At 38.7% G+C, this 63,061-nt stretch overlaps 2 protein-coding genes across 3 annotated transcripts; both read right to left on the bottom strand.

The window, feature by feature from the left end:
• Nucleotides 1-2,353: 2,353 nt before the first annotated feature.
• TOPORS (TOP1 binding arginine/serine rich protein, E3 ubiquitin ligase) lies at nt 2,354-13,850 on the bottom strand. 2 transcript variants are annotated; one of them, XM_041762778.1, is made up of 4 exons: nt 13,512-13,850; nt 12,913-13,059; nt 11,815-12,009; nt 2,354-5,905 (listed from the first exon to the last, which is right to left on the bottom strand). In XM_041762778.1, exons 2-4 carry the CDS (start codon nt 12,913-12,915, stop codon nt 2,972-2,974), a joined length of 3,132 nt encoding a protein of 1,043 aa, XP_041618712.1. In that variant the 5' UTR covers nt 12,916-13,059; nt 13,512-13,850; the 3' UTR covers nt 2,354-2,971. The 2 variants fall into 2 exon arrangements, with proteins under 2 accessions (XP_041618712.1, XP_041618711.1); XM_041762777.1 differs by lacking the exon at nt 12,913-13,059 and having other exon boundaries at nt 13,512-13,849.
• Nucleotides 13,851-14,565: 715 nt separating this feature from the next.
• On the bottom strand, nt 14,566-26,329 carry NDUFB6 (NADH:ubiquinone oxidoreductase subunit B6). The gene is made up of 4 exons (XM_041762782.1): nt 26,034-26,329; nt 22,679-22,771; nt 18,424-18,468; nt 14,566-14,759 (listed from the first exon to the last, which is right to left on the bottom strand). The coding sequence occupies exons 1-4, from the start codon at nt 26,211-26,213 to the stop codon at nt 14,691-14,693; spliced, it is 387 nt and encodes a 128-aa protein (XP_041618716.1). The 5' UTR covers nt 26,214-26,329; the 3' UTR covers nt 14,566-14,690.
• Between the last annotated feature and the right edge of the window lie 36,732 nt (nt 26,330-63,061).

The raw sequence follows: 63,061 nt of genomic DNA, 5'->3' as shown, positions 1-63,061 counted from the left end.
AGAGTAACCCTTCTCCACTTCCCTTCCCCTACTGTCACTGGTGGGGACATTGGTGAGGACACTGGGGCTGGTGACAAACTGAACCAGGTTATACTTTATTTTTTGTATCTTGGAGAATCTTCTGAAACTTCTGACTGGCTCTGGGTGTCCATCCCACTGGCAGAGGACTGCAATTATTCCCCGTGATGTAAGAACCTGCAAGAATGGGCCATCAGCTTACCTTGAATAAATTGTTGCCCCCTTTGTACACACAGCCCATCTTATTACACATTAAACGGGTTGAGGAGGCCCTTGGATTAGCTCCCACAGAGTTTCCTGAGACTGGGAAGTAAAAGTAATAAAAAGTTTTCCTGTTGTCAAGCTGAGGATTGATGAACGAGAAAGTGCAAATGCTTGACTGCATTTCCTTTAAACAAAGGAAAAGTCAAAAAGACACTGAAAATCTGAGGTTAAGATAAAATATCTCATACACACTGAATCAGGTGAACAGCTTAAAAGAATATACTGGTAGGCTAAAAGTTAAGACCGTGGAACCCTCTAAAAGCAGACAGCAGGTCCCAATTTTTAAAATCCCTACTATCTAGTCATCCATCAAATGCTTTAAATATTTCCTATATGAAAGAAAACAGAAGTGGTTTACCAGAAAATGTACGTATGGTTGCCAAAGAACTTGCAGACAGGTGAGAGAACACTTAGTAATGAATTACTACAGGCCTCCAAGGTTATTGAGAGCATAAATAATTGAGGGAAAATAATGGAGGACGGCACACTTTACCAGAAGCTTTCTTTTAGGATGGAATTGTTTCCAGAAGAAAAATCCACATGAAGGCTCTGCATTAACAGGGAGCAGCACCTCCATAGACCTGAAGATTAGGATGGCCAGAGCACAAATGAGGTGAGAGAAAAGCTGACAATGAACCAGAATCTGATTAGGCAGAGGTATGTAAACCATATTATGCTGGATTTTTGTTTGCTTTCATTAACTATCTTAAGAATAACAGAAAATTACTGAAAGATTTTTAAATGGGGGAATGAAACAAAACAAAAACTTAAAAAAAAAATATTTTGACTGCTACATCAAGAAAGGCTGGAGGCAAACAGGTAGGTTTAGAGCAACAATGGATGCAGGCCGACCCACTGTAAAAGTACAGGTAAGAGATCATGGCTACCTAGATTGGATAACCGTGTAGACACATTAGAAATATCTAGTGACCAGGATTTGGGGATTGAATGAGAGGGCTGAAGGAGGAGAATCAAAGACCAGGAAATTTTTGGCCTGAGCCCCTAAGAGGATGATATGATGCTGCCACGTATTAAGATGAGTTTCATGTGTTTAACTGACAACACTAAGATAGGTTTTCACTAAATGTTTAAAAATGTAAAATCAGAAAATAAAATAGCATTGTTTTTAATACTTAAACTACAAAATCATAATTTCAAATTATATTCCTTGATCAACTATAGTCTTCCCATAATTTCTCAATGTCTAATCTTATAAAAATTGCAAACATCAATTTTTTTTTTTTTTGCAAACATCAATTTTGATTGTCCTTTTAAAAGAATTTCCTACCGCCATTAGGACAAATACAAACATGACCTACAAAGCTTAGTGCCACACTCTGCCCTGTGACTAACTTTGCCTTCTTTCAATTCTTGGAATACGCAAGGCTATCCTTCTGCTTTTGAATCTTTGGATATCTTTCCCTTTGCTAAGAACAACTCTACTCCTAGCTAACATCTGTTTTCTGAATTTCAATTCAGCCATCATTTCCACATGAGATTAGGCCCCCACTGTATGCTCTTCTAGGAAATCATACTTTCCCTCCAAAGAACTTATGGTTTGTAATGTTTACATTTATGTTCCACGATGGCAAGGAGCGTATCTGCTTTGTTCTACCACTAAAACCCTAAAAACATAGTACAGAACCTGCCACACATCAGGCATCCCAATTTCTGTTGAACAACAAATGAATATGGTAGCAAGGCAAACTGAAGGCTGAATTAGACTTAATCCAAGTTCTGTTACTGCCAATCTTATTTTAGGATAGATGGAGAGCAATTTGTCATTTCTAAAACAGAATAAAACATAAACATAATTACTTTGTGTGTAAGTACCAATGTAAAAGAACTTTGGCAAGGATCTTTTGTTTTTAGTAAGCTAAATGCTACATAGCTGCATTCTGCTGAAGATAGTCCTCATAATCAGATTAAAGAACTAAATTAAAATGCAGATCACTTGAAATTTAGTATTAACAAGTATACCCTTAACTATTTTGAAGATTTTAGCTCCTCTAAGTAGTTCAAGTAATTCGATTTTTTTTTTAAGGCAATACTGCGTAGGAAAATTTCTAGATTCTTGTTTTAAAGTGTTACTGTTTTATTTTTTTATTTTGTTGAATACACATTTGTTTTACTGGCAGTCCAGATAAACAAGTATATAAAGGAAATATTTAAATTTTTCTTTTGGCAGGTGTCAAACTGTGCAGATTAAAATGCCTCAATTTAACCTGAAGAAATGGTTTTGAATCATACAAATTTTTAAGAAGAAAAATAAACTGTCCAAAGGGATTCTCCTAGCTTATAACACATTTCCAGAATAACTCTCAAAAAAAAAAAATTCAAAAATACTCATTGACTACTTTAAAAATATGTCAATACCATATGGCTTTATGAAATAACTTCTAAAATTTATATTTTTTTATTTAAAAAGGATCCCAAGTTTTAAATAAACTGCTAGCAATATCATTTTCCTCACTTAAAAGTGCATATCTCTGAGGGTGGGACATACATACTTTTTGAACAAATAATGATTTTTACAAATTTTTAACACAAAAAAAAATTACTTAAAATATTTTTAAGGGGCTAAGAGTTTTCACCAAAAGTCATCTTTAAATAGACTGCAGTAGATGACATTGTTCTTTTTTTTTTTTTTTTATACCATCAGAATTCTCAATGAGATGCTTTGGCAGTTTTAAGACATATCGTGGTCTCTACCAAGAGATACTGACATTAACGATGTCCGTGGAGACGGCAACTGCCTTGATGGCTCAGTGTGAATAGCAACATTACTGGGCTGGTTCTCCAAATCAGAGGCAAAAGTACTCTCTTCTCTTACATCAAGAGTTTGTTCAACTGAAGATGCCTGGGGTGGAATATCATCCACAGTTTTGTTGGCATTATTCAAGTTGTCATTAAGTGTGGAAATATTACACTCCTTGTCTAGGATGCCAAATTCATCTTCTATTGTAACTACATCTTTAGCTTCAAATGGTTCCAAGGGAGGAGGCAAAAACTCATTTTGTAGAGGGTCCTGAGGACCACTATTGTCACATTCTGTATCCTCCTTTACTTCAGAATCCTTATCACTATCGCTGTCAATGGTAATTACAACTGGCGAACGTGAACCATTGTCCCCGTGATGTTTCTTATGCTTCTTCTTGTGCTTCTTCTTTTTCTTTTTATGATGCCTAGTTGTATCAGTAGCTTTGCCTTCATAAACTATCTCTACACTTAGGCTCCGGGTCCTCCTTTTTCTCCTTTTGTGTTTTGTCTCTCTGTCTGATGATCGGCTGTCTGAAAAGCTGTCACTCTCATTTTTGTGGTTGCCATCCAATTTTGATGAGGACTTTTGGTAATGACTTTCCTTTACTTTAGAAGCAAACTCACGAGAAGGTTGAGCCACTTCATTAGTACCCTCCAAATGCCGTGTTTTGTATTTTCGTTTCCCTCCGGGCTTTTCATTTCTTACCCAGTCAGGCCCTGTAGACGCAGTTTTTGATCTATTACTGGACAGGCTTCTTGATCTGTGCCTTTCATAGTAGTAATACTTCCTTTCACTGTGATTATTTTTTTTCCTAGCATTTGTTCTTTCAGAAAAGGACTGAATTCTAAATTCTGGACTTGAGGATTGTCTGGAATAATGAGCTCTGGACAGAGTCCTCCTCCTATAAGATGATTCATAGCCATCCCTGTCCTTGTTTCTACTATAGTAAGTATACTCCCACTTATACCTGCTTCCATAATTATTTCTTAAATAATAACGATCTCTATTTCTGCTCCGTGATCTTCTTTTACCATGATCACTGCTACGAGATCTTGATCTGCTTGTGCTTTCGCTACTGAGAGATAGAGTCTGGCTTCTTCTTGACCAACTGCTGTCTCTGGTTCTTGATCTCTTCTTGTCTCTTCTACCTCTAGGTCTGCTACTCTCCCTGCTCCTGGACCTTTTGCTTTTCATCCTTTTCTTCCCATGATGCTTTCTACGACTCTTCTGATCATGCCCACTTCTACTCTGGGAACGAGAATCTGAACTTCTTGATCTTCCCCTCCTCCTGTGTCTACGGTTATATGGGGAATATACCCTGTCTCCTCTGATAGACGAGCTCAGGTCTCTGGGAGATGACAATGATGTAGAGTGCTTCTCTTCTTTCTTTGACTTGATTCTTTTACCAGAACCACAATGACCTTTATTTATTTGCTCATCCTTTCCAAGGACAGAGTGTGGAGATGAGCATCTACTAACATCACTATCACCAGAACTATAAGACTGTTCTTGTGTCTTCACAGTCTCCATTTTCTCATAAGAGCCTAACTCCTCAGAATCAGAGGACAGTTCAACAAGTTCTGGGGTCCTCTCAGCTAGTGGTTTAACAAACCCAACAATGACACAATTATCTGAAGAAGAATCACTGTCATTATTGAGGTCTTCATTAGTTTGTACTCCTTGTATCTGAGATGTGGCTCTTCCTGTTACAAGTTCTTCATCTGAACTATCAGAAGTATTTAAAAGGGAAGACATGGCAGCGTGTACCTGTTCCGAGCTTGAGTAAGATGGCCCTGGAGTTTCATCATCCCACGGTGCCTGACTAACAGTGGTTACATTGATATCTAACTCTTGAGTCTCAGCTTCGTCAGGAGATATTGTTATGACTGAAGAATCAGAATGGCTACCTTCTTCATATGAAGGAGCAGGGCAATCATAATTAGCATGCTGGTCAAAAGCTGCCATGTTAAAAGGAGATCGAGCAAAACTGATAAATTCATGTATAAAATGCTCAGTCCGATTAAGCAGAAATGGTCTTAAGTCAGACACAAATTCCCGACTTTCCAAGTCATAGCGAGTAACATTACTCATGATGATGTGCTGGACAATATTCACTAAAGATCCATGAGCTCCAAAAAGAACTGTAAGTTCACGTTTTAGCCAGGGGACTAATCTGTGAAGGCAAGCTGGATTTCTACGGAAAAATTCAGCTGAAATATCCCTGCAGCGACCACCATCTTCAATATTTCTAACACGGGCGCCAGCACGATAAAGAGTTCGTCTAAAATTAATAATATCCTGTTCTTGAATTTTCCGCAAAGATCTTTCATCTGCAGTAGCTGGCCTCCTTACTGCAATCTGTCTCATAAGTTGAGGAATTTCACCATTTCTAGGTCTTGTTGAAATGCCTAACCCCTCAAATAGTACTCCACTATCTGGTGGAGTTGTTGTTCTTCTACTCATAGTACTATTAGGTGAATAAACAGAAGCACTTCGATCTCTTGTCATAGTTGTACGATAGCGAAATCGTGGAACATCAGGGGTTGCAAAAGAACCGTTATATGAAGGCCTTAGGACATACTCCTTGAAGTCATCTTCTGCCCTCACAGAATGGAAAATAGAATCAAAGGGCTGTTTACAAAGTGGACATTCAGCTTTGTTTTTTGACCACTCCTGTACACAGCGAAAACAGAACTTATGTAAACAGCGATCTAAGTAAGACACATTATCAAATCTATCCAAACATATAGGACACTTAGAATCAGGAGATGCATCAGCTGGTACTGTCTGTTGCAATTTGCTAGTACCAGCTTTAGGTGAAAAGTTGTCCATTTTAAATTCCTTAGCAGCTGATGCCATTATCTGTAAAAGGGAAAAAAATACATCAGTAACCAGAAAAAAAGAACAGACTAAAATCTGAAAAAAAAAAAAAAAATTCAAATAAATGATTGTGAAACATACTTTGGTGAAAATAGCTGAGTAGCTCATTAACCTCGTAATATGAAGGGACAGTGTAACATAGTCATATAGTACTTAAAACACAAGCTCTAAAAGTCACATATTTCCTGGGTTTGAATCCTGGTTTCACACCAGCGGTGTGACTATGTATCAGCAATAATAGAACCTGCATCACAGGGTTTATGAAGATCTTAGAAAAGGTGCCTGGTACCCAGGAAGCTCTCAAATATTATGTAGCATTCTGTTCTTTTAAAAAAGAATTTAACCAAAAAGAATTTTATATACATATAAATATATAAAGGTATATATATTTATATACTTATAGACACACACACACACAATCTGCCAAGTACCCATGTATCCACCACTCAGATTTAGCAACATTTTTTTCATGGCTATTTCAATATTTTTTAAATATCCCTTATCTTCTCCTCCTATCCCCCTCTAGAAAATAAAAACCAAAAACACCAGTCCTCAGCTGGTGTTCTTTCTATCTATTGTTTTAATTCTTGCATACATATCCCCTGAGCAATACAGACTACTGACTTGCTTTATTTATGTAAAATACTGAATGTATACCTTTAAACATAACTACTGTGAGATAATTTGCATACCAAAAGTTTACCTGTTTAAACCAATTCTGTAGTTTTTAGTGGAAGATTCTTTCACACAGAGAGAGTATCTTTTAGTGAGGACTAAATGAAATAATATATGTAAAGGTGTCCAAAGAATAGTTCCTGGCTCCTAGCAACTGCTGTGTAAATATTAGTTGCTGTTAGTATTATTATACTATGGTTACACTACTATATTCAATTCCTCACTGATTCCTTACATTACTAAGTCTTTGAGCTTTTTTATTTAATCCAAAGGCAGCCACAAAGTTTCTTGAAATCATGCTTCCAGTGCCCTTCCCTTATTTTTTCCCCACAAGGATCACTAGAATCTTAATTAGTTTTGTTTTCTTTAAATGTATCAGTTTATGTTGACCCCCCCCTTTTTTAGTATTTATCTGAAACAGCGCACACGGAAGCACAAGCAGGGGGAACAGCAGATGGAGAGGGAGAAGCAGGCTCCCCGATCCCCTACCAAGCAGAGAGCCTGACAGGGGGCTTGATCCTAGAATGCTGGGATCATGACCTGAGCCAAAAGCAGATGGATGTTTAACCAACTGAGCTACCTAGGTGCCCCAACCCATTAACTTGCAAATTTGCCAGAGCTGAAATTTGGTATGCATCACATTTTTGGCCTGGTTATCTTATAAATCACTCTTTAGCTGCACTCTATATTAATCATTGAGTATATATTAAAAATGTTTCTTTCGGGACGACTGGGTGGCTCAGAGGTTGAGAGTCTGCCTTTGGCCCAGGGCGTCATGCTGGCATCCCAGGATCGAGTCCCACATCGGGCTCCCTTCATGGAGCTTGCTTCTCACTCTACCTGGTCTCTGCCTCTGTGTCTCTCATGAATAAAATAAATCAAATCTTAAAAAAAAAAAAAAAAAAAAAAAGTTTCTTTAGGTTTCCTGGGCCTATTATTCATCTTTCTCTACCTCCTCTATCATAGAAAGTTCCATCAGCGGTCAACTGCTATCAATTTAGTCTAATGGAATTATAACTTTCTAAACACTGGCCAGGGAATGGATCCCTGGGTGGCTCAGTGGTTTAGCGCCTGCCTTCAGCCCAGGGTGTGATCCTGGAGTCCCGGGATCAAGTCCCACATCAGGCTCCCTGCATGGAGCCTGCTTCTCCCTCAGCCCGTGTCTCTGCCTCTCTCTCTCTCTCTCTCTCTCTCTCTCTCTCTCTGTGTGTGTGTGTGTGTGTGTGTGTCTCTCATGAATAAATAAATAAAATCTAAAAAAAAACCAAAAACACCCAAAAAACTGGCCATACCAAATTCTAACAAAAACAAACCCACAACAAAAATTCATGATTGTGAAATGTAACTATTTCATCAGAAATTTCAAATTAAACTTGCTCATCTAAGGGCATCTTAACTTTCTCAGAGACATAACTTAATAGGAAATCAATTAATACTGAACAAATGTTTCTTCAGGGATCCAAATATTTCTAGTCTTTTATTTTCTAGACTAGAAATACAGAAATCACCACTGCTCTTAAACAGCATGTAATTATAATAAACTGCTTTCATTAATGTATTTAACTATATACAATAATAACTGTCATTAATATATCTAAACCTTAATAATATTTAAATTTCTCGGCATTTTCTCCTACTCCTAACATTTTTATTCTTCCTCCCAGGAAATAAAAAGCCTAAAAATAAAAATTTTTAGGATCACAGACAGAGTCTGTACATTAGGGGAAGGAATGAAGAGTGGAGAGAAACTGGATAGGTAATCAGGGAATCTGGACTGACCATGTTTCCCCTAAAACTATAAACTGGAAACATTCAATAAAATCTAGATATTTTAGTTTGCCCTTCTATATAATAGAGAGATTATTAGACTTTTTTAAAAGACTGGTGAATTTAAAGTTAATACATTGTACCTTGATTTATGTCATGGAAATACAGAACTGTAGCGTTTACTGAACATTTGCAGTTCACATAAAAATTACAACCCTGAATGCATTTTATTAAAGGAAATTTGTACGTAGTAAACTTAAAATTCAAATAAAACAAAATCTCAACTAAGTAGAATTTTTTTTTTTTTTTAATGGAATCTTAAGGGATCTTAGGTGGCTCAGCCAGTTAAGCATCTACCTTTGGCCCAGGTCATGATCCCAGAATCTTGGGACTGAGCCCCAGCCCCCCATGGGGCTGCCTGCTCAGGGGGAAGTCTGCTTCTCCCTCTCCTTCTGGCCCTGCTTGTGCATGCACTCGCTCTCCAATAAATAAAATCTTAAAAACGAAAACACAACTTTTCTTCCCTTCCCTAGTTTTATAATAAGCCTGTTAACCACTTCGACAGTATAGTATAGGGCAAAAGAATGATCAGGAATATCCACAAGATATAAAAAAATAGAGTTGTATTTCTCATAGTAATATCTTTAGATATAAAGAACGGTATTCATCAGAAACATCAAACAGTGGCAATGCATATACATCATCAATAAGAGATTTTCCTTCAAAAGCATCACTAATGCTAAAAATAAACACATTTACTAATGGGGCATCTGGCTGGCTCAGCCAGTAGAGCATGTAACTCTTGATCTCAGGGTCATGAGTTCAAGCCCCTCACTGGGTGTAGAAATTACTTTAAAAAAAAATTTGCTAAAATATTTGCTGAGATACAAATGAAATAGAATTACCATATGACCCTGGAATTCAATACCCATCCAAGAAAACATACTGTCCATACCAAAACTTACATGTGAATATTCATAGCAACATTTATCATAAAAGCTCAGAAGTGGAAACAACCCTACCAACTTATGAAAAGAAAAATAGAATGTGGTATATCTGTACAGTGGAATACTATCCAGCAATAAAAAAAGATGAAACAGATACATGCTACAATAAGAACGGAAACTTTTCCATTAGGCAAAATGGAAAAAAAAAAAAGTCACAAAAGACCATGTTGTATGATGCCATTTATATGAAATGTCCAGAATAGGCAAATCTATAGATGGAAATAGACTGCTGGTTGCTGGGGGAGGGAGAGAGATTACACAGTTTATTTGTGGAATGATGAAAATGTTCAATTATTGTTGCACAACTCTCTAAGTATACTAAAAACCACTGGGTTATACACGTTAAACAGGTAACTTTATGGATGGAATATAAACTATATCTCCATAAAGTGGCTTTAAAAATACAAATTAAGGCATAATACAAGCTAGGGGACAGATTAAGATTACTAGTTTCTTTATAAATTCTAGGTTTAAGTAGCAAAGGTGGAACAGACGGCAGATTTAGTCCTTCAGGTTCTAGAAGCCTGCAATAAGGTTTCTGTATCCTGGCACTCCAGGAATTGGGACTTCAAGTTAATTTTCCATAAACATAAAGAAAAAATCAGTTCTTCTGATCCTATTTCCTTAACCAAGCCTCCCAAATTCTAAATAAAGTTTATCATCTTTAGGATACACTGACTAAGCCAAACCTTCCCCAAATTTTAAACCTATTGGCTTTAACAAGGTAAGAACGCTTCCTGTCACATTTTGGGGGAATTTCAGATATTAACAAGCACACTTACCTAGGGAAAATAGATGGGGGGGGGGGGCGAGGAATCAAGGGCTGAAGGCTAAATTATAGACGGGACATTCAAAAATGGTGATTACATATAGGGGAATGATATCAATTCTAATGCAGGGCCAGGGTGAAAATCAAAACCACTTATTAATGGTGTGATCTGGAGGAAATTATTTAATTTCTCAAAACCTTAAATTTCTCCATTCTAAAATCGATTAAGTACTAATCCCCGCCTGAAAAGATGGTTGTGTGAAGGCATATATACTCTATGTAAACTCTTAGCATGATTAGTATGGGGTAAGAATTTAATACTGTTCCCCCATGTGAAAATAAAGTTAATTTTAGTCCTTTCCATCACCTATAGCTGATTATAAAAACTCATAAAACTACAATAATCTTTTTTCTTTTTTTAAAATTATTTATTTATTTATTGATTCATAGAGACACACACAGAGAGCGGCAGAGACGCAGGCAGAGGGAGAAGCAGACTCCATGCAGGGAGGCCGACGTGGGACTCGATCCTGGGATCACACCCTGGGCTGCAGACGGCGCCAAACCGCTGTGCCACCGGGGCTGCCCACAAATAATCTTTTTTTCTAAATATAATTACTGCATTTCGTATATCCACGCAAGGTGGCTAAAAAGGGTACAAAATAAGATGCACTAGAATAAACCCCAAGTATTAAAAAATAATTTGGGTTCTTTTTATTACCTTAGCGAAATCACTGTACCTCCTTCAACTGCAATTTAATCACCAGTTCCAAAGGATCATTCGGATCTTAAAGGATCTATTAACCAGATCTTATAAATTTTAATTCCAATACCAGACATAAAAAGAACTTTTAGGGAACCATTCCCAGCTAAAGCCACTCATTCCAGCTAATCATGATGGTTTTGGCTGACTACAGCTTTGAATTTCATGGACTACAAGCAATAAAAAGTTAAAAAAAGAAAAGAAAAAAAAAAGAACCCAAACTTCGCCGTTAACTTAAATCTCGGGTAACTCTTAATTTAACTTAAATAATCTTGAAATTTACCTACCAAAAATTCTGTTCCCTTTTGCCCTTAAGACATTGTTCGCTTCACCTCAGTACTGCCCCCTTCCAGCCTACGACTCGGCAGCCCGCGAGGAAAGCCGCCCTGACTGGAAGGACGGAGACACCACAGGCAGGCGAGCCCGGCCCCGGTGAGAGTGGCCTCCTCCGGCTGAGACGGCCACCGGCCAGCGCCGCAGATAAGCCCCACGTGCATTACATAACCACAACGAACTACAACACCGCTACTCCCATTTTACAGGCAGGCAGTGAGAGGAGGACGCTCAATCCAACCCCCGGCACACCTCTGAGGAGACGCGAACGTTGTGCTCCGTGCGGGTTCCCCGCCCCCCACCCCCTCGGGGCCAAGCTCTTTCCAGTACACCGCCAGGCTCGCGCCCCTCGGGAGGGCTTCTAGGAAACGCAGCCCTCCCCCGCCCACCGGCACAAATCCACAGGTGCGACACCGGAGCCGCCAGCCCGCCCGCCGCCAGCCCCGCCCCGCCGAGGCCCGGCCGGCCCCTCAGGCCCAGATCGCAGCTCCCCGGTGCCTGGGCCTCCTTCCAGGCCCCGAGCGCCGGCCGGCCCACCCCTCCGACCCCGCGCCCCATTGTTCCGAAGCTCACTCACCTCGGAGGATACCGGCGCAGGCCCGGCTGGCGCGCTCGAGCCAAGCTCCCGGCGGCCCAGAAAGCTGGGTCGATGACGGCAGGATCCGCGAAGGCGTACCCGGCGACTTCGCCGCCGGCCCTCAGGAGCGGGAGCAGGCGGGGGCGCTTCACCCTCCTCGCGAGACAGCGGAGACCCCGGCGGCTGCTGCGACCCCTGTGACGTAAAGCGCTCATCACCAATGGCAGCTTGGGGGGAGGCAGCAGAAACGAGACCCACTCCGCAGCTCCCCGCGCGTCAAAACACAACACCCGCGTGCGTAACGCATGCGCGGTAGATGGGCGCCGGCATGGAGGGCGGGGCCTAGAATGCTCGCCCGAGCGCCGGCCCTTCCCCCCCACCCCCGCCCCTACTCCCGGAGTAAAAGCTCCGACAACCTCCCAGGCACAAATCACTAACCGCCTAACCGCCACCATCATTCCCGTTACCAGTAGTTTCCGGGGCCTAGAGGCGCGATACTTGACGTTCGCTCCTAACTTAGCTTGGTCTCGTTTAAAACTGACCAAACTCTGCGAGAAGTCACTAAAATTACCTCCAGTGTAAAAAGGAACGGAGTTACTTGGAGGGGATGGGACCGCCTCCAGTCGCACAGCTGGGACACAACTCTGGGATTCGAATGGAATCCAGAGCCAGGGCCCAAGCAGTGACCTACGCGGTCTTCGCAAAGAAATCTACTCCAGCCTAGGGGGAGACAGGAATTACCTAAGAGAACGGGGCCTGAAAATCTTCCCAAGACGAGGTTTTTCCTCTCAAAGGAATACTTTACTTCCCCATTCCCCGGAATCCGGGTTAAAGCCCTCTTTAGGTGTGATGAACCCTGTATCTGAAACGTACAGGGACAGAACGTCTGGGCCTAAGGCCGCCCACGGCCCCGTTCTACCCACAGGCCTCACACCAGAGCGTCCCAAACAAAACATTGCAGAGCTAGACTTGCTACAACCGCCCGCGTACAAAATGCCGTCTCTGGCTGAAAATTTGATACGTGCTACCGTCCTAAGCACACAAAAAGCGCTCAAAAATCACTTGTTGATTGGCAGTTACGTTATTTCTTAGAAGTACCATTTACATCCACAAGCCATTGCGTTCTCCAAGACTTTTGTTTCTGGAAGAAGGGCTCAATGAACAGGGACTCCCCACCACGACTCGTCGCTGTTATATAAAAGTGGGTGGTACTCTTAAGTCCATGATGAATATGCGAACGTCTCTCTGTATTACGTGGAAAGAAATGCGGGAGGAAATGTTCATCACTCCGGCGTTAGAAGCCAGTGTCATACTTAAAATGAAGATTATTTTTTTCAAATAAATTTTTAAATGCACACGACGGCATATTATCTTGCACGAATATTGCACTGCAACGGAAAGACCAGTTGACAAGGCACGCCCATCTAAGCGGCGGAAAAGGCCATTTTTAACACGTTTCCTCCTTTATTTTACCCTGTCCCCCCCACGGCGAGCTAGGCCCCCGGATCACGTGAGCCCGCCTCCAGGTCCGGGCGGAAGAGGCCGGCCTGGCTGATGGGAAACGCTGCCGGAGGCGAGGGGCGGGCGCTCGTGCCCGGCTGAAAGATGGCTGCCGCCGCTCGGCAGCCGCCGCCCCGGAGGTGACTCTAGGGCCTACAGCTTCCCTCCGTTCCCGCAGGCCGCCGCCGCCTCCTTACCATGAAGCCAGTGAGTCGCCGCACCCTGGACTGGATTTATTCAGTGGTAAGTCCCTGGTCTGGCGGGGCTCCACGGTGTCGACTCCCTAGGCCCGCAGGCGGAAGGCCCCCTATTTCTTCAGCGCCCAGAAACTCCCAAATCCATTCCTGTATTAAGGCTTTCACTCTCTCACCTCGACTCCGCCTCTTCCTGGAAGACACGCTCTTCCGCTTCTTACGTAAGGGCGCAGGGTGTACTTGCCTCCGGGACCCCATTTATTCGAGTTTTTCACTGTAATTCTCACCTTAGCAACGTACCACCTCGGCGACCTGTCGGTGCGGGGGGGAGGGAGGGAACTGAATTATCACTTACGTAATTTTTTTGGCCTTTATTCCCCCTCTTGCATTTTTTTAGTTGCTCCTCGCGATCGTATTGCTCTCCTGGGGATATGTCATCTATGCATCGACAGTAGCTGCACGACGACAGCTAAGCAAGGAATACCCAGACAAATCTTGGGGATGAATATTTGTAATTCCTCTGGATTTAATGCTGTGCACATAGTTCTTTACCTGATGCTTCCCTGGCACGTGTCTAGATTTAAAGTAAAATCCATTATGCGAGGCTTATAAATTTATTTTTGCGTAGTCCTTTATAATCACCACCAATCTAATTTTCAGAGGTTTTCTTTTACATTCTTATATAAAACAAACCAACCTAGATCTGACAGCATGTGAGTACTGGACCATAGATGGAATGACATGCTTTTCAACCTAGAGTTTCTAAAGTACCTCTTAAAATGCCTCAGTCTTCTTTAAAACAGTCTGTGGAATTGCTGTTCTTATACTTGTTTATTGCAACATTTCATTCTGTTGCATACCTTCACATAAGATTAAGTACCATGTAAGAAAAAAAATTTGGCATGTGACTACTTTCTACATCCTGTTTTTCAAGTCAAGAATGGCCAGAAAAAGGTAATCACTCATATTTTTTTGGCTTGTCCAGTTTTTACTTATTGTTAAATAACTCAAAGAGTTGCAAATTGTACAATATTTGTGAAGAAATAGACCACACATATCTCAGAGTAAACTTTATTACTTTTCCAGAAAATATATTCAGTAAATACAGTAATGCATCAATAAATGTGGCCTCATATGCCTTTGAAATTTTTTTTGTATGCCTTTGAAATCTTAAAGTAATCTTCAATGATGTTGATCAGGAAATTCTTTCATTGGTGGAATTACTTCTCCAGTCTCCAGAATTATATCACCCTAAAAAAAAAAAAACCAAAGATGCATTAGCAGAAAAATCTTGCCTGCAGAGATGATAGTTTCACTTGGTCAGATCTCACAAGGGAAATGTGGTTCAGTTGTGGCATTCACATTTTGAAAGAGACTTAAAGTAGAAGCTGTCCAAAGATGAGCAATATTCAGAATATTAAAGTATACGTGAAGGTGAGGTATAAGTGAAGGAAGTATAAGGGGAAGTTTCACTCAAAATTTCCAGAAAGAGCAAGAAAGTGGTCTTCATAGGTGATAAAGAGGTAATGTTTATTTTGTATAGCCTCAAGAAATAGGAAAAACCCTAAAAAGTTATGAGGAAACAGCTTCAATCCAACAGAAGGAGGTAATGTATTCCCACCTGTTTACTATTTGACTCAGATATGAGAGACAGAATGCAAACTTTGCCTGGGTAGCTGGTTCACTGTTATCTTTTCAAACCTAGATACAATATGTATGGTAGAACGGGCATGGGCTTTGGAGCCAGAATCAAGTGGTGAGAATTCTGGAACCTTCTCTAGGAAGCTGTATCATTTTAGGCAAATTACTTAGCTTTAGTTTCAGCTTTGTGTTTTAGACAGATTTTGTGAGCCTAACAGTCTTACGAATTACTGGGTAGACTAAAAATAACCCCAACCCCACCCTTGCCATTCCTTGACTTTTATTGTGTGTAAGCCATTATACATTTGGGGAGTAATTTGTTACACAGTTAGCATTACCTTAAAGTGGTACTAATGCTACTGTAATAAAAATCAAACCAATGGCACTGGCTTAACATTGGAGGCAAGGAGGCTGGAATTGGAGGCTAAAAGATGGGGCAGTAGTAACTAAAGTAGTAACTTTGCTTCCGCAAAGTGTCTAATGAATTGAGGTTCTGGGAGAAGTAGCTAAAAAAAAGTTATAGTATGTTTGACTACTACTAGCTACCTTGGGAATATACTTTAAGAAATATAAGCTCAGGCAAGAAGAGGCAGATTTAAAAGGAGATACAAAAGTGGAAAGAAGAAAAAATTCAGGACCTTGCAGTACTGGAAAATAAGACTTTCTGAATCTCTAAAAACTAAGAGCTAACAATGAAGACATATTGAGAAACAGAAGCCCAATAAAACCCAAACAAAAGGACTCTGTCCTATGGCAAAGTTCAGACTGATCTTGAACCAGTTCTTCAAATATCTTCCATATAACTCCATGGAGTTAAAGAGGCAGCTGTATGAGTACAAAGAAATGAGAGAACTTGGCAATTACACAAAGTACAGATGCATGTGAGACTGACTAGAAGCAAATAGACTCCCATCAAGTATTTTTCTTTACATAATTACCAACTGTTGTGGGAACTAGATGATCAAATAAACATATAGGCAACAAAAGTCTTTGAATGTTTGAGCTTAAAACAACCTCTGGCACTCAACCTTGTGTGCAGGAGGCAGATTTTAAAGGCTATCCAACCCTAAGAAGGGCATGCTTCTCACTACCCATTTTAGACGTGGTCTAGGTTGAAAATGGACAGTATTTTTACGTGAAGATGAGGTATAAGTGAAGGAAGTATTTTGGCTTGTCCAGTTTGGACTGAAAATGGACAAGAAAAAGAAAAAAAAAAAAAACCCCAAAACCCTGGATGGACAGAGCCAGGAGCCAGGAAGAACAATGAACAAAGGTATTCCAGAAAACAAAATCAGTGCCCATTCAGCTACCTTACTGCACTCGGTTAGGAGCCTTGATGTTTGACCACTGGGATTTAGGAATGCCAAGCACTAGTGACTGCTTGCTGAATTCCACCACTGAGCAATGGGTGTGTTTGGGGGCAGTGAGGGGAAGACAGGGCATACAGTTAAACTGGCCTTCTTAGTTCATTGACCCTCAGATCTCCAAAAGAAGTCACATCTAACCCTGGCAGACACTACTGTACAATGTCTGGAGATCCTGCATTTGGGGCTGGTTGCAGCGAAGGTACAGGACTCGGATTTCCCTGTAGAGAAAGAACTATATTATATGTGTGGGGAGAAGGAAGCGAAGAACTATCTGGTAATTAGAAGGATGGACTGGGGCACAGACACCAGGCATGGTAGGCTGGGAAATATATTTTTAAAAAAAGCACAGAGAGGGGCACTTGGGTGGCTCAGTGGTTGAGCGTCTGCCTTCAGCTCAGGGCATGATCCCGGAGTCCCGGAATCGAGCCCCACATTGGGCTTCCTGCATGGAGCTTGAGTTCTCCTTCTACCTATGTCTCTGACTCTGTGTCTCTCGTGAATAAATAAATAAAATCTTAAAAAAAAAAAAAAAAGCACATAGATCTATGTGACAATGACAAGGAGTTCTGGACAATAGGATCTGAAGAGAAGTGATGCACTAAGCTAGTTCCAAGCTTAGACCTTAAAATCCTCCTGAGATGTTCAACCCACTCTGCCTTAACATGATCTTTGGAAGCCTCATAGGCCAGATGGCATTAACTATAAGATTGTGGAGATCACCTGATGTGTATCAGTCTAAGATGTCAATAAGAAATAGACTTTTGTTAAGTCACTGAGATCTGAGGGTTTGTTACTGCCTTTCCTATTCTAATATATGTACAAATGAGCATTCTTTAGGTCCTCACAGGGGAAGTTTTTCAAAGGGTCAATGGCACAGAAACAAGAAGAATGGCGAAAAAAATACAGGACTAGGCAAAATGCTATGGGATCACTGTGGTCTTCTAAAGAGAGCCTCACTTTCTTTTCCTTTGAACACAATGGCAAAATAAGTAAGTGATAATTATTTCAATGGAAGATTAAATAAATTACTCAACTGGTGAAACCAGTAAGATAATTTCCTATTTTGAGACTACCAAGGCCCTGACACATGTCAATTATATGCTACAAAATATAGAAGAAATCCCCTAATTCCTAAAGCAGAGGTCCACCTGAAGGGTTAGTTGGTTTTGGTGCTTTGCCCTAAAGTTCCCTTCTGTTGCAGATGATAATGGATTAATGAGACCATGTCATTTGATTGAAGCAAGAACCAACACTGAGTTTTGCTTTTTAAAGTCACAGGACTTAGAGATTGATGGTAGTTCATTATCTACCTATGACTAGAAATAGGACAAGAACCTAATCTGTATTTTGCTATGCTTAAACAATAACCTCACAAACAACCAGTAAATATACCAACTGATGACTATGTAATCTTTTAATGCTGAAAAGATTCAACTTTAAATTAGGATAATAGCTTACATATTCAAACACAAAACTTAAAGTACACATTAACAGATTTCAAATCCACAAATGGAGAAGTTAATGTCAAACTGCCCTAAGAAATGACAGTTTGGAATTAATAACAGAGGAATTCAGTTGCTGTTACATGCTCAAGTGTCTGCTCAGGCTAGTGCCCTAAATCCTCAACCCTACATGAAACAGGGTACCAGTAAAAAACTGTTGGTATCTTCAGTTCACTTTAGGACTATAAAGGTCATTTAAATTTTACAGCCAGCTTCCAAAGAAATATGCCCACCTCCCATTTTCAACTGTAACTGCTGCCTTACAGTATCTCCTTTTTTTTTTTTTTACAAGAATGTACAAAACAAACTTATAATGACAAAAGAAAGGAGCACTTTAATGATCACTTAGGGAGAAAAAGGAGAGAGAAAAGTAATAAAAGAAAAATCAGACATATTAAGACTTACTGGGAATATTCTGGGCTTCCTTTCAACAATGGCATATGGTTTTGCCTGCAATAAAAGTAATGCTCTGTTAATTACAGTTTTAGATTGTCTTCTAAAATAAAATAGATCATATCCCAAATTTTTAACTTAAGCCCCAAACTTTCACTGAACTCCAGACTCCTACATTTTAACTGTTCACTCAAGATCTTTATTTGGCTATCACCAGTAGTCATCTCAAATTTAACCAGGTCCAGCTTGTAACCTCCCCCAGCCCCAAATGTTTCCTTATTGCAGCAAATGGCACTTTCATTCTCCTAGTCTGAAAGGCCAAAAACCTTGACTCCTCAGCAGATGCTGTTGGTTCTATCTTGAGATTATATCATGAATCCAATTATTTCTCACTACCTAGTACTACTACCGTTATTCAAGCTTCTATCATTTCTTTTATCCACTAGTGTCCTGGTGTCCACACATGCCCTCTTAGTCTACTCTCTACATGGCAGAGTAGAGTGATTCTTTTAAGATGGACCACTCCTCTGCTCAGTTTCAGAATTCTTAGAGGAAAAACCAAAGTCCTTGCTGTGATATCTAAGACCCAATACAATCTGGCCCTTGCCTATCTGATCTCTCTCTCTCTCTCTCTCTCTGTATTGTAGCCACAGTAGTTCCTTTGCTATTAGTGCAATCAGTTGGGTCTGCTTGTGCCTCAGGGCCCCTATATGAAATGATTCCTCTACCTGAAATGTTCTTTTAGATATCTGCTTGGTCCATATCCTTATTTCATTTATGTTTCTTTTCTTTTCTTTTTTAAATATTTTATTTATTTATTCATGAGAGACACACAGAGAGAGGCAGAGACACAGGCAGAGGGAAGAGCAGGCTCCATGCAGGGAGCCCGACATGGGACTCGATCCCGGGCCTCCAGGGTCACGCCCTGGGCCGAAGGCGGCACTAAACCGCTGAGCCACCTGGGCTGCTCTATGTTTCTTTTCAAACAGCACTTTCCCAGAGATATCTAGTCTTTTACCCTGCTTAGTTTTTCTTCTATAGATTACCACCCCTTATAACATTATATGCCTCCTTATTTATTGCCAGTCTTCAAGACTAGAATAAACATTTCATGAAGGCAGAGAGACTCAATCTGCTTTGTTCACTGCTATATCCCCATGTTTAGAACAGTGCCTTGCACACAAGAGATACCAAAAATGTTTGTTAAATAAATGTATTTATTAAGATACACATCTGCATAAGATATCACACGAACAAAATTTTATTAAAAGATGATTGGCATAATTTAAGACTCAAACTGGAGCCACAAGCAGGAAATAAATTCAGAATACAATGTAAATACATTAAAATGTCTTTGAAGTACTGGGGCCAGAGGCAAGAAGACACTGAAATGTCCCTAGAATGTAAAATTCAATTAGTCAGTAAAGGTGTTAACTGAAGCAAACTGGCTACAACATAAATGAGGATACAGATCTACCCAAATCCAGAGAAGGAATAAGGTAAGGGAGAAATTTTGGGACCTCTATTGACATTAAAACCTTTAGCTAATTATGTCCATCTGTGGTTCAGGAAAAATCTCCTGGAAGTATGACTCCCTCAGATAAGCAACTACATTAAAGTCTCTAATTGTCAAACCAGTAACAGCACCTTATTAAATCTACTTCTCTTAGAAGATGTCTTTCCAATCCTAGAAAAATTTAGTTAAATATAGATATAATAAAGATTAAACCTAGAGAATAAACAGATGTCAAATTTAATAAATTCTTAAAACACCAGGACAATCCATATATTCTGTTATTTAGAACATCTGTATTGTTTAAGGTAATCAATCTGGCTATTAGAGGTTCTAAAAGATTAATTTTAGGATTCTAGTTAAATTGCATAATTGATTTAGGCTTGTGACCATAAGTTTAAAAAGATTTTGCTTCCTAGTGTCATTAACTTGCCCTATAAGTGCTTAAAAACAAAATTCAACATATAAATATAAAATGTCTAAACACAGCTTAAAACATGTAAGAGAATATGATTATATTTGTAAGTGGAATTTAGGAGAGCTCAACTTGAATTACTCCAAAGATAATAAGAACAAACAAAGGAGACTGCTCATATTTTACTAGATGTATAAGTAACTTAACAGAATTTTTAAACTGAATATAAAGAATAGGAAAAAAGGAGATTTTTAAAATTTGAAACTAATAAACTGAATTTTAATTTATATTCCAGGTAACTGTGGACAGTTCTTTCTGAACATAAAAACCACTCTTGGATATTAAAAAAAAAAAAAACTTGTACTGGATTGGTGACTCAGTGGATGAGTGTCTACCTTCAGCTCAGGGCGTGATTCCAGAGTCCCAGGATTGAGTCCCACATTGGGCTCCCCACAAGGAGCCTGCTTCTCCCTCTACCTCTCTCTGTCTCTCATGAATAAATAAAATCTTTAAAAAAAACTGCCCTGACAGTAGTAATAGATTTTTCTTCTCTAGAGTCTTGCATGTTAAGACAGTAAAAAAATAACAGACATATAATGATTATGAAATAGCCTGTGGACTTGCAGGTGAAAATAAATATAAAATTTTGCATAAGCCCATTAACAAGAGAAACATAAACTATCCTCTGACCCTCAGACATATAAATTGTTAGCCCTCTTTAATGGTTGCAGGAAGATTTTCTGTTGGTTTATAAAGTGAAAACACTAAACTCCAACTCTAATTCCTACCGGCCTCCACTGATTTCATGTTTCTAACATAGAAGACAGGCCATGTCCACTTGGACATCCCTAATACTGATGCTGACAGCACATGCTCCTATACAAATTTACTCCTTTCCAAAACCCTATGTATATAACTTCCAAGGCTAGAAATTTTATAGTCATTAACTGCCTCTGAACTTTGGTTTCATTCCCAACTTAACTTGAGTTGTCTTCCTTAAACAATGTGTTCTGGCAATTTAATGAAATAAAATTAATTTTAAAAATAAGATGCTTGTCATACAAAAAAAAAAGTCTTCGGGCTTCACTCTTCTTTTTCACTTCTGCTATCTTCACCCTAACCAGATTCTCATCAACTAAAATCTATTAAACTGCAACAGTCTCTAGTTGATTTACCTCACATCAGTACTTTCCTCCCTTCAATTACCTCCATATTAATGTTTTTTATGTTTTCCTAAATATAGCACTTTATCAACTCACTCTCTAAATGAAAAATGCAAAGCTTCCTCATTCAGGTCCTGACATCTTACTATAGACTGTCACTCCATCATTGCCCCAAACCATCCTTCTTACAGATGTCCTCTTCCCCTTGCTCAGGTTCCAATATCCTACCCCAGGTTACTACCACTGCTGCTCTCCAAACAGGTATACTCACCACCACCACCCCCAACATCCCCCTCTCCCCGGGACCTAATAACCTCACTGGATATAAGAATGGGTTTGGATTACAACACTCCATGCTGGGCAGCCACCACTGCGCTCCCTTAAATGTACTCCTTCTTCACCCTGCCTTGGATCCAACACCTATACCAGACTATCCCTTGACTTTAAAATATGGCAACTGCCTCAGTTTAATCACTACATGCAAGATCTTCCCATGACAAAGTTCAAGCTTTTGGACATCCTGGATTCTAAAGAACGAAAATGGTGAAAAATCAGAATGAAGGGAAGGGAAATGGGACGATAACAAAGATAACCTTTGTCTATTTTGACTTTATCCTGTATCATATGTATGCTCAAAAAAGGAGCAGAAATTCTTTGCTCCCTTCCTACTTAGAACCCCAAGTTTACACTAGTATTATGAGGTTGATTTCATTCTTATCATTTAAACATTGTTTTTATGAGAAAATGCACTTCAAGTTATAATAAACTAATATAAAGATTAATTTTTAAAAAAATCAGGGATCCCTAGGTGGCTCAGCATTTAGTGCCTGCCTTTGGCCCAGGGCATGATCCTGTAATCCCAGGATCGAGTCCCACATCAGGCTCCTTGCATGGAGCCTGCTTCTCCCTCTGCCTGTCTCTGCCTCTCTCTCTCTCTCTGTCTCTCATGAATAAATAAATAAAACTTAAAAAAAATAAAATAAAATAAAAAACCACAGTTTCCTTAAGTTTCAATAAAACTTTTACTTAACTATTTTATTGAAAGTAGTTCAAAATCAGTTTTAAGTGGCAGATTATTTCCACTAAGTAAAGCAGGGTAAGGCATGCCCACATAGGAAATAATTTTGTACAATATTAAAAATAATTCTGAAAAATACATACTTAAAACATACTTACATTCACATGATATTTGATATAATAATGAACAATCCAGGCAGGTATAAGTACATGAGTAAAAGCAAAGATACTGTGTCGGTATACCTTGTAAATCTGGGGAGAAAAGAAACATACATGATCAGGTATCTAATTTTTTTATGTTTGTGGCAGAAAAAAATGCATCAATGATATAATAATTTCATGATTATTTTTAAATGTCTACTTGCCATATATTTCCTTACAGTCTGTAAGTAACCTCACTCATTTAAGTATTTTTATTAAACAAAGGACCTGCTAGGGCATACCTACAGAGTTCAGAGCAAACAAGGCTCAAGACAATTACCATTTTGCAAAGCTACAGTAAGGTATTTATAGATATATATATATAGATATAGATATGTATGTCATAGACATGTATATATATATATATGTATTTATTTTAAAGACTTTCAAAAATGTCATTATAAGTTTACTAAAGGTAAGCATGGCATAAATAATGAAAAAATAACTTTAACCAACTTAATTAGAATAATCAAACCTACAGAATTTTTCAGATAAAGTCAACCCCCTAATTTACCCATTTCAGATACCACAATCAACATCTCTTGCACCATTCTAGGTATAAGGCACAACCCTGAGCACACCAAAGCTTGAAAAAGAACGTTATACATACTGGAATAGATAGAGGTGTTCCAGGCTCACTCTGAGATGCTTTCAAGTACACTATTTTTAAAAAGAAAGGTAAAATAGAACTAAAAATGGAACCTTCATGAGGCAGTCAATTTGACTGAAACGTACCTATATTACCAGGGATAACTAGACCCTAGGTGCTATAATACATATGATTATAGAAGGAAAATTAACTCAAAGTATGGAAAAACAGACTAAAATAATTATTTACTTCCTTATATCACTGGCTGTTGGGTGGGATGTCAGCTTTCAACCAGTAGCTGCCAAAATCAACAATGTCAGGGATAATGTCAGGGATACAAAAGGTGACAGCAAAGTTGAATTAGAGTTTAATTTTACTACCATAAATAAGTATCTAATACCACTTTCTCAGAAAAATTTGCACAAGACTTGGTAGCACAGTAAGAAAGTAGATACACTTGGATCTCAATGTGAACTCCTTCAACTCCTAACTCTGTGACCACGAATAAATCACTCGATTTTTGTAGGTCTCATTTTCTACTACACATTTAAATTAAGGATTTGGAGTAGTTTCTACCTTACAGAAGTAAAGAATTAAATAAAGTAACACATGTCACACCCTCAGCAAAATGCAGGACAGAAAGTAAGTACTCAAGTGTTACTTAATAGTGTCACTACCATTATTATTAGTCAATGTCGTGGCTTGTTGAAAGCAATTTTGAGATAAGAGTGTTCATCACTTAAATTGATGTAATTTAATGACCTAAGAAAATGTCCAGACACCCTGAAAATAAAGACAGCTCTTAAATGAGTGACTTTCTGCAGTGTAAAGCCCAGAAATGTCACTTTTAAATTAAACAGTGTGTTAAAAGTACATAGTGGTAATTCAGAAAGGTGGTTCTTGAATATTACTCATTAAGCATACCAACAGGATCCTATCTTTTATGGTGATCACATGGGGTTAGATGACCAGTTAGAGGCTTCTTGTGTCTTCTAATAGTTGAGTGTAGTGTTATCCTCTATAACCTCAACCTTAAAAAGCAGATAGGTGTTCTTAAATAACTAAAGTTACAGAATTTTCACTCAAGTGAATCCTTCTATCATTCTGCAAAACCTAAGCAAAGATTTGCCTCTTTAAGAATATCCACTGGAAAAAGGACAGTCTCTTCAATAAATGGTGCTGAGAAAATTGGACAGCCACGTGCAGAAGAATGAAACCAGACCATTCTCCTACACCATACACAAAGATAAACTCAAAATGAATGAAAGATCTAAATGTGAGACAAGAATCCAGCAAAGTCCTAGAGAAGAACACAGGCAAAACCCTTTTTGAACTCGGCCACAGCAACTTCTTGCAAGATACATCCATGAAGGCAAGGGAAACAAAAGCAAAAATGAATTACTGGGACTTAATCAGAATAAAAAGCTTCTGCACAGCAAAAGAAACAGCCAACAAAACTAAAAGACAACCTACAGAATGGGAGAAGATATTTGCAAATGACGTATCAGATAAAGGGCTAGTATCCAAAATCTATAAAGAACTTATTAAATTCAACACCCAAGAAACAAACAATCCAATCATGAAATAGGCAAAAGACATGAACATAAATTTCACCAAGGAAGACATAGACATGGCCAACAAGCACATGAGAAAATGCTCCGTATCACTGGCCATCAGGGAAATACAAATCAAAACCACAATGAGATACCACCTCACACCAGTGAGAATGGGGAAAATTAACAAGGCGGGAAACCACAAATGTTGGAGATGATGTGGAGAAAGGGGAGCCCTCTTACACTGTTGGTGGGAATGTGAACTGGTGCAGCCACTCTGGAAAACTGTGTGGAGGTTCCTCAAAGAGTTAAAAATAGACCTGCCCTACGACCCAGCAATTGCACTGCTGGGGATTTACCCCAAAGATGCAGATGCAGTGAAACAACAGGACACCTGCACCCCAATGTTTATAGCAGCAATGTCCACAGTAGCCAAACTGTGGAAGGAGCCTCGGTGTCCATCGAAAGATGAATGGATAAAGAAGCTGTGGTCTATGTATACAATGGAATATTACTCAGCCATTAGAAACGACAAATACCCACCATTTGCTTCAACGTGGATGGAACTGGAGGGTATTATGCTGAGTGAAGTAAGTCAATCGGAGAAGGACAAACATTATATGGTCTCATTCATTTGGGGAATATAAAAAATAGTGAAAGGGATTATAAGGGAAAGGAGGGGAACTGTGTGGGAAAAATTAGAGGGAGACAAACCATGAGAGACTCCTAACTCTGGGAAACGAACCTAGGATGCGTGAGGTGGCGGGGTGGGGGTGGCTGGGTGACGGGCACTGAGGGGGGCACCTGATGGGATGAGCACTGGGTGCTATTCTATATGTTGGCAAATTGAACTTCCATAAAAACAAATGGGGGAAAAAAAAGATTCGCCTCCTTCTCGTCACACTTGACAGCGACAGGGCAGGACTCTCCCAAAGCTCCATGGGCTCCTGAACTCCAGAACTTCCAGCCCAGGACTCTCGGGACAAGTTAGCGAACCTGCTCAGCCTAAGTCCCGGTTGAACCTGGTTCTCCTTCAAGGAACCGCCTGGCCTTGCCGGCCCAGAGTGATGTCAGTCCCTGGTGAGGCCACAACGGGCAGGAGGCGCCCAGCAGCCACGCTGGGGGGCGCAGCAGGGCGCGAGCATCCGCGCCGGGGAGGCCCCTCACTCACCACGTTCTTCCAGGGGGTCTGGTCCCGCAAAAACTTATTCCAAAATTTCTCCATAGGCCACACCCGCTGCGGGGGCAGCACCGGCTCCCGGGGGCTCAGCTCCTGGTCCTTTAGCCATCGCCTTCTCAGCTGTTGGAGCTGCTGCAGACGAAGCTTCTCGTCTGGCGTGTACCCCGCCATGTCGCCGCCGGCACCAAGGCAGGACCGGGCGCGTCCCCGACCAGCGTCCGGTCACTTAGGCGCGCAGCCAGCCCCGCTCCGAGGCGACCTTGCGAGGACGCCGGGAGCGGCGCGCCATTATGACGTCACCACGCTCCTGCCCCTGTCCGTGCCCCGGCTGCAGTCTGCGCGCGGCGACTGGGCTTGCGCAGTGTCTCCGCGGCGATTACCCGCGAGTGGGGTGGCGGCGCGTCTTAGCTGTGGGAGAAGGGGAGGCCGAGCGACCGAAAGAAGGGAGCAGGGGAGGCCAGAGGGTGGAGAGGCGTGCTCGGCCCTGGGAGGACGAGAGTACGTGACCCAATGAATGTGAGGTCCAAATGCAGATTCTTCGCCCCCCTCGCCCGCCTTGGTGCTCCTCTCCCCTGGCCTGGAGAACGTGGAGGACGGGACTTCCAAGGTTAGACCCCAGCTGTGTAAGTCACTAGTGAGGTGACCCTGGGCAGCCTCAGTCTGTTCCTTCATCTGGACGGCGGAGGCAGAAAGAGTAGCTAAATGTCTAACAGAATTTGGCACATTCATGCTTTGACCCAGCCATCCCGCGTCGAGGACTCTATCCCAAAGATACGGTGGTAAAAATGTGAAAAGAATGTGCAGGCATATTCACTGCAGCACTATTTACAATAAAATACCGGAGACTATCCCCAAATCCACTATCCTCGATAGTGGACTGGTTGAATGAATTATGGTGCAACACTGGAATGAAGTGCTCTATATGCAACCGTGGAACGATCTCTAGAATATATTAAGTGAAAGAAAACGAGGTGGAGGCAAGTGTATATAGTATGCTACCTTTCATCCCAAAAGAGAAGAGTGGTAGTAATACTAAATATACATATATGTTTGCTTATATTTTAAAAATAAAAGGAAGGAAACTATTGTTTTGTTTTAAAATGGTACCAATAGGGGAGGAAAGGGAATAGGAGAGAGGAGACAGGGATAGAAGGTAGGCATCTCTGAATATATCCTATGTAACCGATTTAGCCTAAAGCAATGTAAACATTTTATTATAAAACAATTAAATTTACAAAATCTCTAGAAATCAAAAGTAAAAATACATGAATCTAACTGATCTGCTACATGGCATAACCTCCAGAACACACACCATTTCAATTAGTTTAATCCACCAAATTACTATACATCTATATAGAGAGAGACACCTCAAAGAAAAAGGAACTGCCAAAAAAAAAAAAAATCTTAAACTGTTTTAGGTAATTACATTGTTGGTAGTGATGGTATTATTAATCTGACACTGAAAATAAACATTTATGCTGGAATTTTTGTAATAGGAGAAACAAGACACAAATGTAAGTTGCACGAGTTTAAGTAAAAACTTTGAAGTCCTGAATTTGAATCGAAAGACTCAGTAACAACTCATGATGTATTTTATCTTTAAACATATTTATTATTTATCCTAGCTCTGCCCATTGAAATGGCCCCAAAACAACGGCCAATCCAGTAACGATGAACATATCTAGCTCCTAGATTGTGATTTCTAAATACCATTTCCCATTAGAAGGAGCCAGGACTCCTGAGAACTGCAAATGTTTGCAGTTCTCAAACATTTTGCTTCTCAAATTTCTTTAAACTCTTAAAAACTATTGAGGATCCCAAAGAGCTTTTGTGTGCATGGGTTATACCTACTGATGTTTACTGCATTAGAAATTAAAACAGATTTTAAAATAACAAAATATCCATTAACAAAAATTATTTTGTGAGAAGAGTGCCATCATTTTAACATTTTTGTGTGGGCCAATAAATGACAGCAGAATTTTTAAAACCACTTCTACATTCAGTCATAATATCATACACCAGGTAGCCCTTGGGAAACTGTATATACATTTGTGAGAGACTGAAAATTTAAAAGGGCCAAGCATCTTAGTATTAGTAGGAAAATAATTCTGGTCTCACAGACCCCATGAAAGGATCACAGGGACTCCCAGGGGTCTCCAGATCACACTTTGAGAACCACTGCTTTAGAGAAATAGCTAATTCCATGTCTGAGTTATAGAAATGTAAAAGAAGCCAGGAACATCTTGTGTTAGCAGAAAGCAGGGAAAATTTTAAAGACAGGTTCATGTCAAAAGGATTCAGGAACCAACTTAAATAGACTTCCTCTGGTCAAAGATAAAATAATTTGAGCATCAGTAAGTATAATGATTTCAGTGGAATGAAAATATCAAATAGGTTCACACACATGAGTTCATAATAAGTTAAAAAAAAAAAAAGAAAAACAACCCATTGATCATTTTTGGATGGTATTAGGGAACCAACTCATTATTTTGAAAACTGTTAAGTGAAGGGGAAAAATCAAGCACTTTTCTGGCATCTCTATATAAATTGCATCTTGGAGTAACGAAATAGTTGACGAAGGAAAATTTAATTAAAGAAGCATAAAAACCTAATAAAAGAAGAAGGGGGAGGATCCCTGTGTGGCTCAGAGGTTTAGCGCCTGCCTTCAGCCCAGGGCGTGATCCTGGAGTCCTGGGATGGAGTCCCACACCAAGCTCCCTACATGGAGCCTGCCTCTCCTTCTGCCTGTGTCTCTGCCTCTCTCTCTCTCTCTCTCTCTCTGTGTGTGTGTGTGTCTCTCATGAATAAATAAATAAAATCTTTTTAAAAAATAAATTAAAAAAAAGTCTTAAAAGAAGGGATGATGAAAAGCTGCTGACATTTCAGTGGGTAGAGCATTTGACTCTTAATCTCAGGATCATGAGTTCAAGTTCCACATTGGGTATGGCAACTACTTAAAAAAATAAAAAATAAAAATAAAGAAAGCTGCTGACATCCCAAAAAGAGAGCACCTGCGCCTCCTGGTGGAAAACTGCTTCACTGCCTGTGAAGTTAGTCTTGCCAAACAAAAAGCTGAACTTCAATCTGATGTTTCTCATCTAACTACTCCTTTAAAGGAAATACAGGGACAGACTCCTCTAACTCCTAAACAGCACCAAAATAGTACATTCAAAAATTCCGTATAGTCAAAACTGTAGACAATAGACTCCATTTCTTGAACAAAAATATATTGAAGGGAAAGATAAAATGAGAGGGGAAGAAAAAGAGAAGCCACGGATTAAAAGAGATAATAACTCACAAATAAGAAAATAAACAAGCAGTGTAAAAAATGGGCTAAAGACCACAATAGATACCTCACTAAAGAAGATATACAGATGGCAAGAAAGCACATGAAAACATGTTCCACATCATATGTCATCAGGGAAATGCAAATTAGAACAGTGAGATACCATTATACAGCTATTAGAAGGGCCAAAATCTGGGACCCTGACAACACCAAATGCTGGTGAGAATGAGAAGAAGTAGAAACTCTCATAAATTATTGGTTGGAATGCAAAGTATTACAGTCACTTTGGAAGACCATTTGGCAGTTTCTTACAAAATTAAATATACTCTTACTATATGATCCAGCAATCACACTCCTTTGTATTTAAGGAAAGGAATTGAAAACTTACATCCACACAAAACCCGCATATGGATGTTTATAGCAGCTTTATTCATAACTGCCAAAATTTGGAAGCAACCAAGATGTCCTTCTGTAGGTAAATGGATAAACTGTGGTACATCCAGACAATACAATATTATTCAGCACAAAAAGAAATGAGCTACCAACTGATAAAAAGACATGAAAGAACCTTACATGCATATTACTAAGAAAGAAGCCGATATAAGAAGGTTGCATACTATCTGACTCCCACTGTATGACATTCTGGAAAAGCAAAACTATGGAGGCAGTAAAACGATCAGTGGTTGCCAGGCCAGGAGGCAGGGGTTGGTGTATGAATAGGAAGAACCTAGGGTTTTTAGGGAAGTGAAAATATTCTGTGTGATATTGTAATAATGGATATATGTTGTTATACATTTGCTCAAACCCATTGAATGTATGCCACCAAGAGTGAATCCTAAGGTAAACTATGGACTTTGGGTGATTATAGTGTGTCAAGGTAGGTTCATCCTTGGTATGAAAAAAAGAGCACTATTCTGATGAGGGATGTTGATAATGGAGGAGGCTCTGCATGTGCAAGAGAGCAGGGGGTATTTGGAAATTCTCTGTACTTTTTTCTCAATACTATTATAAACCTAAAACTAAATCCGGTCTTTTTAAAATGAGAAACAATGAGAGAAATGTGAACACTACCTTGATCTATTAGGATACTAAGGAATAATTGTTAATTTTTAAAATGATGATATTGTCATATTTTTAAGAGGAATTCTTATCTCTTAGAGATACTTTCTGAAATACTTATGGGTGAGAGGGTACTATGCCTGGAATTTACTTCTAAATAATTGGAGAGGGAGAATAGAGGTTTCAAGGAAATAAGATTAGTAATAAGTTGGTAATTGTTGATGCTAAGAGGAAAATGTGGGAGAGGATTATACTCTTCATAAACTATTTTGTATATTTTTGAAGTTCTTCCAAATAAAAAGTTTTTAAAGATGTATGTCTTGAAGTAATAAATATACTATGCATTTAAGCTATTATCAACCCTCATTCTATCTTAGAAGAACTACATTTTATTTTTTATTTAATTGTTTAAGGTTTTATTCATTTATTCATGAGACACACACACACACACACACAGAGAGAGAGAGAGAGAGAGAGAGGCAGAAGAAGCAGGCTCCATGCAGGGAGCCTGACATGGGACTCGATCCCGGGTCTCCAGGATCAGGTCCTGGGCTGAAGGCGGCACTAAACCGCTGAGCCACCTGGGCTGCCCAGAACTACATTTTAGACTAAAATTCTACATCCTTCTTAGGCTAGAGCTCCCAACTTTGTTCTGATGAGACACAAAAACTGATAGTCAAGTGAGAGTTAAATCTCTGAGTTCTCACTCATCCCAGGAAGGATATAGATCCTCAATAAGGCATTTGGTAACCCACATAAATGCTTCTTTAGTGAGTAGAGTTAAAGATATCTACTAATTTCTTGAACTTGAGACCTTCATTCTAACTTACTCTTTTCTCCTACCACCATTACCTTTAAGAAGAAAAAGAAAGAAAAAAATCAATATTGTTTTGGAAATTATATTCTTTTTTTTTTTTTTTTTAAGATTTTAGCCATTCATTCATGAGAGACACAGATAGAGAGGCAGAGAAACAGGCAGAGGGAGAAGCAGGCTCTCTGTAGGGAGCCAGATGCAGGACCGGATCTCAGAACTCTGGGATCAAGCCCTGAGCCAGAGGCCGACACTCAACTGCTGAGCCACCCAGGCATCCCTCTAAAATATATTCTTATACCACTGGCTACTGCCTCCCATATTTCTACCCCTTCCCATTTACCTATGGCTATGAAACTCATGAAGAAGATGAGTTGAATAAAAACAAAATACAGTGAGGAAGCATGCTCACTTACCATACCTGGGAAATGTATGTAAATTCAAAAGGTCACTAATACCTGGATAACTACTGGATATCCCCACAAGAGGGCACTCTAGCTTGTGGGAAAATTATAAATACTGTACAATTTAGTTGAGCTTTTTATAAGATCTCGTTAACCAGTCCACAAAACCGGAAAGGAGCTACAGCACAGTGGGCAAGGAAAAGGAGCCGGGAGATAAGGTGACAGGTTGTCTTCTGTCAATAATCTCTCTTCTTCAACTTAGGATCTAGTAGAGTCTAACACTTCCAGGTATGTTTTTAAAAGCCAGCTTGGTGTGACTCCTGATGGAGTATACCATTTGGGGCAGACATGAAATTAAGACCATGAATTTCAGGTGATGAGGGACAGATAGCTGAACTGAGTGCAGGGCCCCATCACCAGACTGAATCTGCAACCAGGAATTGATATGCAGTTTCCTTCAAATTCCCTTTCAAACTTCCACTCAGAAATTGAAAGCCTTTGTGCTGTCTTCATTTTAAGCACTTATTCAAGCATATTTAATTTCTTTATAAATTCCTTTATCTTTTAGTAAGTTTTTTTCATCTTATTCTTTTGCTTTGAAAAAATTATATCACCTTACCATAAAAGGCATCATTATTTCCAAGGGGGTGAAGGGGAAAAGGATACTTGCTTATGTTGACTAGAAGATCCATAAGACAGAACATTCTACAAATATACCTTGAAATTTTTTAAAAATCAATGTCTTACAAAGAGATGGGAAAACATTCCATGCTCATGGATTGGAAGAATATATATAGTGAAAATGTCTATGCTACCCAGAGCAATTTTCACATTCAGTGCAATCCCTATCAAAGTACTATGGACTTTCTTCACAGAGTTGGAGCAAACAATCCCAAGATTTGTGTGGAACCAGAGAAGACCCCAAATAGGCAGAGAAATATTGAAAAAGAAAACCAAAGCTGGGGACATCACAATGCCTGACTTCAAGCTGTATTACAAAGCTGTGATCATCAAGATAGTGTGGTACTGGCACAAAAACAGACACATAGATCAATGGAACAGAATAGAGAATCCAGAAATGGACCCTCAACTCTATGGTCAAATCATCTTCGACAAAGCAGGAAAGAATATCCAATGGAAAAATGATAAATAGTGTGGGGAAAATTGGACATGCAGAAGAATGAAACTGGACCATTCTCTTACGCCATACACAAGGATAAACTCAAAATGGTTGAAAGAGCTAAATGTGAGACAAGAATCCATCAAATACTAAAGAAGGATACAGGCAACAACCTTTTTGAAGTTGGCCACACCAACTTCTTGCAAGACACATCTGTAAAAGCAAGGGAGACAAAAGCAATAATAAACAATTGGGGCTTCATCAAGATAAAAAGAAACAGTCAACAAAACTAAAAGATGTGTGCAAATGACATATCAGATAAAGAGCTAGTATCTAATGTCTTTAAAGAACTTATCAAACTCAACACCCAGGAAACAAACAATCCAGTCAAGAAATGGGCAAAAGACATGAACAGACATTTCTTCAAAGACCTACACGTGGCCAACAAGCATATGAAAAAATGTTCAACAAGCATCTGAAAAAATGCTCCACATCACTTCCCATCAGGGAAATACAAATCAAAACCACAATGAGCTACCACTTTACACTGGTGAGAATGGCTAAAATTAACAAGACAGGAAACAACAAATATTGGCGAGGATGTGGGGAAAGGGGAACTCTCTTGCACTGTTAGTGGGAATGCAAGCTAGTGCAGCTACTCTGGAAAACAGTGTGGAGGTTCCTCAAGAAGTTAAAAATAGAGATATTTTACATCTCTTACCAGTTGCACTACTGGATCTTTACCCCAAAGATACAGATGTAGTGAAACAATAGGACATCTGCACCCTAGTGTTCATAGTAGCAATGTCAATAGCCAAGCTGTGAAGGAGCCATGATATCCTTTGATAGATGAATGGATAAAGACGATGTGGTATATATATATATATATATATATATATATATATATATATATATATATGTTGTTTGCTCCAAATCTGTGAAGAAATTCCATAGTATTTTGATAGGGATTGCATGTTGGTATATACACACATACCAACAGGGGGATATGCTAAAGAGAACAGTGAGCATGTCTTTAGATAGATAGATAGATAGATAGATAGATAGATAGATATAGAATATATATATACACATATACATATATATATAGAATATTAGTCATCAGAAAGGATGAATATATATATGTATACACACACACACACACACATAGAGAGAGAGAGGAAATATTACTCAGTCATCAGAAAGGATGAATACCCACCATTTGCTTTGATGTGGATGGAACTGGAGGGTATTATACTGAGTGAAATAAGTTGGTTGGGGAAAGACAATTATTGTATGGTTTCAATCATATGTGGAATATAAGAAATAGTGAAAGTTACCATAGGGGAAGAGAGGAAACTGGGTGGCGAAAAATTAGAGGGGCAGACAAACCATGAAATAAATACTCCTAACTCTGGGAAACAAGCAAAGGGTTTTGTTGGGGGGTAGGGGGGTAGGGTGCCTGGATGACAGGCACTAAGGAGGGCACATGATGAGATGAGCACTGTTATACTATATGTTGGCAAATTGAATTTAAATAATTTTTTTAAATTAATGCCTTAGAGGTACACAGAAGCTAATATAATCAGCAACTTCATGGCAAAGTTCATTACTTACAGAAGCAGAAGGTCACACACTCTGTGCCAGACATGGAGCTTTGAACATTATAGTTTTCATCTATGGGGCACAGTTGGCATGACTACAACTGTCTTAATATCTTACAATTACTAGAGCAGAATAAGTTGAGAGAGAGAGAGAGAGAGAGAGAGAGAGAGAGAGTGCCAGTGAGCACACAGAGGGAGAGGGAAAAGCACACTCCTTGCTGAGCAGACAGCCCAACATGGGGCTTGATCCCAGGACCCTGAGATCATGACCTGAGCCAAAAGTAGATACTTAACTGATTGGCCACACAAGTGCCCCAAATATTTTGTTTCTATTGCATTTTGTAGGCTGCTATTAAAAGATCATCCCAATAACACAATTAATTGGGTTGAAATTAATGTCATTATTTAAAGGAAAGATAAAAACAATGTTCAATGAGTCAACGTTCTAGCATGTTCAAAATCAAGGCAATACACAATGAAGCAGAAAGCCCCAAAATGCATCTTTCCACTGTTTATCACATCATTGTCTTTGTTTTGTTAAAACATATCCATTATTTGAATTTTTATTGTTATATTTTTGTTTGCACATAATTTGTAAATTAAGTTCAGTTCTCTAGATGAAACAGAATATAGACAATGAATTTATATATGTAATTTGTGTTTGTAAATATTTAAGTAATTATAATGAGAATTACTTTATTATAGGAATATGCAAGATTTTGTTTCCCCTCCTTTATAAGGGATAATTACATTACTTAAATTTGTACAGAAAATACAGGTTTATTTCTTTTTTATAAAGTTATTAATGACCAACAGGGGGATATGCTAAAGAGAACAGTGAGCATGTCTTCATCTGCTTTTGCCTTTGGGGGACTAGATTGACAATTAGCTTTATATAAATTCTAATATTCCTAAATGTAAGAGTTCAGTCCATAATTTCAGCCTAGTAAATTATATTTCATAAATTATACATCTCACAAAACATTGGGTCAAAGTGTTAAATTAAAGACTAAAGTTTTCTGAAGTCTCCCCAGAAAGACAATTTTTCTTTCCTTCCATTTGTTTTCTTTTCCTTTACCCCCAAGAAGCAACTGATTTTGTCTTTTTTACCTCAACTATTTTTAGTAGGTATTCTTGGATAAAAGACATGGCTTTTGGAGAGAGGTGGAATCTGAATCATCTCAGCTGATTATAATGCAAATTTATATAATTGATAAACTTTACCTTTAGTTTTCACTTAATAGATCTGACATGATAGTCTTTTTTTTTTTTTTTTTGACATGATAGTCTTAAAGCCTTAGTAGTGAAAGGAAAAAGTATTATTTTTTAAAAATTGAATTAACCTTAAAACCACCCTTTATTATTATGAAAATACAGCTGTCTTATGTTTGTTTCTTTGTTTAGAGAGAGCACATAGGCGAGAGGGGAGCAGAGAGAATCTTTTTTTTTTTAAGATTTTATTTATTTATTCATGAAAGACACACAGAGAGAGGCAGAGACACAGGCAGAGGGAGAAGCAGGCTCCATGCAGGGAGCCTGAGGTGGGACTTGATCCCAGGACTCCAGAATCACACCCTGGGCTGAAGGCGGCACTAAACCGCTGAGCCACCTGGGCTGCCCGAGGAGAGAGAGTCTTAAGCAGACTCTACACCCACCATGGAGCCCAGCATCAGGCTTGATCTCATGACCCTGAGCCAAAACCAAGAGTTGGACACTTAACCAACTGAGCCACTGTTTGTATTTTTGAAATAATATTTTCTTTTTTTTTTTTTTTTTTGCTGTTCATAAATTATCTTTGATCTCCACACACCTGCTTTGGTGTATTCATGTGTATCTGTAATGACATGAGTGATGGGAACATTTGAATGGCTCTTGTTCTCTTTTCTGCACTTATGCATTTCATTAGCTTGGTGATGTAGTGGTCATAATTTAGAAGGGTATTATTATTATATATCATCTGAATTAATGGGACGTACCTTCCTTCAATAGTCCCTAGCATGGCTGGGGTCAGCACACCTATCAGGTGGAAGTCAGTTCCTCACTGGCCCATATCCCTAAAACCTACTACATCAGAAACAATGGCTTACTTTTATTGGCCCATTTATTCACAAGAACTACTCAGAGAAGCAAGAGACCAATTACAATGGGACCAACTTGATTTATCTTATGCAGGGAGAAAAGGCTTCAATATCAAAACCCAAAATATTCATGTGGCCGGTGCAGTTTTCTTTAATTTGGTTACTTCAAGTAATATGTCATAATAATATTCTGAAAATGCTCCATTTTCAAAATTGTGTCTTACTTCTTCAAGATTGTGTTTCACTATGTGTGAATATGTAAGCACTCTTCTAGCAACTATCTATAATGTATTTTTTTCATGTATTGAATTCCTCCCAAAATATCATATCACCAAATCTTGGTAATTTGCAACTGTTTACAGCAGGAATCATCCATGCATCATTCTTTCAGTAGACATTTTGCTTAGCGTTTTATATATATGCTAAACACTAAACTGTGCTGAGAGTAAATTCATGAGCAAGATTCAAGGAGACTTACAATCTGATAAAAGCAGACAGATATGTAGACAAATAAGTGTACATAATGGCTATGGCAAATGTGTGAATGAAGTCTCCGGCCTTGGGAAAATAAATCTATCTACTTTTCATTCATTCATCTGTGCATTTATTGCATATTAATCTTGAGATGGTAGGCCTTGTCCTCAGTGCCAGGGATACAGAGTTCAGTGAGATACAGCCCCTGTCTTCAAGGAATCCACAATTTGGCCCAGGAGCCAGGTAAGTAATCAATACTTAGAATAAGCAGGAGGTAGTACAGGCATATGTCTGGTACCATGGCTGCACAAAGGAAGGAGTGGTTAGCAATCTGTGTGAGGCTTCAGGGGAGGCTTCAAAGTACAGAATTCCATAGAACTGGATCAGAGCGATGGGGCAGTGTCATCAGGCGACAAAGAGAGGGGGTACTCAAGGAAGAAGATAGACTAATACTTTTCATTATCTCTGAATGTTTAGATTTAGGAGCTGTTTGTTCAGTCAGATCCTCTCTTGGCCTGAAATGCCTGTGAGTGTGCCATGGGGGAAGGTGAGTGATGACAGGTACCAGAGTGAATGTTAGGGTAAGTCTAGCTTATCTAATTAATCATATTTGATTGGCCTGGAAGCGCTGGACTTATAGCTTCAAATTCAAATGACTGTGATGGTTTTCAAGGCTCTAGTAACTTGCCAACACCTTGTCTATGCTGATTTCATCTTCTTCCTCTACCTCAGTCCTACATTATAGGACCAATCACCTTTCTACCCCCTAACAATATCTCCTTATTCACTAGTCTCTCTTCACCTTCTGCAATGAGTCACACTTGCCTCTTTCCTCTCTGCCAGTCAACAATTTAGCTCCAATCCTACATCTGCTGCAAAACTGTAACCTGACCCAATGATTTCTATTTCTTTTGTTCACTTAAAGGACTCCTGTGTTAAATCTGTGTTATGTACTGCTTCCACAAATGGCCTAGATGAACAATTTTGCTAAAATCCCACTAGCCTGAGTATACCTCAAATACCTATTATTTAAAAATGGCACATATTATATCTCGTAGAACATCTTGGAATAGAATTGTGAAAAGTTTAATAAGCATAAAATGATGTATATAACATTGGTAAATGTCTGCTGGCTAAAGCAGATAAGCCCAGTTTCCATATTTCCCATGCTATAATCACTTCTTTCCAAGTTCACCATGTCTCAAGCAATGGGAAGCATCTCCATTCAAACTTGATCATCTTCATCCACAGCCACATTCCTGACCCCATAAGCTCAAATCCTGTCAGGAAGCATTCTATGGTTCTGCTTTCCACTTTTCTGCTAGATGTTTTCAGAATTTACCAACCATGTGCTTACTCTGAAACCTTGAGAAGAACGCTCACAAATGTTTCTGAAGGAAATTTGGAACTTATTACCTTTCTCTCACATCATCTTCTTTCCTTTCTTCTGGTTGTTTCTTCTCTCCTGTGCTAATTAGGGTAATGAACAAACAATCCCCAAATCTCAATGGCTTACAGTGTTGAAAACATATTTCATGTCCACGTCACAGTCTGTGGCAGATTGTAGGGATTAGGAAGCAGGGGTAGGCCCCACACAGGCATCAAAGGACCCAGGCTGATAAAGGCTCCCATGGTCTGCCCGGGCAATGACATCCACTGGATGGAGGGTGAGAAGGGAAGACAAAAGAAACATGGAACATGATGCAGGACATTTTAGGAGCCAGAGCTGGAAAGGGTACATATCTTTTCCATCCACATTCCATTTGCCATAACTCAATCACAGGGTCCCACCCAACAGGTAGGTGGAGCATGTAGTGAGGGATGTAATTTAGTTATACTTCCAGGAAGAAAACAAAATGAGGTTGATGAACAAACTCTCCATCCCATTTGGAAATTTTATGTATCTTTCCTTAGAGGCCTTTTGTCTCCAACCAGTCCGAAGAAAGAGACTTTGACGTCTCACACAATTTCAACAATGTGTTTGATGGATCCAGTTAACGTTTGTAACAAACATCTTAATCTTATGTCATATACTGTCCTGTATAATTCTTAGATTGTCTCACCTATACATATTAATTCTTTAATAAGATTTCATGGTGGAGGGAGTAGTAGTGTGAGAGGAAGCAGACTAGAAAGAGCCGATTTTCATAAGAAAGGGATAAAAATAAAGAACCTAGAACTTTTACAAGTCTTACTGAATGTATATTGACAGATTATGGTATTAATCAGCACAAAAACTCGAGGGAAAATGTATTTCTTTTTTTTTTTTTTTAATCTACGATAGTCACAGAGACAGAGAGAGAGAGAGGCAGAGACACAGGCAGAGGGAGAAGCAGGCTCCATGCACCGGGAGCCTGATGTGGGATTCGATCCCGGGTCTCCAGGATCGCGCCCTGGGCCAAAGGCAGGCGCCAAACCGCTGCGCCACCCAGGGATCCCGGAAAATGTATTTCTGAGCAGACTATATCAAGGACAGGTAATTTGGATTTAGAAGCATTAAAATGGGGACGCCTGGGTGGCTGAGTGGTTGAGCATCTGTCTTCGGCTCAGGGTGTGATCCTGGAGTCCCTGGACCGAGTCCCACATCGGGATCCTTGTATGGAGCCTGGTTCTCCCTCTGCCTATGTCTCTGCCTCTCTCTCTGTGTCTCTCATGAATAAATAAATAAAATCTTTTAAAAAAATATAAGCATTAAAATAGATATTTTTAAAACTTGAATGTAAATAAGAGGATGCACTCATGGTTTCAGCTAAGGGATGGCCCACATTTCCACTAGAGGGCCCTATTTCAAAATATTACAAAGCTGGAGATGAACAGCTTTCTGATGAATTGCAACTCTCATAACTTTTCACCTATTTAGGGCACTTCATTATCAATTGTAGCTGCTTTCCCTAAAACACTATTGATGTGGCAAATTTCATCTTTTAGTATGACATAGAAACTGTTTTGGTAAAATAATTTGGCCCAAAATTGCCTTAATAGAGAATATTTTGTTCTGAACAGATCATTTAAAATGAACAACCTGGCGGTAGTGAAATGACAACCTGTCTCCCAAAGTGCAGAATCAGCAGTGATGTCGGGAGAGTCCACAAAGCAGCACAAGCTGTAAATTTCCCTTGCTTCAAGTGGATTTTAAAACCAACACAGATTCTGTTCCTCCTTTTTTCCCAGCTCTATTTTGAGACACACATTTCAAAATCCCTGAAGTTGTTCTACTATGTTATATGGATTCTGACAACTCCAAATAAGTCAAAACCATCCAATTAAAATATGCTCTGAAACTAAAATTAGATGATTATAATAAAAAGCTGCAAACCCAGTATTTAGCAACTAGAGCCTGGTAGTTGCCATTATGAGGCATTTGGAGATTGCTGACAAGAAAGAAGACATTAATGTCTCTTTTTCTTATCCATGAATCCATTAATCCTGGCTTCCTTTGTATCAGGTGCTAGGTGTTAATATAAGAAGGAAGTTCATCTAATTAAAATTAAAGAAAGTCAAGGAAATAGATAGTGAGTAGTTGCTCATTCCCTGCTGCCCTTCCTCAAACCTCAATCCTGCTGAAAGGGGACCAAGGGTGAGATATCCTACCACTTCTGCTCTCATCGTCTTTTTAAGCAAATCTGATAGTAGCAACATTAGTCCATTCCTGGAAACAAAGGAAGTCAACACCAGAGCCTTCTTTCTCCATTCCTACCATCCTTCAGGATTCTCCTTACATTGAGATAGAGTCCTCACACTACACTCAACATTACTAAACCATTCTAATACACATCCACAATTGTAGATAAGAAATTGGAGTACTAGATTCAGGCTAAAATAATTTCCCATCACTGTGGTGGTCATATGAGTTATCTTCAATATTAAATTGAAAGCATCTGCCATCCTGGTTCTTCCAAACTATGGCAGTCATATATTTCCTTGTCCATTACATTCCAGACCACAAAAATTGCACATTTGTGTGTCCAGAGAGTTAAGGGATTAAGTATGGCTAAGCTAATGTGTATGTTATGCCACCTCTGACCATGATGAAGTAACAGAGACTGAATTTACCTTTCTGCTTTACACAATTAGAAAATCAGAAAAAAGGGATGCCTGGGTGGTCAGCGGTTGAGTGTCTGCCTTTGGCTCAGGGCGTGATCCCCGAGTCCTGGGACTGAGTCCCATGTCAGGCTTCCTGTAGGGAGCCTCCTGCTCCCTCTGCCTATCTCTCTGCCTCTGTCTCTGTGTGTGTGTCTCTTATGAATAAATAAATAAAATCTTAAAAAAAAGAAAATCAGAAAAAAAATGTATGAAGTAATGGTTTTCAGATATTGGATAACAGCTAACATAGGACCGTGATCCCTGAGAGAAGGGAAATACATGAGGTGAGCCCTATAATTGCTCCAGTTTTCTGCCTGCAAGAAATTCCTAGTACAGGAAGTGATAACCCAAACAGAGCATAGCAGTCTCACTGATAGAGATAGAGACTGAAATTTGAAGAGGCCAAGAGAACTAGACTTTCCTTCTGAAAGGAAAGAGCGAATGGAGAGAGCTCTGAAATTTTCACCTGGGTAATGATCTGTGCCTGTGTGAAGGAAAACTACTTGAGGCCACAGAAAAAAGCCCAGGAAATCTGTACACCAAATAGTGCCTGCAGCTTTTGCAAGGCTGGAAAGAATTCATTTTCCTACTGGCCAGAGAGAAAAGAACTCAAAGTACAAATGACATCAGGTACTGACCCTTGCCCTCTTGGTAGTAGAGCTACTCTGGATCCATTCTAACAAAGCTTGAAAGCAAACCTTGAAATAACACAACTAATTCAAAATAACTTAGCTACACATCAGCATAAAAGTCCAGCACTATGTAAGGTATACAACAAATGCACCATCTAAAAAAAGTTAATAACACAATGTCCAGAATTAAATTATTTTAAAAATTACCCAAAGTGCAAGGTATACAAGGGAAAAAATATTTTCAGACAAAGTAAATTTCAGAACAGGGGTATTACCTGGGACAAAGAGAGACTTTTGATAATGATAAATGTGTGTGTACCTAATAGAGCTTCAAATCCTTGAAGAAAAATCCATAGAAATGAAAGGAAAAATAGATATATATATAATTATGGCCAGGGACTTCAGCACTCCTTTGTCAACAGTTGATAGAAACAAGCAGCAAGGAAATCAGTAATACAAAGGAGATCAAGTAACACTGTCAATCAACTTGATCTAATTGATATTTATAGAACATGTCACACAAGGATAGCAAAAGACACATTCTTTCCAACTGCATGTGGGACATTCACTAAAATAGACCATAAGTCTCAACTTTAATAGAACTAAAATCATACAAAATATATTATCTAAGCATGATAGAGTTAAATTGATATCAATACTAGAAAAAATACTGGAAAATACTCAAGTTGGATATTAAGTTGAATATTAATATCTCATGGGTCAAAAAAGAAATCACAAGAAAATTAGAAAATATTTTCAACTGAAAGTAGAAAACAAAACACATAAAATTTGTGATATTCAGTTAAAGGAGTGCTCAAGAGGAAAGTTATAGTGTTAAATCATAATATTTAAAAAGAAGGAAGGCCTTAAATCAATGATTGAAGCTTCTACTTTAAGAAACTAGAAAAAGAAAAAGCTAATGCAAGCTAAAGGAAAAAAGAATAAAGAGCAGAAATCAATTAAAGAGGAAACAAAGATAATACAGAAAAAGAAATTGATGAAATTAACAATTGTTTTTTTGTAAAGAAAAAAATAATAAATGAATACTTCCTAAATCATTCTATGAGGGAAGGATTACCCTGATACCAAAACCAAAGACATTGTAAAACACAATTACAGACCACCACTGTCCCTTGTATTAGAAAAATTCTGAAAAAAATATTTAGCAAATCACAATATGTGTTATATAAATGATAAAAAACATCATGACTACATAAGATTTATCCCAAAATTCAATTTCGGTTTATTCCTTAAAAATTGATCAATGGAATTCACCATATTAACAGACTAAAGGACAAAACCCATATGATCACTTTACCAGATGGAGAAGAAGCATTCAATAAGGTTTAGCACTCATTCATAATTTAAAAACAAAACAAAACAAAAAAAGAACTCCAGCAAACTCAGAAGAGAACTTTCTAAACTTGATAAAAAATGGAAAACCTACAACAATGTCATACTTAATGGAGAAAGACTTAATGCTTCCCCTTAAGATTGAGCAAAGATGACTGCTCACAACACTTCTATTCAATATTGTACTGAAAGCCGTAGCCAATGCCATAAGGCTAAAAAAAGAAATAAAAGGTATACACATCTGAAAGGAAGAACTAAAACTGTCCATATTTGCAGACCAATAAAAGTTACTAGAAGTAATAAATAAATTTAGCAAGATTACCAGGAAATAAGGTCCATATATAAAAATTGCAGGACCCTTGGGTGGCTTGGTGGTTGAGCATCTGCCTTCGCCTCAGGGCATGATCTTACATGGGGCTCCTGGCAGGGAGACTGCCTCTCTGCCAATGTCTCTGTCTCTCTCTCTCTCTGTGTCCCTCATGAGTAAATAAAATCTTTAAAAAATAAAAAAAAATTTTTAAAAATTAAAATCACTTGTTTTTCTATATATTGGAATGAACAATTAGATATTGAAATAAAAAGCATGCTTTCCAATAATATTGAAAATATTAAATCTCAGCTATACACTGAGAAACCACAAGACTTTGCTGAGAAAAATTAAGGACCTATATAAATGTAAAGATATAGCATGTTTATGGAACACAAAACTAAATATTATTAAATGGCAATTCTCTGCAAATTGATTTATAGAGTCAACACAATCCCAGCCAAAATGCCAGGAGGTTTTTAATAGACATGTCAACTTCTGCAACTCAATAGTAACACAAAAATTTTGATTTAAAAAATGGGTAAAAGTTTTGAATAGACACTCCATCAAAGAAGCACTACAAATGTGCAACATAATTAGGCATTAGGGAAATGCAAAAAACCATAATGCAATTTTTAAAAGAACAATAATGCCAAGTGTTAAAGTAATCACATCAATCATACACTGCTGGTGAGAGTGCAGAATGGTGTGGCCACTTTCAAAAACAACTTGGCAGTTTCTTAAAAAGTTAAACATAGGAGCACCTGGGTGGCTCAGTCAGTTAAGTCTTTGGCTCAGGTGGAGATCCTGGGGTCTTGGGATCAAGCCCTGCTTCGGGCTCCCTGCTCAGTGGGGAGCCTGCTTCTCCCTCTCCCTCTGCCCTTTCCCCTGCTCCTGCTCCCTCCCTCTCTCTCAAATAAATAACATCTTTTTTTTAAGTTGAAAATAAAAAAAGTTAAACATACATTTACCATAGTAATCCCACTCCTAGATTTACCCAAAAGAAATTAAAACATGTGTCTGCATAAAAACTTGTACTCAATATTTATAGCAGCTTTATTCATAACAGTCAAATGCTGGAAACAACCCTTATGAACCAGCTGGTAAATGGATAAACAAAGGGTGCTATGTCGAAGTAATGGTGTGCTGCTCAGCAATGAAGGAAAACCTACTGATATACAAGCAGCATCATGGAGGAATCTCAGCAGTATTATGCTGGGACTGAAATAAGCCCGACATAGATTACATACCACATAACTCCATTTCTACAAAACTCCATAAAAGCAAAACCATAGGGATAGAAAGCAAATCATCCATAGCCAGGGGTTAGAGGAAGAAGATAAGGAATGTTTGCATGGAGACACGGGGAAGTACATGGAGTGCTAAAATATTCTGTGCCACGGTTGTGGTAGTAATTACGTGACTGTGTGTATTTCTTAGTACTCAATAAATTGTACACTTTAAATTGCTGGCTTTTATCCTGTGTAAGTCATACCTCAATAAAGTGAGGATTTGTTGGTTGGTTTGTTTCTGGTTTTTAATACACAGAAAGGTCAAAAATCTGCAAGGCCCACTACATAAGGATGATGACAAATTATACATATATTCTGTAGAATTTCAGTGCTAAATCCCCTAGGTAATTGGAAACTTTAATCTCACAGGCATAAGTAGCTATGCTGTTGTCAGGTATAGTGTAGAAAGGACTGAATAATGGAGGTACTCTGACATGTGACCAGCCTCGATGCTTGGGGTGGAGGTGTGTCGAGATGTCAATCTGGTACATGATGCAAAGATAAGCACCTGCAGCCAGCTCTACAAAGCAAATTAATGTGTGGCTAAATCTGCATAAGGACCTGGAGCACCTATTATGAGTCAGCCGGAGTGTCAGTCACTAGGCAAAAGCCAAAGATGACTAAGGCAAGGTATATGCTCTTCTTAAAGGCAAAACCAAGATTACAATACAAAAATCAGTGCAAAGTGCTATTGAAATGTCAAGAGGAATCTATCTACTCATCTAAAAATTATTTATTAAGTACTACTTATATTCCAGGCACCTGAAGAGCATCTTCAAATACAATGATATGCAAGATAGCCAGAGAACTTCCTCTCCTAGAGATGAAATAGCCATTAATAAATGAATCACACTGTACTATTCATCAGGATTGTTGGTTATACAAATGAAACTGACTCTGGTCAAGTTAAGCAGAAAAATAATCTTCTTCAAGAGTATCAGATAGCTCATAGAATTGATAGAAACATTAGAGAGCTAGACTAAGTTAGGAACCAAGGGAGGCCAAACATAGTCAAGACTCTGTAAAGGAGCTAATACCTGACTCATGACCACCACCCCTGGTTACTTGCCACCATGACACTGCCCAGCTGATTCTGCCCAGCCAAGAATAATAATCCATTAGCACTCTGTTTTTGCAGTATTTCCTCAAGATTTCTTTCTTGTCCAGGCTAAGATCATATGCCTTCCTGGTTGCAGGGAGAGAAATGACCTTCTTCCCCTTTGAGTTTTTGTAGTAGGAGCCTCAGTCTTAGTCAAGTGGGTGAAAAGGGGAGAAAAGAGTATTGCAGGTAGAGGAAACTGCATGTTCTGAGACCTCATGGTAGGAGAAAGCTTGATGCACATCAGGCCCTGAGAGTAGGATGGACCATACAGCATCACAAGGGCTACATTAGAGGACTTCAAATTTTCCAGGAGCAATGGGAAGCCACTGTAGGATGTTAAGCTAGAAGTGAATCTTGAATTTGTGTGTCAAAAAGATTACTTTGTATTCTAGGGAACAAACTGGAAGAAATAAGAAATGAGAGCAGAGAGATGAATTACTTGGATACTTAGATGATCCAGGCCAGAGGTGGATGCAACTGGTGGCAGTGGAGTGGAGAGAGGAGGACAGTCAAGGACTCTTTAGGAGGTATTCAGAACAGGCTATGATGACAGAAGATGTGGGAGGTGAGAGAGATGTGGATCTAGGATGACACCTAGGTTTCTGACTGGCACAACTGTACCAGTTGAATGGTGGTACCAATCAGTAAGATAAGGAACACTAGGAAAGAGCCAGTTTGGCAGAGAAGATCATGAGTTTTAGTATTCAACCTGTTGAATTTGAAATGACTTGAGACATCCAAAAGGCAATGTCAGGTAAGAGAAAGACCTCCAACTCAAATGAGTTTTTTTTTTTAAAAAGATGATGGGGTGGTTAGTGATGTGCAAATTACAAAAGATCATGGAGATAGGTCATCAGACACAGCTGGAATCAAGAGCTGAAATAATATTAATGTGGACCATTTTCTCTCCTCATTGCTCAGAAAAAGCAATATTAATCCATTCAAATGAAAAGTAAAAATACTTCTTAAAAGAAAAAAAACAAACCAACTATGAACTCAAATATGTCCTAGAATCAAGTAGGAAAGAAAGGTGGACGGGCTGACTGATCTCAAAACCTCATTTAATCCTAAGATTCTATTATGTTGTATAAGTTTTTGAATTTTCTAGAATGTAGATTTATTTCTAGTCAAATAAATTGGTTCCATTTCTTTCTTAACAATAATACATTTATTATGATTATGATTATGATTATTTCAAACAAGCTATATCAGTTTCCCTGATGTAAATATTCTAGATGCAGTAATGATACATTGGATAAAAGCGCAAAGTTGAAGGGCACAGAGTCCTCAGTTCAAATTCCATCAAACATTATTAGTCGTGCAAACTTACACAATGCACTTCACTTTTTTGAGCCTCAGTTTTCTAATTTTCAAAATTAGAACAACAGTAGTGCTTATATCATAATTTTATGAAGATTAACAAGGCTTTTGAATATTTTTTAAAGACTATTTATTTACTCGTGAGAGACACACACACACACACAGAGGCAGAGACACAGGCAGAGGGAGAAGCAGGCTCCATGCAAGGAGCCCGATGCGGGACTCAATCCCTGGTCCCCAGGATCACACCCTGGGCTGCAGGCGGCGCTAAACCACTACACCACCGGGGCTGCCCTCTTGAATATTTTTTAAAAAGGCAATGTCAAATCGGTGATTATATATATGAGTCTGGAACTCAGAGGAAAAGTCTGTGTAGGAGATATAAATGTGTGAATTGTTTACATGTCAATAATTGAAGCCATTTTATGTATGACATTACCGAGGCAAAGAGGATATGGAGAAGAGCAAGGCCTAGGACTGGCCCTGAGAAACTCCTGAATTAGATTTCCTAGGCAAGTCAGAACAGCAAACTTCTTGATGGGCTTTGAAACTATGAATAATTGTTTGGGGAGAAAAGGAAGAAAAGAGTATTTTGACAAAGCATCAACAGTATGAGAGAGGCGTCCTGGGAAAGGGGACACTCAGGCTGGAGGGTACACAAGAGAGGCTGTGGCTGACACAGTAGACCCTGAATGATTGTGCATATCAAGAAATTTAGGCTTTCCTGTAAATAGTCCATCAAAATTTATAATCAGAGTAACAAGGTTTGTTTGTAAAAAGAAAATTTGTCCCCCCCAAAAAGGAGGTCAGCCAAGAAAACGAAGAGCATGGAGGCAAGAAGAACCAGTCAGGAGACTACAAGGAGTTAAGAGCTCCCCTAAGGTAGTGGCAGGGACATATGTGTGACATATGTATGAGATATTTCAGAAGTAGCATCAGCAAGACTTGCTAATGAACTGAGTGTGAAGGAGAGAGAGGCTTTAAGAGGGGGAATTGAGGCCTCTAAAGAATCAGGTTAAAAGAGATGCACACATCCAACAATTAGTTAGCATCATTTGGGCGTAGCCTGCCAGCAGAATCATTGCAGAACCATCACCTCTAATTAATGAGGTCATTCCGTGAAGTTGGGCTATAAGTAGTCACAGTCTATGGTCCTGGAACATGTTTTTCCTCTGAAGTTCTTGGATGCTAAGTCACAGATGGTGAAAGCAGCAGTGTTGGATTGTAGCCTGTATGACCAGGTAGATGATGGACCCAGTAACTAAAACAAGGAATACCACCGAGCACTGTACACACCTACAAAATATAACACAGTTCCTAGCAGCTCAAAGAGCTCGTGGTGACTGTACAAGAATAATAGTGCTCAGGGACATATGGGGAGCAATTAAGATTCCAAGAGTAAGCAGAGGGGGAAATGCTCCTGGGAGACTGTAATTTAAACACATGGATGTTTAGGAGAAGAGAAGAGTGCCTTTCTTGGGAGAACTGAACCAGAATACTGGCAGGCAAGAGGACTCAAAGAGTAAACTCTAATGCTTTTGGCTGGAGACCTTGAACCAATGAGCACAACAGATCTGGCAATTTCTGAATGTTAATGGGGCATAGGAGCAGGATGGCAGAGCAGAGTTACATAAAGGTACATATGTCTTTATATTTAAAGTAGGTTTCTTGGGGCTTCTGGGTGGCTCAGTCAGTTAAACATCTGCCTCCGGCTCAGGTCATGAACCTGGGGTCCTAGGATTGAGCCCTGCTGTCATGCTCCCTGCTCAGTGGGGAGTCTGCTTCTCTCTCCTCTTCTGGTCTACCCACCATTCATGCTCTCTCTCTCAAATAAATAAAATCTTTTTAAAAAAATTTTAAATAAAGTATGTTTCTTGTTGACAATATATAGTTGTCTTGTTTTTTGAATCCACCCTAATAATCTTGGTCTTTTAACTAATAGTATTTAGACCACTGACATTTAGAGATTATTGATCCAGCTGGATGAATATCTACCATATTTGTTACCATCTTCTATTTGTTGGTGATGTTCTTTGTTCCTACTTTTGTCTTCCACTCTTTTTTCTGCATTTTATATGATTCCATTTTCTCTCCTTTCGAATCAATTATAATTTTTTTTTTAATTTTTTTTCGAATCAATTATAATTAATGTCAATTTTACTTTTTTTAGTTGTTGCCCTAGAGTTTGCATTTACAAAATGCAAGCATGCATTTACAATTTAATCCATGTCCATTTTCAAATAACACTGTACCACCTCACAAGTAACCCAAATACCTTGTAATAATAAAATATTCCTCATTCTTCCCTCTCATCCCATGTATCATTGCTGTCATTTATTCCAATTATACATAAGCTGTAATCATCAAATATATTGTTATTTTTACCTAAATCTGTCATCTATTAGAAAAATTAAGAAGAAAAAAAATTTTTTTAATTCTACCTTCAGTCATTCCTTTTCTAACATTCTTCTTTACACAGATCTGATTTTCTGATCTCTATTATTTTGCTTCTCTCTAAAGAACTTCTTTTAATATTTCTTGCAAGTGAGGTTTACTGAAAATTACCTCAATTTTCATTCATCCAAGAAAGTATGTCCCCTTCCTTTCTGAAGGATATTTTTGCAAGATACAGATTTCTAGTTTATTGTTTGGTGTGTTTTTTCCCCTCTCAACACTTTAAATACGTCACTCTTCTGTCTTCTTGCTTGACTGCTTTCTGAGGAGAACGTGGATGTAATTTTTACCTTTGCTGGATTCTTTCAAGATTTTCTTCTTTTTCTTTGATTTGCTGCAATTTGAATAGTATACATTTAGGTGTAATTTGGTGGGGGGTAGGGAGGAGCATTTATCCTATTTGGCGTTTTCTGAGTTTCCTGGATCTGTGACTTTCTGTCTAATATTAATTTGGGGAAATTTTCTGTCATTATTAATTCAAATATTGCTTCTGTTCCTTTCTCTCTTTCTTCCTCGGATATTCCCATTACGCGTATGAGAGAGGCAACCCAAGATTGAAGTTTAGTTCTAATGCCAAAGCCCATGATTTTTTTCCATGCTAATTTAATAGTTTGCTAGCAAACATTTAGCTTTAAGCCATAAATTACTCAACCTGAAAAATACAGTGGCATAAGAAAATAAAATGAGCCTGAGTGAACAAAACCAAGCCAGACAACAGTGTATAGGGCAAGGGATAGGAATGAAAGAGAGACTGAGATTCCTAAGGTCCAGTCTCAGTATATTCTTTTTTCTCTTTTATTTCTCACAACAGCCCTGTGAAGCAAGTATTATTATCTGCGTGTTATCAGTGACGCCATGGGGACAGGGAGGGATAATCTGATGCAAAGTTGTCAACTTCATAAAGTGACTTTTATGCTTTGGTTCACATTTCTCACTCCTTTATCCCCGACACTTCAATCCTCCTCCTTCCCGATGCTCTCAGTAGGTGAAGTTTCCTTTGAAATTTGAAAATTGAATTCTTGACAATCTCAGCAGAATAAAAGTTGATAGAAAAATTAGATGATTTAACTTCACCTCTTGAATGGCTTTTATGGTAAAAAAAAAAAAGGTGTATGATGTGTGTGTGTGTGTGTTTAAAATGAGTATTATATTCCTTCCTTCTTTCCTTCCTACCTTCCTTTTTTCTTTCTTCTTTTCTTTTTTTGCTGTGTGTTTAAAAATGTCTGCCTTTTGCCTTGCAACTTGAATGACCACTTGACTTAGCATAATAACATTGAGTCCCACATTCTTTCCTGCAGAAACTTTTAGATACTATTCCCCTGTCTTCTGTAGAAAAGTAGGAGACCAGCCTGACCTTTCCCCCTTGTCGGTGGCTAGCTGTTTCTACTTGGATGCCTCAGGAAATCTTTCTTTATCTCTAAAGGTAAATATCTTAATCAATATCAACTGTTTCATATTAAATACTTTCTGAGCATATGGCATGCCCTTTCAATAGCAGATTCATTCTTTTACCTACAGGGAAATTTTCCTTCACTGTATTTGAGAATAATTTTTTATCTTCTATTGTTGAGTACACTGTTTCAGGACAAAAATTGTCTGTATTTTGTATCATCTAGATATGAACACTTTGTTTGGTCTCATTATTTTAATTTCTTTATAATTTTCTGCTGTGTTCATACTGATTATTTCAAGTCTCCAATTCCACGAATTTTCCTTAGCCCTGCAATTTCTCTTTCATAATTTCTGTTGCTTCAGCATTTTTGTCTTTGAGTTCTTATTTTACTAATAGCCTGTTTTTATTAAGCTTTTTTTGTTCTTTGGTTTTTGTTTTTTTGTTTAGCACTGAGGCAATCTTGGGGGAGTTTTCTTCCAGGTTTTTTTGGATTTTGTTTCCTCCAGACTATCTCTTTTATGTCTGTGCTTTCTCTCTTTCTCTCTTTCTCCCTCTTCTTGCCCTCACCTCCTCCTCTGTGGCGCATTTACAAAGGTAAATGGCATTTACATGCCATCTATGTTTATTTTGCTTAAGCTACAGTTGGGCAGTTCTGTATAATTCTTCAATTTCCCTGATCTGCAATAGTTCCTCTTGACCTTCTTAGCTTCCCTGTAAACTAGTTATCACCCCTGTGGACAACAACTTGGAGGCTGGATGTCATTTTCTATTTACTTTTCTGTATCCTGAGACTTGAGAGTGGGAAGAAGAGCCCCTCTGGAACAGCAGGCAGTCTTTGCTGGGATCCTGGACTGCCTCCTCTCTTCTGAGTCCCTGCAAATGTCCTTTATTGGGGCCAGTCTTCTGAGCAAGGGCCAGGAATTTTCTAATTCAAGGGCTCTGGTTAGTTCCTCCAACTCAGCAGTGACCTTGAAGAATGGCTGGCCCTGCCAGCCCTCTTGCCTCAGCTAGGGTCTGCAGTGGTGTAGAAAGCAGCTCCCAAGTGCATAGTTTCCCACTTACTCATCCTTCAGCCACTTCTCTTCAAATCAAGGTGAATTCACTATATTGGAGCATTCCTTAGTTCCTTTCTGGGAAGCAAGTGTGGTAAATAAGGTTGAGGGTCACTTTTCAATTTTGATTACTGCTGATGAAGTTTTGGCCATTTGAAAAGCAATATTTTTGTTCATTTCATTAGGTACTGGGGGAACAATGTTATCTGATCTGATTTCCATTGCCCCAGACTTTCAGCAAGCACTGCTCATGATTCCAAGCAGGTGGTTCATGGACTACACTTAGAAAAAAAACAAAGCATGAAGTTCAGAGACAAGATAAAAATAATATTAAGGATGAGGTGGAAAGCAGAGAGGTTTACTTCATATTGGCTTTAAATGTTGAGAAGATTCCTAATTTTATATTTACTTAAATAATATATTTATGGATCCAAGAGCTAAAAAGGGAGTAGAGTAAATACTTAAGTTTTTACCTTTCCCAATGTTAAAATGCACTGAAGGTAAATAGTTGCAGGTTCAAAACCTCATATATTAAATATATTTTAAAAAAGAAATCCAAAGCATCCTTATAATCATGTGAGTGTATCAGAGGGCATTAAAATGTGTCCCCAAAATACAATATCCTTTACCCAAGATGTCTCCTTCTAAAAGCATCTGAGCTGAACATCTAAGACTTTACTATATTTCGCATTTATTTATCTTACAGAGTGAGACAAATTCTTTCATTACTTTTAGAGATTAATTCTGTGTGCTGACTTCAACAAGACTTAATGTTTTCCATTTGTGCTCAGCCACATTTTAAGCAACACCCTGGGAGATAGAGTCAGTGCTGTGTACAGGGATTTCACTGCACAGTTCACATCGAGATCAGCAAAAAGGTGGATAAATCCCTAGCTGCAGTTTTAATTTTGTTGCCAAGGAAAAAAAAAAAACCAACCAGTGTTCAGAGTCCATCAGGCTTAGCTTCTCTGATGTGCCTCTTCAAAATACAAGAGGCAGGAAACAGCACATCTTGGCGCCTGAGGCCCCCCCCACCCTTGAATCACAGCTGCCAGCCAAGCTCAGGAGGCTTGGTCCTCGAGTTGGGTGATCACACTGCCCAGCATTGCAGGTCACAGGTTCCTGAGGGCTCTTATCTTCTTTTCAGCATTTGGCAGGTGTGCTTTACCATTAATTTAATTCCCCCGGTGTCCCTTAGATGATTCACAATGACTGCTCCACATGTCACCTTCACCTACTGAGCAAATTTGAGAGAGTTGTGCATTCACTTTAAAGTATTAATAATGCCTCCTAGTCAGAATGGCTGAAGAGGCCACAGAGGCCAATGGCCCTAACTAATGATTTCTTGATATACTTTCACAATAACTAGTTAGGTATAGTTATGGGGGCAAAGTAGCATTTGTTAAGCACCTGTGCTCTGGACTCAGGCATCTAAATCCTGGCCCCACCACCAACTAACTGCATGACAGGGCAATGTACTTACCCTTATTGAACCTCAGGTTCTTTACCTGTAAAATGGGGATAATAATGGTACTAATTGGAAAGATTTTTAAAAAGTTAAGATACAGGAATTCTCAGCCATGTGCAAATGGTGCAGCTGCTGTAAATGATTATCATCTTACTATCTTATTAGAGAAAGCTTGTACCTTAGAGTTTATACATTTACTTTTTTATTGAATTGTTTTACCAATGAAAATGAATACAGTGAAGTACTTCTGAAACCAGATACTTTTTATTTTCAAATTTTTTTAAAAGATTTTATTTATTTGAGACAGAGAGAGAGAGGCGGGGGGGGGGGGTGGCGGGTGCAAAGACACAGGCAGAGGGAGAAGCAGGCTCCACACAGGGACAGGGAGCCGACGGGGGACTTGATCCTGGGTCTCCAGGATTACGCCCCAGGCCGAACGCGGCGCTAAACCACTGAGCCACCTTGGCTGCCCTTATTTTCAAACTTTAAAAATTTATTTTTCACTGTATAAAACCACCTTATTTTATGGATGAGGACATAGAGAAGTGTAGAGAATTGCCTGAGATCACAAAGCTGACTACAGATAAAATCAACACTAAACCTCCAATAACCTTAATTTGAGTCAAGTGCTCTTTTCACTGCATTACTCTGCCTTTCCTTGTATGATCATATTCATCAGTAGAGACCCTTGCACTGTAGCCATATGCCTATAGCGGCTTTCTACATATTGGTTACTTCACATTTTGGCTGTTATAACAGCCGTCAAATAAACCTGGGTTAAGCAAGATATTATGTTAAAGTTCAGGTAAGCAATCCAGGGCTGGTAGGGTGGTCCCACTATCATCAGAGACCCAGGCTTCCTTTATTTTGATGCCCTTTCCACATCAGCACATGGTGACCATCTTTGGTCCATGAGGGCTACTCCAGCCTTTTTTTTTTTTTTTTAAGATTTATTTATTTATTTATTCATGAGAAACACAGAGAGAGAGAGAGAGGCAGAGACACAGGCAGAAGCAGGCTCCATGCAAGGAACCTGATGTGGGACTCGATCCCAGGTCTCCAGGATCACACCCTGGGCTGCAGGTGGCGCTAAACCGCTGCACCACCGGGGCTGCCCCTACTCCAGCCTTTATCATCATTTCCACTTTCCATAAAGATATGGAGAGGAGTAAAAAAAGGTGGGTTCATTCTTCTGTTTAAGGGTATACAACATTTTTGTTCATAGCGCATTCACCTGAACTTACTCTTACCTGCAAGGGAGGCTAAGAAATGTACGTTTCAGTTAATTCTATTTCTATATAAGAAAAGACTAGATATTAGAATATAATTAACAGTCTTTGACCATACACACACAAAGCTTTAAGTAGTATATTTTCACAAAAGTACTAGCTGTTCTGGATTTTATTTTTTAAAGATTTATTTCATATATATATATATACACATATATATACACATGTATATATACACACATACGTATAAATGTGTATAAAGATTTATTTATATTTAACTTATATATTTTTAACATATATATATATATATATTTAAAGATTTTATTTATTCATTCATGACAGACACAAAGAGAGGGAGAGAGAGAGAGGCAGAGAACAGGCAGAGGGAGAAGCAGGCTCCATGCAGGGAGCCCGATGTGGGACTCGATCCCAGGTCTCCAGGATCCGGCCCTGGGCTGAAGGCAGCGCTAAACTGCTGAGCCACCAGGGCTGCCCCTAACTTATATATTTTTAAATAAAAATGTTAAATTATATATTTATATATAAATATATATAAATATATATGTAAGGGCAGAGGGAAAGGGAAAGAGAAAACCTCAAGTAGACTCCCCACTAAATGTGGAGCCTGATGCAGAGCTTAATCTCAAGACCCTGAGATTATAACCTGAGCCATAATCAAGAGTCAGACACTTAAGTGACTGAGCTACCTGGGCACCCTTAGAGTTTTAATACAACAGCTGAAAGGTATATATATTCTAAGCTTCTTCAAAGGATAATTAATCTATTCTTTGAAATGTGATTCAGGATAGCAACTTTCACCTAAGGATCTAGGAAGGTGTCATGGGGTACCACACAGTCTTTATAATATTTACAAAGCAAACTGATAAAAAGACAGACAATAGCAAGTGTTAGTGAGAATGTAGAGAAACTGTAACTCTTGCATTTTGCTGATGGGGAATGTAAAATGATACAGTCATTCTGTAAAACATTTGGCACTTTGGTAAATGCTAAACATAGAATTACCTTATGACCCAACAATTTCACTCCTAGTTATCTAAGAGAAATGAAAACTTATGTCCACACAAAGACTTGTATGGATGTTCATAGGAACATTAGCCATAATGTCCCAAAGGTGGAAACAACTCAAATATTCATCATCTGGTGAATGGATAATAAAATGTGGTATATCTATATTATTTCAGCAATAAAAAGCAATCTAGTACTGATGTATATACTTCAATATGGATGAGACTAAAAAATGTCATGTTAAATGAAAGATGCCAAATACAAAATATCACATATTGTATGATTCCATTTATATGAAATACTCAGAATAGGCAAATCTATGGAGATAGGAAGTAGATTAGTGGTTGCCTGAGACTGCAGGGCAGCAGATTAGGGAGCTGACTGCAAATAAGCATTAGGAGTTTTAGGGTGTTTTTTTAGTATATGTGCTGCCAAAGTGAGCATGCACAAGCATGTGTGTGTGGTGATAGAAATATTCTAAAATTTTCATTATGGTAATGGTTGTATAACTTTGGAAATTCACTAAGAATTACTAAACTGCATGCTTTTTAAAATTGAAGTATAACTAACATACTATGTTGTATTGGTTTCAGGTGTACAACACACAAATTGTATGCTTTTAAAAGGCCAGTGGAAGCAGCACACATATCTTCAAATGGCTCAAACAGTGGGCTAATTCAGTGGAACAAGGCTAGGGCTGTGGACAATGTAGGTACTGACGATGCCAGAGATGAAAATACTTGTTCTGTCTCTTTGTAAAGGACCCACATCTTAGAGGTTGTCAAGGAAAATTTCACTGAAAAGAGTTTTTAATTCCAAATAGCGGATTGGATAAATTAAGAAGAACATTTAAAATTTCACGACTTTCAAGATTTAACATACATTCTACTGATATTTATTCTACTATTTGACAGGTTCATGACTTTTTACTTCTCGTGTGTTCATCCTCATAGCATGACTCCCTTCAAATCTGTTAACTTTACCTCAAATGGTGTCTTCTGCTTTTTGAAAACCACATTCAGACCTCTTAAAATATACTCTTAAGTGAATTTGTTCTTGCCATCAGCTTAGTGGTTTCTTCAGCCAACAAAAGGAATGAGATAGGGCAGCCCCAGTGGCTCAGCGGTTTAGCGCCTCCGTTGGCCCCGGGGTGTAATCCTGGAGACCCAGGATCCAGTCCCGCGTCGGGCTCCCTGCATGGAGCCTGCTTCTCCCTCTGCCTGTGTCTCTGCATCTCTCTCTCTCTCTCTCTCTCTCTCTCTCTCTCTCTCTCTCTGCCTCTCATGAATAAATGGATAAAATCTTTACAAAAAATAAAATAAAACAAAAGGAATGAGATAGGTTTCACAAGATGTCTCAGAGCATCTTCTAAATGTAGGATTCCATGAGTCCATGTGTGTTTTTCATTTGCCATGTAGCCTGGGAAAATCTAGAATTTGAGAACACATGCGATTATTTGCTGGGGAAATTAAGTGGCTGAAAAAGCTCAGGAATGGGTAAAAGTGAGCAAGCAGAGAGGCAACAAGCAATAGAAGAGAAAAGCCAAGGTTCGACCATGTTGGACTTTTGCATGGAGAATATACATGTACAATTTAAGAGGGTATGTAGGAGAGTGAGCCAAGCATGCATTGTTCAGAGTGTATTCCTAAAGTCTGTGAGGGCTGTAAGAGTAAACCATACTGCAAGAATAGATATTACTAATCATTCATTCATCCATTTATTCTTCACATATTCAATAACAAATATGTTTTGATCCTCCCCTGGTGCCAGGAGTAAGGGTGCTCCTAAGGGCCCTGACTTGGCTTCTGTTCTGCTTGTATTTCAGGCTTAGGGGTCATCTCAGTATCTTATAAAAGTATCCTTATGAAAGTATCTTCTTTGATTTTTTTTTAATTTCAAAAAAATCTATATCTTCTTGAATTTTATGAAAAAAATGAGATGAAGTCTAAAATTAGCTTCTTGTGCCTGTAATAAACCTTTCTAGAAGGTACTACCTTCCCATGTTTCTTGAGCACTTAATATTACAGAGAACTTTCCAAGTTCACATATATAGCTACGATATACAAATTTAGACTTAAATATGAAAAAAAATTAAATGACCATAACTGATTCAGTTATCCAATCTAAATACCAATAACAAAATTAAAAAATGATCAGAGAATTCCCTCTAAAAGAACCCCCTAGCCTCAGATAGCTTTGCGGGTAAGACTTTTAAACATTCAAAAATCACGACTCTTATCCTTTGTAAACTGCTTCAAAGATTTTTTTAAAAAAGGAAACTTATCTAATTAATTATTAAAAAACTAAAAAGCTAAAATTACGTTGGTACCAATATTTAAAACAATAGCAACAACTATAAACCAAACTTACATATCAGTATAAATGCAAAAATCTTGGGTAAAACACCTACAAATTAATCTTTAAAATCTATTTTAAATGTATTAGGGAATTCCCACCATGTCCAAGTAGGAGTTCCCCAAGAGAATCCTCCTGCACTGTTGGTGGGAATGTGAACTGGTGCAGCCACTCTGGAAAACTGTGTGGAGGTTCCTCAAAGAGTTAAAAATAGACCTGCCCTACGACCCAGCAATTGCACTGCTGGGGATTTACCCCAAAGATACAGATGCAATGAAACGCCAGGACACCTGCACCCCGATGTTTATAGCAGCAATGTCTACAATAGCTAAACTGTAGAAGGAGCCTCGGTGTCCATCGGAAGATGAATGGATAAAGAAGATGTGGTCTATGTATACAATGGAATATTACTCAGCCATTAGAAATGACAAATACCCACCATTTGCTTCAACGTGGATGGAACTGGAGGTATTATGCTGAGTGAAAAAAGTCAATCGGAGAAGGACAAACATTATATGGTCTCATTCATTTGGGGAACATAAATAATAGTGAAAGAGAATAAAGGGGGAAAGAGAAAAAATGAGTGGGAAATATCAGAAAGGGAGACAGAACATGAAAGACTCCTAACTCTGGGAAACGAACTAGGGGTGGTGGAAGGGGAGGTGGGCGGGGGTGGGGGTGACTGGGTGGCAGGCACTGAGGTGGGCATTTGATGGGATGAGCACTGGGTGTTATTCTATATGTTGGCAAATTGAACACCAATAAAAAATAAATTTATTAAAAAAAGGATTTCCCCAAGAAATGGGAAAGTTTTTTAATATTAAGAAATACACTAATGTTAGCATTTGTACAGACTAAAAATAGCCACAAATTCCTTGACATTGGGCAGCCTAGGTGGCTCAGGGTTGAGCGCCACCTTCAGCCCAGGGCCTGATCCTGGAGACCTGGAATGGAGTCCCACATCAGGCTCCCTGAGTGGAGCCTACTTCTCCCTCCGCCTGTGTCTCTGCCTCTCTCTCTCTCTCTCTCTCTCTCTGTGTGTGTCTCTCGTGAATAAATAAATAAAATCTTTTAAAAAATATTCCAATACATTTTTCCTATTGAGAGAAAGGGTCTATTTGGCCTCATCTTGAATCTAGGATGACCTGTGACTGGTTTGACCAGTTTAGAATCATGGAAATAACACTATGCTAGTTCTGAGTCTAGCTTTTGAGAGGACCAGCAGCTCTCATTTTGGTTTCTTGAAGCCCCGAGCCACTTGTAAGAAGTTGGAACAGCCTGCTAAAGTCTATAGAGACAGGCTCTGACCAGAGCCCAACTGAGAACCCTTCCAGCCATCCCCACCAAGATGCCAAGCAGATGAGTAAAGCCACCCTCAACCCTGCAAACTAGCCCAGGTGCCAGCTCCATACCATCAAATGACCCCACTCAACATTATATGGGAAGAAGAGTCATCTGGCTGAGTCTTGCTTAAATTCCTAATCCACAGGGCACCTGGGTGGCTCAGCCCATTAAGCACCTGACTCGATTTCAGCTCAGGTCATGATCTCAAGCTCATGAAATCAAGCCCCATGTCAGGTTCCGTGCAGAGCAAAGAACCTGATCTCTCCCTCTCTCTCTGCCCCTCTCCCCACCCACTCGCTCTGTCTCAAAAAAAAAAAAAAATTCTTAACCCACAAAATCACAAGATATAATAAATGATTGTTTTATTTTGCCTAGTTTGTTAAACAATTGGATAAACAATAGATAGCTGGAAAAATGGCCCAACAACATGTGAACCGACAATTCACATAAAAACGAAAATACCTAATTTATATAACAAGTCTTTAATTTTGCAAGCACAGCATAGAGAAACCAACATTACTGTACTATTTTTGGATATAAAGTTCATGTGATTTTTTTTCATGTGATCTTTTTGAAAGGTAATTTGGCAATATGCATTTAAATATGAAATTTGAGGCTCGACCTAAAAATTTCACTTGTAGGCACTCCTTCTATGGAAATAACCCATTAAGGGCACAATGATCTATGGATAAAGACACTTTCTATAGAGTTATAGATAACAGAGAAAAATTGGTAATAGTCTAAATGCTCGTCAGCATAGGACTGGTTCAATAAAATACACATATCCCTCCAATGACATTGTATGCAGGTACCAAAAGGGACAGCTGGAAGATATAAACTGAAGTGGTTATGTTTATCTCTGAGGCCTAGAATTTTTTCATGGAAAACTTTCACTTTGTGCTTTACACCCTGCCCCATGATATATTACTTTTATTTTAAAAATAAATTAAGAAAAATAAAGGTTTAATATTTGAAAGGACGTTTCTATATGGTTCAGCCTAATTGGAGTTCTGCCCTGGGGCTTGGGACCCATCCTTAGAGTCCTAAAAATTCCCCAGTTGCCAGGCTTGTCCTCTGTGTATATATGCTATTTCCACTTGGGATCATGCAGGGACTAGTATTTGGTAGAGTCTACGATTCAAGTGTTCAGCGTCTGATGCCTTAGCCATCTGCCTCTCAACTTATAAATATCTATTGGCACCCAGAGATATAACTATGTATACATGCCATCTAGTTTGTAAACAGAATAATTTCATCCCTCTCTGGCAGCCCTGGAATTAACAATTTAACATGACGATCTTTCTCTACCAAAATTCTGAACCTGTATCATATCATTAACCAAAGTCTTCATTATTCTACTTCTAGCTTCTTGATTGAGTTTCTCTTAGGGTACCCGTTCCCCTGTCACTTGCCTCTGTGTTGCCTTTGTTTGTGTCTTTGTGTTATTCACAAAGTTGAACACAATCAGGAAAGAACAAGCAGCCCACGGCACTGTCATACTCAGATCAGCAGTCTCTGGGCTTCCAAGGCCTCCAAGCATTTCAACATTCCTCTCCAAATCTTGTTTAAACCTCTCCAGTTATCGAGAGAACTGGACAATCCTTTCTTATTGGGATTGACTTCTACTAGAACATGTAGCCATAGCAACAATTGAGAGTTGGTGATAATAAGAAACTTTATTCAGAGGAAAAGTCTTTTATTGTCATAGCAGCTGTGTGTGTGTGCCTTCTTATCTCTCTGAGTCAATTATTCATTCCATTATTAAACAGCGCTTCTTCTTAAACTGTTTATATCTGAAGCAGGCTGATGCATATTTAAAAGAAACCTGGAATATTTAGAATGGAGGGAAAGCCATCCAGATGAAGTTGGAAGCATTGAAGGGTTGATAGGACACCAGCAGGATGGTAATGGCACTTCTACTGGAGGAAACAGTGATAGGTAAAGAAGTCACCCAGTGTTTTGATTTTAAGGTGTTACCAGTCAAGAGCTACCCTCATACCTCCTGTTTATAATCCCATACTCCTAGAGATAAGCACTGTTACCAGTTTATTCTATGCACTTGAAGATATTTTATGCATATATGGTTTATACACACATATGTGTGCTACATGTATGTGTGCATTTGCGTACATATTAAACACAAATGGGGTCTAAATAAGTTAGGATTAGATTTGGCTACACATAACAGAGACTCTTAAAAATATAATGTGAACAAAATAAATGTTCACTTCTCTCTCACAAGAAAAAAACAAAGCAAAAAAAAAAAAATAGGAGGTAGGTAGTCCAGGGCTAATATGGTGGTTCCATAGTCATCAGGAAGCTGGCACCTTCCATTTTCTCATTCAATCATCCCTAGAGTGTGGTTCTTATCTTCAGTGTACAAGGTGGCCCAAACCTCAGCCATTACATTCCAAGCAGCAGACTGTAAAAGGTGAGGAATTAGGACACAAATGTCCTTTTTAAGGAAACTTTGAATTATACTTCATTGACTAGAATTTAGTTATATGGCCACATCTTTGCAAAGAAGACAGGGAATTAGTCTTTTATTTTTTTTCAAAGATTTTATTTATTTATCCATGAGAGACACAGAGAGAGGCAGAGACATAGGCAGAGGGAGAAGCAGATTCCCCATGGGGAGCCTGATGCAGGACTGAATCCCCGGAACCACCCCTCCTCCCATCAGACCTGAGCCAAAGGCAGATGCTCAACCACTGAGCCACCCAGGCATCCTGGGGATATAATCTTTTAGCTGAGTGACATTGTGCCTAGTTAAACAAAAAGGTCCCTTGATTTGAAGAAATAGAAGGTTATTTGCAGGGAACTAACATTCTCTCCCAATATCATACTATTCTTAACGTTCTGTAACCTGCCTTTCATGCTTAATATATTGTGAACATTTTCTATTTTTAATAGCTGAATACATATTACATGTATTCATATAATTATTATTACATAATTATTATATCACTGTTACATGACTATTCTATGCTCTAACTAGTTTAACTAAATCCCTATCAATGGGTATCTCAGCTGTTATCTTTCTTTTTTTCCCCAGAAAGATATTTTCAATTCCTGGTATGTGAAAAACACAGAAGACAATTTCCAGGATACCATTAACTACTGGTGTCACCCTTCTCTCAACATTTCTAACTTTGCACCCAATTCAGTGCAATGTATACTTACTAAAAGCCACTTTCCTTTCCTGTACTTTATATATAATGCTCCTTGAGGCTCTAACTGGAGCCCCTTCTTATCAATTCCTATGGCTTCAAATTTCATCCCTCTGTTGGGGGTCCTATTGAGTACATGATCTTTAGCCCACCTCTAGTAATCTGTCCTACAGATATACTTTCAAAGGTATATATATATATATATATATATATATATATATATATTCATGAATTCTCACTACAACATTATTTGTAATAACAGCAAAAACAACCATGAAGGCAGGAAAAAAATTCCTATTTTTTATTAGATGGGTCAAATAATTATGCTACATTTATGTAATGAGATACGATGCAACCATAAAAAAAAACATTGATCTATATGTACTTCTATAGAAAGCTATCCAAGGCATATTCATGGGGGTTAAAATAAGATGCAAAGCATAATATTATCACATTTGTGTTAAAAACAAACAAAAAAGTATACAAACGCATTCTGTAAAACTTGATCTTCATATTGTAAGTAGAGTCTAAAAAATTCAGTGGTTCAAGATATGGGTTTCCCTTACTGTGAAGTTAATGAAATGACACCCACCTAGCGTTAAGGTC

Source organism: Vulpes lagopus, chromosome 7 (genome assembly GCF_018345385.1).
Source record: "Vulpes lagopus strain Blue_001 chromosome 7, ASM1834538v1, whole genome shotgun sequence".
NCBI classification, from domain to species: domain Eukaryota; kingdom Metazoa; phylum Chordata; class Mammalia; order Carnivora; family Canidae; genus Vulpes; species Vulpes lagopus.
Note: the sequence above shows the minus strand (reverse complement) of the source record. Positions and strands in the feature narration are given on the sequence as shown.

Excerpts from the sequence above, each read along its gene's own strand:
- TOPORS (XM_041762778.1), bottom strand. Across the intron at positions 5,906-11,814 it reads CTGCGCCGGTATCCTCCGAG|ATAATGGCATCAGCTGCTAA; the intron begins GTGAGTGAGCTT and ends TCCCTTTTACAG.
- NDUFB6 (XM_041762782.1), bottom strand. The coding sequence starts at position 26,213 with ATGGCGGGGTACACGCCAGACGAGAAGCTTCGTCTGCAGCAGCTCCAA. Across the intron at positions 22,772-26,033 it reads AGACCCCCTGGAAGAACGTG|ATTTACAAGGTATACCGACA; the intron begins GTGAGTGAGGGG and ends TTTTCTCCCCAG. Across the intron at positions 18,469-22,678 it reads ATATCAAATATCATGTGAAT|GCAAAACCATATGCCATTGT; the intron begins GTAAGTATGTTT and ends CTTTTATTGCAG.